General features: G+C 34.3%; 7 protein-coding genes and 1 long non-coding RNA gene across 8 annotated transcripts in view; 5 read left to right on the plus strand and 3 right to left on the minus strand.

Moving 5' to 3' along the window:
• LOC147411356 (uncharacterized) overlaps nt 1-3027 on the plus strand; it is a 3882-nt gene extending 855 nt beyond the window's left edge. The window contains exons 2-3 of the long non-coding RNA XR_015180861.1: nt 2118-2349; nt 2473-3027. This is a non-coding gene — a long non-coding RNA (uncharacterized LOC147411356). The remainder of the gene's footprint in view (nt 1-2117; nt 2350-2472) is intronic.
• Nucleotides 3028-9352: 6325 nt separating this feature from the next.
• On the minus strand, nt 9353-10180 carry LOC147411357 (uncharacterized). The gene has a single exon (XM_086432026.1). The coding sequence runs from the start codon at nt 10178-10180 to the stop codon at nt 9353-9355; it is 828 nt and encodes a 275-aa protein (XP_086288152.1).
• Nucleotides 10181-15918: 5738 nt separating this feature from the next.
• LOC147411358 (protein STRUBBELIG-RECEPTOR FAMILY 3-like) lies at nt 15919-26589 on the plus strand. Its single transcript, XM_086447729.1, has 17 exons — nt 15919-16049; nt 16528-16708; nt 16951-17080; nt 17169-17240; nt 17617-17682; nt 17828-17899; nt 18005-18076; nt 18172-18243; nt 18325-18390; nt 18482-18547; nt 19287-19675; nt 19788-20179; nt 21276-21547; nt 22507-22645; nt 23562-23698; nt 23786-23942; nt 26210-26589. The coding sequence occupies exons 2-17, from the start codon at nt 16609-16611 to the stop codon at nt 26306-26308; spliced, it is 2301 nt and encodes a 766-aa protein (XP_086303855.1). The 5' UTR covers nt 15919-16049; nt 16528-16608; the 3' UTR covers nt 26309-26589.
• A 3669-nt stretch (nt 26590-30258) lies between these two features.
• LOC147411359 (secretory carrier-associated membrane protein 1-like) lies at nt 30259-36249 on the plus strand. The gene is made up of 12 exons (XM_086447749.1): nt 30259-30537; nt 32551-32667; nt 32772-32834; nt 33089-33122; nt 33251-33373; nt 33708-33770; nt 33931-34024; nt 34393-34438; nt 34559-34626; nt 34936-34984; nt 35772-35837; nt 35932-36249. The coding sequence occupies exons 1-12, from the start codon at nt 30481-30483 to the stop codon at nt 36016-36018; spliced, it is 867 nt and encodes a 288-aa protein (XP_086303875.1). The 5' UTR covers nt 30259-30480; the 3' UTR covers nt 36019-36249.
• A 749-nt stretch (nt 36250-36998) lies between these two features.
• On the minus strand, nt 36999-43203 carry LOC147411360 (3',5'-bisphosphate nucleotidase AHL-like). The gene is made up of 4 exons (XM_086447740.1): nt 42754-43203; nt 39777-40464; nt 37927-38291; nt 36999-37375 (listed from the first exon to the last, which is right to left on the minus strand). Exons 1-3 carry the CDS (start codon nt 42935-42937, stop codon nt 37988-37990), a joined length of 1176 nt encoding a protein of 391 aa, XP_086303866.1. The 5' UTR covers nt 42938-43203; the 3' UTR covers nt 36999-37375; nt 37927-37987.
• Nucleotides 43204-47047: 3844 nt separating this feature from the next.
• On the minus strand, nt 47048-55303 carry LOC147411361 (internal alternative NAD(P)H-ubiquinone oxidoreductase A1, mitochondrial-like). Its single transcript, XM_086447759.1, has 9 exons — nt 55159-55303; nt 52432-53086; nt 50945-51158; nt 49386-49546; nt 49222-49287; nt 48973-49136; nt 48756-48870; nt 48066-48242; nt 47048-47650 (listed from the first exon to the last, which is right to left on the minus strand). The coding sequence occupies exons 2-9, from the start codon at nt 53020-53022 to the stop codon at nt 47495-47497; spliced, it is 1644 nt and encodes a 547-aa protein (XP_086303885.1). The 5' UTR covers nt 53023-53086; nt 55159-55303; the 3' UTR covers nt 47048-47494.
• A 9343-nt stretch (nt 55304-64646) lies between these two features.
• Nucleotides 64647-65044, plus strand: LOC147411362 (uncharacterized). Its single transcript, XM_086451643.1, has one exon. It carries the CDS (start codon nt 64694-64696, stop codon nt 64898-64900), a length of 207 nt encoding a protein of 68 aa, XP_086307769.1. The 5' UTR covers nt 64647-64693; the 3' UTR covers nt 64901-65044.
• Nucleotides 65045-69150: 4106 nt separating this feature from the next.
• LOC147411363 (uncharacterized) overlaps nt 69151-70894 on the plus strand; it is a 3322-nt gene continuing 1578 nt past the window's right edge. The window contains exons 1-3 of the mRNA XM_086447768.1: nt 69151-70235; nt 70389-70466; nt 70713-70894. The exon at nt 70713-70894 is cut by the window's right edge and continues 828 nt beyond it. Of these exons, the coding sequence (XP_086303894.1) occupies nt 69537-70235; nt 70389-70466; nt 70713-70894 (959 nt within the window). The 5' untranslated portion in view covers nt 69151-69536. The remainder of the gene's footprint in view (nt 70236-70388; nt 70467-70712) is intronic.

Below are 70894 nucleotides of genomic sequence, written 5' to 3' on the forward strand. Positions count from 1 at the left end.
CTTTGGGTTCAGGTCAGAGATTTTGGATCCTGGTGATTCCTTTGCCAGGTTCATGAACTTAACATACACTATACAGAGTTTTTATATACAATGCATACAGGGGCGGAGCCAGGATTTTTTTTTTTTTTTTTTGTAGTGGGGGCAAACTATAGTTAGTTGTATAGTTGAAGAACTTGAACATGAATGGTTTTAGGGAGAAATTCAGAGGTTTTTGCTAGAAGATGAAGAAAAGGATATTTCCAATTATTATCGGAGTAGAGAGGTGAGGGAGTAGGGACAAATGGGGTATGTAATTAGTTGAAAATACAGGGGTGTCTCAAAGTTCTGTGGGGGCAATTGCCCCCACTAGCTCCGCCCCTGATGGACCTTACCTGACCCGACCTGTTTGATCGAGTTATTGGTCCAATTTATTTTTAGAGTGCTGATGATATGGTGCATGCCCGTGTTTGATCACAGCCCAACAAATGATTGACATGTGGCGCAAATGACGTCAACAATAGAGAGCTTTTCTCTCTTGCCCGCCCTTACATATTTATTTTTTTAGATTTCAAATCTTAAAAAGGGTTGTTGGGCCCAAATTGATTATCACATTTACAATTCAACAACACAACCTTCTTGATTTCATGAAAATAGTCATATTAAAAAAAATATATTGTTGTTCGAGATTGATCCGACCAAATTTAAAAATAATAATTCAACGGTGAAAAAAATAATAATTTTTTTAAAAGTTTATAGAATTTTGTCCTCAACAACTCCATTGCATCTGATCATGTTTCTGAGTCTTAGTAGGTGATCAAATTAGAAAGTTTTCTTTTTTTCACTATGGGCAGGAGAGAAAAAAAAGGGGCGGCGTCATATATTTATACCCAAAGTACTAGTAATAGCTAATTGGGTTGGGTGTGGATACAATTGACACCTGACTGACCCGGTACAGTCTAAACTCTAAAGTCTAAAGTACATAGGCATCTTGCACATGGTGGCCATGATTCCTCACACCACTACAAAGATCCTGTCTGGCTCTCATTCAACACTTCTTTATGGGAAAAAAACTCTAATCAAATTGTTTTCTTGATTCCAGATGTTATGTAATGTATGTTATTTTCTTTTTTCTTTTTTCTTTTTTCTTTTTTTCAAAAATGCCTGCTTTAGTTGCATTTTTTTCTTTTTTTGGCATATTTTTGGGGTCTAGAATGTGAACTATTGTCAATATTCTCATGTAGTTTCTTATCCAAATAGGAAAAAGTTGGTGTTCTAGGAAGGAATATATATTTTTTTGAAAGGTACCTAGGAAGGAATACTTCTTTTCATGGGTACGAACTGTTGGTTTTTGTATGTCAAACAGCTATTGACACATGTCCTTACCTCAGGTCCAACACATCGTATATGAAAATAATTTCATATACTATACCATGGAGGATGTGTTAAATGCTGCACTTGATGAGGCCATGGCTTAAAGTTTTCTAGTGTCTCGGAATGTTTCAGTCTAAACTGTCTGGTTTTGGCCTAAATCAGAATGAAAAATTGAATGTTTTGGGACTGTTTTGGAAAGTCTAGACTTTAAAATGCATGTGTGCTTATAAAATATGATTGTTATCTCAGTTCCCACCAGCTTATATCCTAAATACTGTATCAAGCAAGAGAAAGTCAAATCTTTATGCCAGTTGTTGTCAAGGTTCTCTTCTTAAATTCTTGAAGTAGAATAAATAAAGCAAGCATTTCTAAAACATTATTATCTTATTGAAATCACACAAAAAATATATAGGTTTTAGAGAGTTTGGAGCTGGTGGGCCTTTGGGAATGAACTCATAAATATCATCTGTATAGTACCAGAATTTTCCCCATTTTTTAACAAAAAACTTTCCGAATTAAACCGAACCGATCCTCGCCGGGGATTAGTAAATACACTAATGCTGGGGTAACATTGTATGAGGAAAAAGCATCTACGGTTATGTGCACACCTCCATGTCAGAAATGTGAGAATCGCAGTAAATCCCAATGTCACACCAGCGCGACTCTAGTAAATATTTTCTTCTGGTGTGCTTCATGTGATGTGTGTCAATTTGTGTGCAAGACTGATTGCTAACATTTGGTTGTATATATGTTTTATGATTTTGCAGACGTCGGTGTATGCAAAAGTGGCATCGATATTGATGCCAGGAGACGATATCCCTACCTTCATTGCACACCCGGCTCCATTGCCATGCCCTGCAGAGCACGTCGCGTGGCCTTCTCATCAACATAACCCTTATGCCAACTTCACCTCTAACTTGAATTCAAACACAAACTTGACTTTTGAAAATGAAGTATGACATCAAAATACATACATTCATGAAAAGGGTCCAAATTTAGGTAAACCCAAACCCAAAAAAGAAGGAAACTTTATCGTTGAAAACCAATTAAGTGCCTACACGTTTAATTCGAGCTCGAACTCATGATTCCTACTCACATTATCTTAGTTTTTGTACATTGCAGTCGCAAAAGATGGTTTGGGCAGGTTTTGGCTGATCCAAAGCAGTTGGGAAGATCATTTTGGACTCTGAATCTTTCTTCAGGGTTGCCCTTCATGTTCTTGCTGAATTTCTAGCTGTTTATCTGGTTTCTTTGAATGGGTTGAAGTTTTTTCACCAACCATGTTGAATTGTCTACTGTATCTTGTAAAATTTGAAGAGATATAATTGATCAAAATACTAAGGGTTTATCTATTAGAGAAATTTAGCAGAACAGTGGAGAAAGATGGGTAAATTACAATGCCACTCTAATGTTTTCTAACAGCTTCAAGATATGATGAAGCTTCAGTGCATGACGAACAATGATCTACTAAACTCGCACTATTGTAGAAGATCGACAAAATAGATTCTTAGATGTCCACATGTCTATAGGTTCTTAGATGCCCACATGTCTTAGTGATAAATTTGGGGTTCAACTCAAAACCAATTGGCAATGACTGGAGCGGCCCAGGAACTTATAAGGAGAGGGACATGGCAAGGAGTATCTGATGTGAGACTAAACTCAATGCACACCTGCATGTGTGGGCCAGACTGGGTGAAAGCACGTGGAGATATGAAATGGGTGACATGGAGGAAAGTAAGGTCCACTCTGATATCAGGATAAATTTGACAGTCCAACTCAAAATCAATTAGCAATGAGTGGAGAGACCCAGGAGCTTATAAGGAGAGAAATAAGGCAAAGAGTGTCCGATGTGGGATTAAACTCAACCCTTGGAGCAATTACAACCAAAACTTCAAATTTTATTTTCAAATTGGCATCTTCTCATGTTGAACTCTCTGGACAACTTTTGAACTCTAAGCAGCCCCATCTTCAAATCAATGTTTCTTTTTCTAAAATACTATTCACTCACTCACAAAAATTAGAAGGAAATATAATAAGTTGGGGACACAAATGATATTTAAAACATGTTAGATGAAAAAAAGAAGGTCAATAATATTGACAGTAATGAAAAAATATGGATATAATAGGTATTTAAAAAAAAAAAAAAAGAATACATTGGCAAAGATTTGACTTCAAAAATTATCTCTTGGCTCTATATTTGAAGACGAGAACCTTGTATAGAGATGAAATCTTCATCTTGAAAACCAGTTGGGAGTTTTGTTCGGAAGGCTCCATCTCTAAATATGGAGATCTGAAGACCGGTTGGAGGTTCTCTTAGTTCATTGCAACACACTAATATGCCTTCGCCTCGGGCACCCTACACGATTGGAGGGTCCAATTATGTCACACTCGTCTTAAATGCACTCATAGCTAACCTCAGGGATGAAGATCCAAAATGGTGTCCCGTTCCTCGTGGCACCTTTTGGTTTGACTTTAAAATACATCGGGTTCCCAAACAAGCCGTTTTCTACATAGCAGGCAACCCAATGTATGTAATCTCCAACCAAAAAGTACCACGTGGACACCTCTTTTTTTTCCCTGCTATAGGAACGGGACACTGATGCCAAAAGGTGCCCAAATGCAGACGAATGAGCAGCTTTGGCGCCTAGAACCATAGTTTAAGATAAAAAAGATGAGATAATTAAAATAAAAAAGGGAACTTTGAAATTTTACTTCCTACCAAAACTATTTGTCAGTATAAGAGGATTCAATCTCTTGGGAAAAACAAGAAGAAAAAGCTAAGTAATTTATGAAAATCACATGTTTTGTAAAATAAAATTAGATTTTAACTTCCGTCAATGTTTCAAATTCTACTAAAACTAAAGAAAATGACCTAAACATATCTGTATCTTTAATCTCCGACGAAAAATACTTGATTGTTTTAATCAGAACCAATCATCTTTGAAAGAATTGGATAGCTTTTTTTTTACCACATATTCAACTTTAAGATTATATCTCCTCAACATTACAACATCAAGAACTAAATAGGATTTTTGAAAGTAGAACATGTCGATTTTTTTTGTCGAAAATCAAGGGTTTTCTACACAGCAGGGCTGAACTTAGAGGGTCAAACCCGAGTCCAATGTGTTTAACCCAACCTTGAGTTTAACTCATAATATTTCAAAGTCACATACATTTACACATGTACTTGACTTTGAAATATATTTTTACAACAAATAATTGTAAAAAATAAAAATAAAATCCTTATTATCAATACTAAATTATGTAATGTTAATGAGGAATGAGCCAATCCGACTTGAGTTGGGCTTGGGTTGAGCATTTCATGCCCGAGGTCAGGTTGGGCGCAGGCGCAAGCACGGGCACGGATTAGTGTTTGTAAAATGTGGGTTGGGCGTGGGTTGATCACTAACCCGGCCGAGTTGCAGCCCCATCACACAGTCCAAAACAATGGATTGAAGATGAGGGCATTAGGTCATTTTCTTTAGCCTTCCACTAAGGACTAAGGTCAAGGAACGAAGTTCTGCTATTTGAGGGGGGAAAAACAAATGAGTATCTAAAAAATTCAGCAAAATTGGAGAGTAAATGTCTAAATCACTCCCCAAAAAAAAAATACTAAAATAAAAAAAATTACAGGGATCCCAAGAAACCGTCTCCACACGGCAAAATCTTTTGCCCCCTCCAGTCTCCAACCTAATTACTCTCTACCAGATGTTGTACCTTGTACGCACGCACGAATACTGATGGAGTGTAGCAACTTCACATCAAGTACGATACGAACCACGCAAAAGAAAACACGTAATAGATGCTTGAGTAAGCACAAAATCGGATTTTATCAATAAAACATGATCTGTCCCATAAACAAAAGAATGAAGAAAATTACTCAATGAAAAACACTTTTCTCACTAACGTAGTAAGATTTCAAATCTTACCAAGGGTTGTTAAGCTCAGATGGATTACTATATTTGCAATCAAGCACCAGTCCTCAAGATTTAATTGAAATACTCAGAGGTAAAAATTATTTTTTGGGGCTTGATCCAAAGTTTTGAAAATAGAACGGCTATCGAATTTGGATCAAAGTCTCAAACTTAAAAGTACAATTCAATTATAAACATTTTTTTTCCCTCTACATCCCTATGACATAGGATCATGTTTTGCATGCCAAAAGGTGAGTTCAATGACTATTTGTAAGATTTCAAATCTTACTATGTTAATATGGCTAGTCTAACTCAACAACCCAATTAGTAAAATTCTTAATTCCCCTCACCTTGATATGATCACAAACTAAAATCATCCACAATTTGATTCATTGATATCCACAATTCATTTACAAACATCAAGATCAATGATTTATGGTCATTGATTTGACGATTATAAAATGTTAATCTCAATGATTGGAGTAAAACGCTAACCTCGAAAACTTGAATAATTGATCTGATAGATTGAAAAGGGGTGAGGGGTATTAAGAAGTAAAAGAGTGTTCGTTATAATTTTATCAAAAGATTATAAACTTCACTTACTCTATTAAAGGATATCTCAAACCATGTAAACACAAAATTTAACGGTTAGAATTTTATGTTAATCATAATTATAAAATAATTCAAATGATACTTATCTCAAGAATAAATTCCACTTATTGGATTTTGTATTTACATGACCAATATTACGTTTTAGTTTTAGGAAAAATAACTTAAAGGACCTTAATAGAGGGTTTATTTTTAAATAGTCTTATGTTTTGGGCAATAACTTGATAAGACATTTAGTAAACTTTTTATTTTTTAATGGTCCCTCACTATTGGCGAACTCACCACTATTTTATTTATAGTTGAATTTACTATTTTGTTTTTATTGTCAAACTCATTACTATTTCGAGTTCACCACTTGTTATTTATTGTTAAACTCACTACTTTTTATTTTGTTGTCGAGTTCACACCCTTTTATTTATTGTGCACAATAAATAAAATGGTGAACTCAATACTGGTAAAATCCACCCATTTCGATTTTTGAATCTTTTCAACTAAAATACAAGGAAATATCAACTAAAAACTTGAGATAACGACTTATTTAGATGATTTCAAGTCAAAATAACCATTCTTGATGGATTTTCATCCAAAAATTAAGAAAAAAAGTGAAAAAAAAAAAACTAATTTTTTACATACATTTTCGAAATATTTGGAAAACCTCTTGAAAATACTTTTTCTTTCTTCTTAAATCCTTTCCAATGGAATGGAGTTTTCGAAACTCAATTGATATGCTAAAAATCCAATTTTTTTGAATGAAAACAATGAGTTCGAACGGTTAGGGCATTCAATCATGAGAAATGTGGGAGATGAGGTCCATGGACAGTTAAGAGAAGAAAAATTTATTAAATGAACTATTAAGAGACCATCCAAAACTTAGGGACTATTTGAAAAAAGTCCCTTTGGTAGGGTACTTTAAGTAATTTTCCCCAATCTTAAGGAAGCTGTCCCAATATTTAAAATTACCAAAACTCAAGTCTACATGCTAAAATTTATTGTGATGGAATATCTTGTGTATTACCATAGTATTTTGCAAAAATTACTCAATCAATCCTTCATCTCTTTTAAAGTTGGGTTCTGTTAACTGTAGATGTATGATTCAAGAAATAACACAAGATTCTTACCATGTAAATAAATCAAATGATTGAAATTTAACCTCGAGATAAGTATTATTCAAATCTGTATAAAATCCCAACCATTGAAAGTTTTGTTCACACGGTATTTCTAGAGTCATATGTCTTGAGTCAACCAACCTCACCCTTACTTTTTATATTTCAAAATAGAGTCGTGTTTAGGGGACATCTATGTATGACAACTATTTTTACATCTCTCAAAAACTATTCATTTTACAAGATCCAACAGCATTTGGCGGTGTTGTAAAAAACATTAAATATCCTCCAAACACGTCCCTTTAACACAAATGTATAATACTTGAAGGTGACATGTGCAAATGCACATGTATCAAAAAGGGATTATCTATAATTTAAAACATTAGTTGGCGGGTGTGTGAATATGACATAGTAAAAAAAAGGATTATGATTTTTAAAAAAGAAAATGCCGAAGTAACATTGAAATTGACCTCAATTGGGATATTGCTTGCGTGGATATGTCTATAGAACCATAGATGCTTTCCATCGAGATATGAGTGAGAAGAATCTATGATTCTATGCATACGAATGTCCCAAATGATGTCAATTTCTATGGTTTTCTAGCATGGTTCTTTTAAATAAAAAAAACTATTCTAGGGTAGTGGATTGCAATTTTCTAGTTTTTATTTTTATTTTTATTTTTATTTTTTTTATGTATCAAAATGACTCCAATTATATTAAATTCATATGTAAAAGTAAGGGCATGGATGGCCATCCAAATTTTTTGGTGTCGATCCACTTTGACCCGGCCTTCCTCATTCTAATAGTAAAGATATATTGTTCCATAGCATTTGCTATTTACTGATTTACCGTTCTAATAACTCTACAATCAACATCTTTACTGTTATAATAAGAGAAGGTGGATAGAAGTGGTTCAGCATCAAAATTAAGATTTCAAAAAATGCCTCTGCCTTAACATTTAAACTTAGTATAATTAGAGTCATTTAGGTCAAGAATCAAGAAAAATGCAATTGCATATCTCTAAAATCACATTGGGTTAGTTTTCAAAAACTATAAAAATATCCTTTTTACTAAAGAAGAGCTGGTCTAGTGTGGAATAAAAATAGGATTCCGAGGCATAGCTTTATTGCTTGGTTGGCGCTTAAAGACAGACTTAAGACCTTGAGGAAACTCAAGGATTGGGGGTTGAGGAATGAAGCCATTTGCAGGCTTTGTAGGTCCCACGAGGAAGACACCAATCACCTAATCAGCGGCTGCCCTTTCTCTAGATATCTATGGACTAAAATTCTTAAAAGATGTTTGGTCAATCGGGTCCCAAGGGATTGGGCAGAGGAGGTTCAATGGGCTGCCCAATTCGTTGGAGATTCGACAAGTAAAATAATTGAGCAATTCATGTTTGTGCTTTCAATTATTACTTGTGGAGAGAAAGATGCAATATGATTTATTAAATCAAGTTTAACAGTCCACTCATTATGTTCTCCAAAATCTTAAGATAACTTCGTGGAGATCTACAATCGTTGCTTCTTGCAAGCTTGGGATCTTCAAGCAGATCTCATCCACAAGAGGAAAGTATATTGCTCTTGGCTGAAATCAGAATGTGGAACTTGGGCTCTAAATACAGATGACTCGTACTCGAGCTCTCGTGATGGCTATGTAGCCATTATTCATGATCAAGATGGTGAAGTGTCTACGTGATTCCCCCAAATCAATCCCCTTCAATGAGGTGCAAGCAATACTTGAGGGTCTCAAGTTGTACATGGCCAAAAGGGGTGCCTTAGCATGCAAGTTCAATCTGACTCCAAGATGGCGGTTAATGTCTTTAATTATATCTGAAGCGCCCCTTGGAGTGTGCTTCACCTTGTGCTCTCTACCAAAAATCTTCATTTTGCCATGTAAGGTTGGTGTGGTTCGTTTCTACGTGTAAGGCATAAACCAAGAACTGAACCAAACTGATCGATTCTCCATTTTGCTAACTCGGAACTGAACCAAAATCCATTTTAAACGGAATCAAACCAGTCCAAAACCCTTGGTTTGATTCGGTTCTCGGTCTGAACCGAATCACATTGCACCCTCAATGTATAACGGTAAATTAATGGCTGTTTTCGTAAATATAAAAACGAACATGACTGATTTAGTAATTTCAGCATAATATATTTATTTATTTTCGTAATTTCTTCAACGTCTGTACAAAAGACGATAAAATAGGCAAAAAAACGGCTATATTCCCCATTTTCCATCTATAACCTCAACGAAAAACAGAAATTCCCACCAACTCCCCCAGCCTTTTTGACTGGCCAACGTTCACAATCTGACCCACATATCCTTTCAGGTGACTCAAAAAGATTTCCCGACGAAAATAAACCCCCAAACCCTAAATTAAATAAAGATAAAACACTCTAAAGAAACAAGAGGGTTTTCGAGGGATTCATTCGCTGACCGGTTTTCATCCTTGGTCTCCTCTAATCTCCGGCTATTCTCAGACGCCACCATCGGAATCCTCCCCGGAGATTGCCCACCTCTCCTCGAAGGACTACGACACATTCCCGGTCGAGCTGAACCGTTACCAATACGTGTCACCGGAGACCTCGACCTCCGTCCGGAACTCTCACCCTTATCTCGCCTAGATCCGTTGATTGCGGCAATCCGTCTATGCGACGGCTGGCCCACTTCGTTGCCGGAAACTGACTTCACGGCATTGTCATTTCTTCTCCCTGGAGAAGGTTGTTCAGGTCTTCTAGCAGGAGATTTGGCTCCCCTCTCAGATCTTGAGGCGAATTCTCCAGGAAAAGAACGCTTTCTGGGGACTTTAGCAGGAGATCTGTTGACCCTCTGCTGCACTTCTTCTTCTTCTTCTTGTTTCCTCTCTGTAATGGTAGTAGTGGAAATGCTCTCGCTTAAGCTACAGATCTCTGAGAGATCAGAGATCTCTTCAGCTACAAAGATGGGAACTTTCTTCTTTTCTTCTTCTTCTTCTTCTATCTCTGGAAGAGAAGGTAGTGTATGAATCTTCTCTTCTCCTATTTCTGGGACAAATGATGGCTTTGGAGTTGGAGTCTCTGAGAGAACTTCCTTCACAGTTTCCTCTTCGATTTGAGGAGGAAGAGGAGCTTTGAGGAAGGAAGTTTCAGATTCTAACATTGGAGATGATTGTTGAGGCGGAGGAGGAGAAGGAGATGGGGTATTTTTGCAGAAACAGCAACCCATTGGTTTAGTAAAAAAGAAAATCAGAAATATTTGATGGGATGAGTTTTCTATTTTTCTCTAGAAATCACAAAAGACTGAAGAGAGAGTTTTTTGAGTGTTGGGTTGGGGTTTTGGGTAGAGGAGCAGATTGAAGCGAAGTGAAGAATAAATCTCTAATACAGTAATAGAAGGAAAGAACAGAAAGAGAGAGAGAGAGAGAGGAAGCGTAAGTCAATGAGAGAATTTATTAGAGGAACGGGCGTCATGGCAGAGAGGTAGAGAATTCAATTTTATGTTTTTTTTACGGAATTGCCACTCTATTTTTTATTTTATTTTTGTTCTTCCAATCAGATCAAGAGTTTTTACTAAATGCCACGTGGCAATCCTTTTGGACTGTTTTGCTTCATGAAAAGAATTATGATCAGCTTTCGGTGCTACCACAAACAAAGATTTGCTTCATTTATTAGTTCTAAAGTTCCAAGTTCTAACCACTGTATATGAACATTTTTCCTGCATATAAATTATCAATATATTTTTTTAATGTACAATGTGAGCCAAGAATGCAAGAGATATGTAGTCCCAAAACAGTGCCACGTGTTTTTTCTATAAAAATAATTTGATATAGGTGGTCAGTTAAGATGATAACATTTGTAGAAATGTTAAAAAAAAAAATTGTATAACATGGTTGGTAGGAAGATTAATTATTATGCTTTATGGAATGAATGGTGAACAATAAAAAAGCATCCTAAAAATAAATTTTAAGTAATAGAGACGAAGATATTGAAATGGATGAGTAGAAAGACTAAACAAAGATAAATAAATAAATCACACCAAGTTTGAGACAAGATTCTACTTAGGTGAGAATAACACTTTCATAAGTTACAAGAGGACGGGTACGAATCAAACCTTGTGTCCCTGGGAAGTGTGAAGAACACAACTTATAAAGTTTCGAGAGAATAAATGAAATGGTATTTCACAACCTAACTCTGTATCAATGCCAAATAGAGATCATGATAAGTCTTTCCTCAAGAGACAGGAAGAGGAGAAGACATGGCTCGATACAACTCCATCGTGGACTTTATGTAGAACTCACCTGCCTTGTATGATTACTGCGTAAAGCCTATGTTTAATAACAACAATCATGATTATTTTGTGATTTTCTCTTTATACATGTAGGTGATGAAAATACATCTGAGGACAAAAAGGGAAGTAAAACATGTAACTCAGCTGTAAAACATGCTTCCAATTATTATGGTACATTTTCTTCCTTTTTCATCATTGTTAGTAGAATTGGAATAGATGTAGTTTATCGTCACATGTAATGCTTTCAAAAGTATTGGAACCTTATGACTTAAGGTTCGTCTCGAGCAAGGTCACCAAGATGGGGTTTAGAAACGAGTCAACACGGCAAAAAAATTGGAAAATTTAAAAAAATAAAAATTGAATATAAAAAAAAAATAAAGAAGAAGAAATATACTAGGATAAAGATTGTGTAATTAATCCTATTAAGTGATGTTCTTATATTATATCATTAAATCTCATATAAAATCATAATAACGAATCACCAAATCTGTTATTAATAACATCCACATATCGACAGAAAGAAATCACAGGTCCACAACACATCCGAAATTCATATTATTTAGGAAAAAAAAATTACAATCCAAGTTAGGATTCATCAACGAATAAAAAATTATCAAATTCAAAGTCATCCTCATTCTATAATGCTTTATCAGTAAAATAGTTACCATCATCTTCATCAATGTCATATCCTTCTTATTAGTGCATCATCTAGGATTGAATGTGGGAATAATGAAAATTTAAAATAATACTTAAATATCCCTATTTTCATTTTATCCACAATTAAATCGCAAAGTTCATAAAAGTCGTAATTAAATTTTGATTTAATCATAACAGAAGAAAAACATGATTTAATTGTGATTTTTTCAGTAAAGTTGCCAAATTTGGTGATTATGGTCTTAAGAGCAAAGCAATCATAAGCATTAGTATAAATAAATTGAAAATTGAAAAAAAATTATGTCTTAGGGGACATGCACGCCATTTTGGCATCTTTTGAATGAGGCCTAAGCCTTACAAGTATTTGATGCATTTCTTTCTTTTTCTTTGTTTTCTTAGTATCATCATGTAATAATCTTAAAATTCACAAAGAGTCCCTGTTATAACATTTAATTTACATAATAGTCCTTACTCTATTTGCAACTCCACCAATCTTTTAAGCTCTTTTCTTCCACAATTTTTGGTTCTTCCCTGTAATTATTTATCTTTCTATGCCGAAGCTAACCCATTTCTTGATCGGGATTTAAAATGGTGCTGTGATTTTTCAGTAAGATTGAGGAAGCATATTGGAGGTTGGAAATATCGGTTTCGTCAAAAAAGGGAATTTGAGGTGCAAAATGTGCTATATTGTGGCCAACCACCCAATTTGGATTGGACAAAAATACTTCAAAAATGCTGGAATGAGACTGGGTATTTACTGTGGTTCTCAAAAGTCTGACGTGGGATGTGCACATAATCATAGATATTTTTTCACGTGATACGAGTAAAAATCATCTACGGTTATGTATGCATCTCCACGTCAGAATTGTGAGAAACACAGTGTCACCCCAACATGACTCTTCTCAAAATGGAACTCATCATGATTAGAACAACCAACAGATCTAAGTAGTTGTGGAATATTACGTTCTTTGAAGAGAAAAACTATACTACATCAGAGAACATGAATTGAACTTGATGTTGGAAAAACATAATATATATATATATAAGATCCCGTTTGATAACCAACATTGGGAGTCAACTTTTTGTTCTATATGGGTTAGAAGTTTCAGATTGGGATGATTTTTTGTGAGGACAATTTCTATGGTGAGGAGATCATCCTCACAAAATACCAACCCATTCTAAAACTTCTAATCCCATAAAAAACGGTTTACAAGTTGGAGAATCATGGACTATCAATATGTAAATGACTTATGATGGAGTTAAAAGTTTCAGAATGAGCTGATTTGTTGTGAGGATGATCTCCTCACCATAAAAATTATTCTAAGAAACTTGTAACGCATATAGGACAAAACTTTGACTTTTATGTTGGCAACAATATGATAATAAAGCAACGGTATCATGTATATATGATGTCTATTAAGATAATTTTGATTAATATTTTATTATTCTCTATTATTAAACTAGAGAGATTTTATTGCCACACCAAATTTTGCTAATGTAAATCACCATAGAATTAACACACATTTGAGGTGGCATTATCAAAAGTTGGTGTGGCAATACAAGCTCACTTAAACTATTGTAAAACTTATTCTACTTTGAAGGTTTCAAACTAATTATGTTATTGGAACAATATTTTATTTTTTCTATTATTAAACTATAGTTGTCTTCTATTACTATTGCCTAGTTATATTTCATTATAATGTTGTTTTTATGAGGAAACGATCAAATATCCATTAAAAAAAAATTGCTTAATATAATGAATGAAATGAAAATTTTCATAGAGAACGAATTTCGAATATTCTGAAATTATATTTATTTTTAAATCAAAAATTATAGAAGGATCAACTCTCAAAACATCATAATAAAATTAATTTAGCGAGAGGAACCAAAACCCTAAATAGAAGAATCCAACCACTGAAGCATACCCAATGAACACCTTAGGGTATGTGGCAGATGAGCTACCAAGTTTCAAAGGTATCCCCTATAGATACCCGAGTTGAGCTTTTGAGTTTTAAAATAGAATTAGGATCCACAATGGTGTCACATGAGTAAAATATTTACGTGGCGAGATTTGGTTGGTGTTTAAACACACATTGACTCCCAAATAAGCTGTGCATGTCGCCTTATGCGTTCAAAATCCAATCAGACCATGCCACATAGACACCGTATGATTGATGTAAAGAATGACTCAACTCTTTAAAATACATGTGATGACATACACTAATGACCCAAACGCACTCCTCATTTTTATTTATGTTAGGGTTAGGGCAAAATCACTGGATTTGTAGATCCTTCTCGCTTACTTGATGAGAATTGATGTGATGGCCTAACTATGACACCCCATTATTCTAGAGAAATATTGAAATTCTTCTTCCTTACCGGAAGTAAAATATTGAAGTAATATTAAAATATACATTAATTCTCACTTTACTGATGTGTATGTACATACGAAATCATATATGCCTTTTTATTGAGATATAAATGAAAAAACATATATGAGTATGTGTGCATATCCACATCAGTAAGGTGAGAATCGGTGTCTATTTTAATATTACTCCAACATTGACTCTAGTCGAAAACAAGAAAATATTATCTGACTACAATAGTTTGATTGAAATTCAATTTACAAGGACAAAAGTAGTGTGGTATTCCCTTTATACCCATGTTGAATATGATTAATTTAAAAAAGAGTATGTTCAATCGACTATTTGACGTGACATGTTTGAGAATCCTAGATGTGCACTTTTTGAGATACACAATTTTATCAAGATACACTTTTTTTATGGGGAAATGTAGTCATGTATCTCGAGGAGCGTAAATCTACAATTCCAAACCTATCACGTCAAATAATCGATTGAGTTTGCCATGTGGGAGTAGTCAGATTATCACGATTCTTTAAAAATAGAAAGATAATAATTGATGTTATCAAATATTTTAACGTGAATGATGAGATATATATAATCTCAATGTTGTTTTGCAATGTATCAAACCATCTGAACAATGGGTCTAAGCCCATGATTTTTTAAATTATAAAACAAAATTAATTTAAAATAATTTTAGATATTTAAGGTATGGTTCATTATAATAAAGTGTATTGTAATACACCATAACATCTCAGAAAATTAAGATTAGATCTCATTAGATAGGATTAGAATCTATATGAATAAGATTTGTTTGAGATAAAGTTAAATCTCTACTTAAGATTTGATATATTATTTTCTATTTAAATCTTTATTGGACTCCTACAAAGATCTTCCAAGATTTATTAATAAAATCATTTCCTCTTTAAATAGTAATTTTTTAAAATTAATTTTTTCAATAGATGAAAAATAAAAAAAATAAATAAATAAAGTAGACAACCTATAAATTTTAGGGATATATAAGGAATTATTGAGAAAAAGTGAGGGTTCTTTGAAGTTCGAATTATTCTCATGCTCTAGCCTTGACCCACAAATGACATTTTAAGAATAATAATTTTAAAGCTTTGATTCTGTTTTATTGGAAGGTAATTAGATCCCGTCATTACGGACAGCTATAGTTGGACGAGGAGATAAGGACAGCTAATTCTTTAATTTTTGTCCGTTAGAGATTAAAAAAATTATTTAAAAGTTACTTTGGTGGAGCTTTTCCAACCCGGCAACAAAAGACAACCTGTTTTAAACTTCAACGTCAAGACAAACGGCGCTCCATGGGCCATTATGAGCCCAAAAAATAAGCCCACATGGTGTTTTTGTAATTACATGCTTTTCAAGAATTTGGACTATTGTATAAAAAACCGAACCGGGTTCAATATTAGAGAAGTCCACGTGTTCTTTAACTGATGACATGTCACATTGACCTAGGCCTTCTTTTATGAGACCAACATAAATAATCCAAATGTCCTCTACGAACCGGGTTCGTTCTAATGCCGGTAACAACGAACCCGGTTACGAATCGAAAAAACCGGATAACAGAGGGCTAGACTATTACGGGCCTCACATGGGCCAATATTTGTTTAAATAGATTTAGCCCAATCTATATTCAAAAGTTTTTTAAAACTTTAAAAATATATTTCACTCAAAGCAATAGTGGAAAAGATATGCACGACTTTAATAGTGGGAAAGAAGCTTAAGCTAACTAAGCTTTTCTGTGCATCCGTGAATTTCTCTCGAAGGTTAGGGTACCAAAACTCTCGATTTTCTTTCCTTCTTTGACTAAATCTGTTGAATTCGACTGTAAATGTACATTTTTGTTTCTCTGATTTAGATTTGTGGATTTATGGAATCTTTAGCTACTAATTTGAATGGAAGAGTTGCTAAATTTTGAGAAATATGTAGTTGTAAAGTCCGATCAAACCTCTCTGTGGTTTGTTAAGGCGCCGTTTATTTGAGTTCTGCTTCAATGGTGGATTTTTTTTAGGGTTTATGAAGTTTTTTTCTTACAGTCCTTTTGAGTAATGGCATTCGATACTTCGGTTTGATTATCTTTTTTTTTTTTTTAAACTTTTCTGTCAATTTAGTTATGAGATTTTAGTGGTCTGTTTGGTTTATTTATTGGGTAATTTTAGTATTAAGAAACATCAAAAGGTTTGAATTACTGTAGCTTTATCGAGATCTCTAATGCATTTGGTCTCTGTGCTGCTTTGGTTTCAGGCTTTGAAACGTTCTTGTTCAGTTACATTTCTATAATTGTTTCTGGAAGAAATTTAACAAAAAAGTCGGAGGAAATCAGCCATGTATTACTTGAGTTGGGAGATCTATGCCCGGTTCTTCGTGGGGTTGATATTGATTTCTGTGGCACGGTTTTCTCATGGGTACACTGATGCTCGAGACGGTAACACTAAATTCTGACATTTTTTTTACGATTCTTTTAAGCACAAATCTATAGATACTAGAAAATTTTAGCTGGAAATGTATCTCCTTTTTGGGCACTTGTTGGTCTACTTTTCTAAAGTGTACAGAGAGTTTTTGGTTGATTTTTTATTTTCTTTTCTAATATTAAATTTTATGAAGTAGAAAATATTCATGAAACATATGTTTTTTATAATTTTTATTTTTTATTTTTTATTTGTTCAGTTTTCGCAATAAATGATCTGTATGCTTCACTTGGTTACCCATCGCTTGCTCGATGGATTCCTAATGGAGGAGACCCATGTCTGGAGGCCTGGCAAGGCGTTAAATGTGTCAATTCAAACATAACCGGAATGTAGAGTGATCTTTCTTAAACTCCTTCTGGTGATTGGTGTTTCTCTACGAATCTATTCTATTATTCTTACAGCTTATTTATCTGACAGAATCCTTAATGGTGTGAATTTGGGTGGAGTACTGGGCAATAACTTAGGATTCTTTACTTCTATGATAGCAATGTAAGTGCTATTACTTATTCTAGTTCTTTTGTGTGTGTGGGTTATATGCGTAGGGATAGGGATAGTTGCTAGTGGTTTTGGTTTACTCTCATTTGGATCCCATATTTGTTTCTTCCTGTCCCACTGACCTCATGATCCATGATTCAATTGACATGAACAAGATTCACTTAGGAGATCTCCTAGCCTAACACAACCCCATGGGATGGTTGGGCTTATCCTAGCTTTTCAATGTTGTGTTGTGCTTCTTGAGGGGACAAAAATTGTATGCCTCACATTTTGAAATGCTGTGATTTAAGTTTTATTATAATGTTCATCTTTGTTTAGACATGTTTCTTCAATTTTGGATTGATGCTATTTTCCTATTGTTGTGCGGCAGAGATCTGAGCAATAACCACATTGGTGGCACTATTCCATCCAGTCTTCCCCTTACCATGCAGAGCCTGTATGTTTGCAGATAACATTCTCTTTTGATCCCTTGATATAAGTATATCAATTTTTTGTTGTTTGTGAGCCTGGGTATGCTCTTCTTCATCCTTCTTATGCTCATTGCCGTATATGAAACATGTGATATTCTTTGACTGTGGCAGTTTTCTTTCAGCAAACCAGTTCACAGGAACCATCCCGAGTTCTTTATCCTTACTAACTCAATTGACGGACTTGTGAGTCTGTGCTCCTTTTTATAAAATCTTGATACCTTGTTCTTGGAGAAAGTTCTGGTCTTCATTTATTTTATGGTTTGAGTTTTAGTGGTATATTTCCTTCAGGTCATTGGACAACAATCATTTAACTGGAGAAATACCGGATGATTTTCAGGAGCTTATGGATCTTGTAAATTTGTAAGCATTTCCTGTTGATTTTGAAACCCATTTCTTCTAGGTTCCTCTTGCATGGGTTATAAACAGTTGATGTGGGATACTCTATCATGGGGCAGGAATCTATCTGTTAACAATTTGAGTGGGAAATTACCTTCCTCTATGGGAAATTTGTCATCTCTGACCACGTTGTGAGTAATTTATCTTTACAAGTTTGATTATGTCTACATCTTCTAGGTCTTAATGAATTTATCAAACTTCGTGTTTGGCAGGCACTTGCAGGACAATCAATTGTCTGGGACCCTCGATGTTATACAAGATCTTCCTCTGAGAGATTTGTACTTATCTTGAACACTTCATTGATTTGGATTTCTTTTGGTACCATTTTCTACCTTGTGTTTCTGACTTGAAATGATTTGTTGTTCACAGGAATATAGAGAATAATATTTTCTCTGGACCCATACCCGAGAAGTTGTTGACTATTCCAAATTTTAAGTGAGACTAAATAATAGACATATTTGATTTTTTTTTTTTAATCCTTGAAAGAGAAATAATTTGTGTAGGAAAATATACTGGTATACATACTTTGTAACTTATAGATTGTAGATACATAGAGGTCATGATGTCAAACACAGCATATGAGGCTGTCACCTTGGGCTTCCCCCAAAATGCCATGCTCCTTGCTTGAAACACATTAAAGCTCTGAAGGTGTATGTATCATGCGCTGAGGCTTTATAAATGATAAACGTGCCATGCCTTCTATGTATTTTTTAAGGCCTTGTGCCAAACTCATGCACCTTGTGTGCGTGTACTTACGATGGAGATTTTGAGTTATAGCACCTTAAGAATTCAACTTTAGTTTTCTCTATCCTTGCTATTCTGGATTAAGTAGCATCGACAACAGCAACAAAAAAAGTCTTTTCCCCATGAAATTGATCAGTATTTTTAATACTTTTTGTTTAAAATTTTCCAATTTTCTAATTTTTTCGAAAGATAATTTTAAAAATTTATCTCATCATTATCTGTTTATTATTTCTAGCATCCTTTCCAAAAGGCATGCTCACAAGGATTATACCCAAATGTATATAGTTTTATCATTTTCTGCACTCAAGGAAAGCTTTTATAAAAGAAACGAAGCAGGTCCCATTAATGGATTTTAATTATATTTTTGCTATTCATCAAATTTTTTTTTGTATTCTTGCTACCTTTGGTCACTGTTGGATCTACTGTGCAGAAAGGATGGAAACCCATTCAACACTACTGTTGCTCCATCACCCACTGTGCCACCCCCAGCCCCAGCCCCATCTGCACCTCATCCTGGAAACTCAAGTTCTGGAGAAACACCTGTGACAAATGGACCGTCTGCTGAGGAAGGACCAAGTCCTGCAGGATCAAAAAAGATTTTAACTGCTAAAAAGGTTATTTGGATTGCAATTGCAGGGGCCTTAGTATTTATTGCATTAGGACTTATGCTTATTATGTCAAGATGTTGTAAGGAAAGGAAAAACACCGATACAATTGCTAAGAGGCATGAAACGGGTGCATTTAAAGGCCCCAAGGGGAAGCCTAGACACGGTGAATCCAGAGCATCCTTGGTCCAATCAAGAAGTCAGATAGAAAAGGGTAAGTGTATCTTTGTTCAGAATATTTTCTAATTTTTGTCTATGCTATTTTATTTTCTTAAAAAGTTCTGCTTTTACTTTCAGTAGATTGATTACCAAATTTTTTTGAGCAGTTCCTAAAGAAACAGTTTTGAGACCAAAGGATGAACATGGAATAGATATTATAAGAATGGATGCAATTCCGAAACCAAATGACAAACATGAGAAAGACATGGAAAGAATGGGAGTGATTCCAAAACCAAAGGAAGAACACGTTATACAATTGTCTGGAATGGATATGATGCCTCCTCCACCTTTTCCTGTCGAGAAAGTCATTGTGAACCCGATTTTTCCTACTGGGATAACTACAGGGAACCCTCCCACCAAAAGTCTGAATGCCATTAATTCTGTGAGGTCCTTCACAATTGCATCCCTTCAGCAATATACAAACAGCTTTTCTCAAGAAAATCTTATTGGAGGAGGCATGTTGGGAAGTGTTTATTGGGCAGAGCTCCCTGATGGAAAGGTAAGATTCTTTTGGTTTTCAATTTAACTGATTAATTGGGTATTGGAACTACTGTCAAGCTGTTAGATTTAATTCCTGACCCCTATCTCCTTTATCTGGAGAAAACTGTGTTCTTTGCTTAGTTTTGACATGTACACATTCATATGTGCATTTTGTTTAAAGAAGCAATAAAAGCTGCTGGGCTTAGTTCCATAGTTCAGTTGGTTTGACACTTTGCAAAGCATTTCTGAGGTTGTGCGTTTGAGTCCAGTTTATCCCTAAAAAAAATAAGAAAGAAAAACAATAATAGCTATAATGTTTGTTGTATATCAGTTGCTCGTGGTCATTAGGAGAAACAATCTGGTGTTTGTTATATGAGACTTCAGTATCAGTTAAGATCGCAATAAACTTAATCAGGATTTGTTAGCAGACCGTTGTCACATTGTCGTCCAAGGTGTGGCTTCCTTTCTGGGACCTCCTCCCTTCGCTCTTGCCCATCTTTGCCGTGCTCCAACTAGTCTTCTTCATGCTGTTTCCGTTCTTCTACCTAAAAGAAATTATATGCGGTAGCAGTCTTGACTGATTTCCCTCTGCTGTGGAAATTTTTTACTTATTGCTTATCACATAAACAAGCATACCCTAAAGACTCATAATCATTTCTTCAGCTATTACCCACACTAGTAGGCTTTCCTTGTTTCATTTATTCACATAGAAAACCAGAAATATCTCTGAAGCCTGACTCCTGAAGGAACTGCTTTTGTAATGTTTAGTTGAGTCAAAGGGAGCATTTTGGGGCTTGAGTTACCCACCTGTCCACCAAAGTTTTCATTCCAAGTGTCGTGTTAATCTACACTCAGAAACAAGTGACCAAATCAAGTTCAGTTATCCATCCCTCTCTTTTATTTTTCTGTATCATTTTTCTGAAAGAATCAGCTGGGAAAAATGTTGTGTAGAACATTGGGGAGGCACTCTTGAAGCCTGACTGAAATACTGCTCCATATCTTTTTTGAATAAGTGTTAGTCTCTTCTGAATTTTTCATCCTTGCACTTAGCATACTTCTCTCTTAGAGTGTCTTCATGTCCTGACTTATTTATTTGCTTCTGATGATTTATTTAGCTGCTGGCTGTCAAAAAACTGGACTATGTGGCTTCCATGCAGCAGAAAGATGAAGAGTTTCTTCAGTTGGTGTCAAATATCTCTAAACTTCGACATGTTAATATTGTCGGGCTTGAGGGTTACTGCATAGAGCATGAGCAACGGCTACTCATCTATGAATACTGCACTAATGGGACACTTTATGATGCGCTCCACTCAAGCGAAGGACTCACTAAGAAACTTTCATGGAATGCCCGCATCCGGATTGCCCTTGGAGCTGCAAGAGCTCTAGAGTACGTACAAAATTCAGTAAAATTATCTCAAAATCACCTTTATTTTTCAGTGGATCATCTTATGAAATTGGGGTAAACAATGTATATACGAGTGTCATACTTTTCTAGTTTGGCATACTGCTAAAGTAGACTGGAAAAGTTTGTGCATAGTCTGGTCTTGATCATCAAAATAAGATTAAAAATGGGGAACACGAAATGCCAGTGAGGGATAGTTTGTGTTTAATACTGTTTTGCCTTAAAGGTTTGGACCAGAATTCAGCACATGCATGCGCACACACATGTATATTTGGGGTTTGCATGTGTTCCTTAATTAAGGGCATTGCATGGTTTTCTTTTTTAGCAAATACAGTATTTTTTTAAATTGAAACTGTATGAAAGGGCACTCGGGTATGTAAAATAACTATTTATATGTTTTATTCGATATTTTTTTTGCATATCAATTTTATTGGAATATAAATAATGGGTATCTTCGTAATTGATCTTTCTTCTGGTATGGTCGTATCGCAAATGGAATTGTAGATTGGATGTTACTGACGGAAGACAAAACTACAATTTAAGAAAGAGAGTCATGTGGCTTGACTTGGGACGATTTGCATCTTCTCTTTAAATTACGGACAACAATCCAAAAGATAGTGCAAAAGCCATCCAAAGGAATTTATAAAATTGCCATCACTTTATTAGAGATTTCAACTGTTAGTTAACTTGTTGAAAGTTCATCTTTCAATGATATAGATGTGTTAGATTCTCTGTTCGGTTCAAATCTTGGGCTAGAAGATCTCCTAGATAGGAGCTATTAGTTGGAGAGCTTCCAAGCCCTTTGCATGAGTGTTACATACTGGCACTAAAAGGAGGATGGCTTCTTTTCCCCCCTCTCCTTATCTGGTTATCAGTAGTTCTCTGGAAACAACATTCTATTATTTTGTAGAGCTAATTCTTGTCTCATTGTTTTTGTGGTGAAGGTATCTGCATGAGGTCTGCCAACCACCCATTGTACACCGAAATTTCAAGTCTACCAATGTTCTCCTCGACGATGAGCTCACGGTACATGTCTCTGATTGTGGCTTGGCTCCATTAATATCTCCAGGCTCTGTAAGTCAGGTATGTCAATATTCTATAATCTTCAAATTGGTTATTCTCTTATTTTGAGTTCTGACTAGTATCTGGAAATGTTGACCTGACCTGAGAGTCGGTCTTCAGATTTCCAAGTTTGGCCAGGTTGATGTCAACTCTAGGGTTAAACAGTGGCTCAAGAGTAGTGAGGTTAAAAAGGACTAGTGGTGATGGGTCTTGCGGTTAAGCCTGAAGACTAAAAGTGAGGAAGATGAAAAAGGAAGATTTTTAAATGTTTAGGAAGGATATGGGGATTGCGAAATACTTGCATTAGGAGTGGATGACAGGACATGTTCTGTGAGTGATGCTGTAATTGTGGCACACTTCCAAGGCAACTAAGATCCTCCATTTGACTGGTCCTTCAAAGAGATCTCCTGTCCTGGAGGTTATCTTGATCATCTGATCTGTAGACTTCTTTCTAACCCATTTAGAAAGAAATTGATTTTACGTTTAAAATCTTCTTGGTCTGATCCATTCACTGGTTTGTCAACCACCTTCACAGGTGCCATATGGTATGGCACAGTAAATGTTTCAGCATTTTGTGGAGCTAGTGCCTTGACATTATATTCCTCGTAGGGGATTTCAACTGATTCGAAGCACGAAGTCAGAATAGGTTAATTGAATCAACTTTGAGAAATAAACTATTAGCTTCTGCCTTCTGAAAACTTGGAAAGTTAATAATTGTTTATGGTGTGTTCTAGAAATTGAAAATCACAAATTCCTTTGGAAGATTTATGCTTGGTTCTAAGCCTCCTTCCACTTCTTATTTCTGGTTTTAATTGGGAAATTGGAAGAAAATCCACAAAATTTTGGTTGTGATACACAGCATTAAATTGTGCTAGTGGATCAATCTTAAATCCAGTTCTTTTTGAATTAGTAATGACACTCTGGTATTTGCTTTCAGTTGTCCGGACAAGTCCTCTCGGGTTATGGTTATAGCGCTCCAGAATTTGAAACTGGAACCTATACTTATCAGAGTGATGTTTACAGCTTTGGAGTTGTATTGTTAGAACTCCTTACTGGGCGAAAGTCCTACGACAGGTGAGAACTCTTATTTAACCAATTTAAGTGTCATGGATTACCAGGTTCTTTTACAATTACTTATTACATCTTGAAAAATATTTATAGGTCAAGGCCTCGAGGGGAGCAATTTTTAGTTAGATGGGCGATCCCTCAGCTTCATGATATTGAGGCATTGTCAAGGATGGTTGATCCTTCTCTCAATGGAGCTTATCCTGCTAAATCTTTGTCACGTTTTGTGGACATCATTTCTCTGTGTGTTCAGGTGAGTCTTTTCATATTTTGTTGATAATATGTTAAATGCATATAGTTGCAGAAAGGTTTTACTATAGGGAACCTCTCTGGATTTATAATCTTCTAGGATTGCATGATTATGTGTATTAGTGTCAGACGGGCACAAGAACTTTTGAAAACCCAATTCACTTGCATATCTATCTGGGTCAATTGTATAAATATTAGGACCATTGGTGACATGTCATCCATACTAGTAAACCTTAAAGTAAATAAACAATGGGTGGTATATTCGTGGTGAAATACTTTCTGCTAAAAAAAGGTTGGAACCTGGAAACATAATTGAAGTGGAGAAGTGTGACATAAAATTCATGTATACCTATACTATAAAATTTTTGTCATGAGCAATTTATGGGATTAAGATACCTATAAAAATAAAAAAACATTTTGGATTAAGATTGTCTGGTGGACTTCACAAAAGGTACCACAAAATTGGATCTGATAGCCTGCTGACTAGAATTTTCGAAGGGAAGGTTCAATCCAGTCAAGACATCATCATCTTATCGCTTCTTGGGCCCTTTTTTTGTTGGTGCAAGGTCTTTAAAGAGTTCAAAGGGGTTTTCTTCGAGGACTTCTTAGTCCGTTGGGATAACGTTTGTAACATTCACGAGCATTAGCTCAGTCTCCTCTATCTTTTTTGCTTTTTCTTCTTCTTGGGTTGGTCAGCTTGACCTTCCCTTTATATTTTCCTTTTATGTTTATCTATCCAAAAAAAAAAAGAAAGTAGATCATAGCCAAAAAATCATCTTGGTTGGTCCGCTCTTGTTCCTTCTAAGGTGTCTTTCTTTGTCTGGCTTGCCTCTTTGGGTAGAATCTTTACTTTGGATAAATTGATTTCTCGGGAGTGGATTACCCCAAATTTTTGCTTCCTTTGCTCGAGGGACGGGGAGTCTGCCAATCATATCCTTATCCATTGTTCTTTCTCCCGTGTCATTTGGATGTTCTTCTTTTCTCGTTTTCAGGTGGATTGGGTTCTTTCTTTATCTTTTTTTGCGCTTTTAGAGGGTTTGACTTTCAACATCTTCTCTTCGAGAAAGAAGCACCTTTGAGTTATCCTTTCCTCGGCTATTGCTTGGGGTCTTTGGAGAGAGCGGAACAACAGAGTATTCCATGGCAAGGAGAGCTCAACTCACTCTGTGATTTTAGAGATTCTGGGGTTTCTATTCCTTTGGTCAAAGTTGAGTAGATACTTTGAGGGAGTGTGCTTCCATGATTTTGTTAGTAATTGGGAAGCTATTTGTGATTAGGTCCTCCCTTCTTGGGGAGATTTTTTTTCCTTTCTTTGTTTTTTCTTGTTGTTTTTTAATCTTGTATTGGGGGGCTATCTCAGCCTCCTCTTCTCGCTTTGTTATTAATATAAGTTTATATTTATCAAAAAAAAAATGTATATTACGGATCAAGTGTTGAGATTGGATGAGTTAAAAAAAAATGTGGTTAATGGTCTAAGATAGTCTGGCTGCAAATTGATTAGCCTAGTATGATTTCCTTTTCCATTTTTGAGTTGGTAGTTGAACATATATGTCCAACGAAACCAATTGAATCCCAATCGAAAGTCCAAAACCTATGATTAGTGATAAAAAGTCTAACATGGGTGATTATGATCATTTGACCAATTTCTGGGATAGTTCACATCCTAAGTGGGACAGTTGAGTGGCTGGTTTTGCCACTTGGATGTTCATTACATGCATCAACTTAAAAATTTCAACTAGGCCGTTTTTCTAAAATACTTTCCTTTGCACACCTGTGATCTAGAATCAACAACAGATTTTACGGTGTATGAGAATACACCAGATGCCTAATTGTGGTTATGAGTTTATAATGTTTCTTGCATCATATTATTTTGATAATTAATAAAAAAAGTATTAAAAGAAGGAAGAACCAAATCTCGAAGACAAGATTGGATCTAATTGAATCTAATGATGAGAAAACCAAGGTCTTCTTGTATCATTGCTTGTCCATACCTCGTGAAACTCAAGGATTCGTATTTCTAAATTTAGAAGATTATTTTAGGGCCCTCATAATGGATTAGCCTATTTGAATAGTTTTGTTTAATATTTTAGAGTTTGGCTCTTAGAACTACTTATATTCTATTTAGGTCTTGGGGTTTTCCTCCTTTTTATAAAATTTCTACATGATCAAAAATAAAAAATAAAAATGAATGTGCATCATGGACTTTTCATTCTTTTCCATACTACCACACCTAGTGAAAAATTTATCACTTAACCCATGTCTATTTTGCAGTCGGAGCCAGAGTTCCGCCCACCGATGTCCGAAATCGTCCAGAGCCTCTTACACATGATACAGAGAGAGCCTCCGAACAAGAGGTCTAATTGGGAGTAATTTTAGGCAAAGATGATATCTGTTAAACAAGTCACCTTAACAGAGTAATGCAAATAGCCTCTGTTATCATAGTCCACAATTCATTGTGGGCATTATTCTTTGGAATGAATTTCCCAGGTAACTCTGGAGAATTGTTTGTATCCATCTTTTCTTGACTCTTCCCATTCAATTAGTTTTGATCATTATGTTCAATTAAACTTGCATGATTTAGTCATGTTGCATAAATATTCTACTCTCTTTATTTTGTTATTATTTGTGTGATTAGTTCTTGTTAATTTCTACTTTTGTCATGTAAATTTTTGGTGATCAGCTTTTTTTTTTTTTCTTTGTGAAGAAAGAAAAATAATGTCCATTTGCTTTTGTTTATATTTTATTTTATTTGTTTAATAATAATTTACATACTTAAATATTTCCCCAAAATGTTAATACCTATATGATCATGGATGATGCATGAACATTGATCCCATGTAGAGTTGGGAACCACCACTGATCTTGATTGAAAGGACATATCTTGATTGAAAGGACATATGGGGAGGATATCATCATCTGTTGTGCTGGACCCAATCTTGGTATTCTCTGTTTCTTACCTTGAGAAACAATCCAACTCAGTATTAGTTGGCAGTTTGTAATGGCTTCAACAATACATCTGACCAGGTCTATATGGGACCTATCTGATGATGCCATTATCAAATCAGCATATATAATCTCAATCAGCAATGCTTACATAAGATTTGTAGTTTTGTTACTCACTTTTGTGTTATTTCAGAATGCCATGAGTTTGATTTACAATTTTACAATATACAAACAGTGCAATTTTAATAACCCAATTGAAAATGATGGGTATTTTTTTTCTTTTTAAATAAATAATATTTTAAATGTGTTGGATATCTTTTTTCTTTTTTCTTTTTCGATAGATACTATAATTATTGTTTTGTAGCTTATATTCAATTCTTGAAAATGAGGAATGATCTCGTCAATAAAAAATAATTGATTTGCTAGGAGAGGAGAGTTTGTAACCAACTGAAGAGAAAAAAAAAAAGACTGGACGAAACTTCGAAAAATGCCTTCTAGTAATTGTAATCTCCCTTTGGTGATCCTGTTTCAACGATTCTGATATTTTGCATGGAAATGCAAGAAATAAATTGAACTATCGATTTTCCATTCTAAATAATTATAAGAGAATAATTTCTATGTTCTAAACTCCAATAAACAAATAACATCTTATTTTAAAATTTGGACCAATCTTCTTCAACCATGGTCAAGGCTTCTCAATGGGTCAGGTATAGAAGGAACCAATAAAAAGTTGCTGGACAGTTGTTTTCTTAGTAGGATGTCCACCAAACGCATTACATATTAATAAAAAATTTATTAACTAAAAAAAGGTTCGCATTACATGTTTATAAATTTCATTATTATTATTAAATAAAAAAGTAGAAATGGTTTTCTGATCGGACGAGGTCACCACATGGGGGCCTAGCAGTTAATGTGTGAGCCCTTTGGCTCACGTTTTTGGGACATTGTGATCAGTTTTGGCTCCTCTTAGAAAAAGTAAACTCCGGGGGACTTTGTTTTTCACTGCGTTGAAAGCCATAGATTGATTTCTTGAGATACGAGTAAAAAGTATTTACGGTTATATGCTCATTTCCACGTCAGAAATGTGAGAATTGCAATAATTCCCAATGTCAGCCCAGTATTATTCTTAGAAAAATACAAACATGAGCAGGACAACATCTCTTGCCATGTTGTGGGTTATCATTGGATGAATCACCACCTCAGCTGCCACATCTCTCTCACTAAGAAAAAGAATATGAGATTTTTTTTTATTGATAGAAATGTCAATTTAGGATTTCACAGAATTTTGAATTGAATAATCGTAAGATGTCAATTGATTTTTTTGTAAATTAGGGATTCCCTCAATACACACGGTACCCTTTGATTAATTAATTCGAGTTTCTGAGAACTCTTAGATTGATTTTTCTTTGTAAAAAAAATTTATCTTCTCAGGCTAGATAACCCTCTATTATTCTTAGGGGCAAATCCATCATTTTCTACTTTTCAAAAATGAGGTTTAGAAGGTTAAAGGTAATATATTTTGAGTCAGGCCAGCACCCTTATTAAAACTTGTTGGGCCCACCCAATAAGAAATCAACTCTCTAAAGTTCATGCCCAACATCTGATTTAGAAAGAATGAAAGAAAAAAAAGATAACTTTTTTTTTAATTTTTTTTTATTTGATCAAAATCTTTGAAGAAAGTGGACGACTAACAATCAAATTTAAAATAAAAACGTAACAGTGAAAAATTATCCTTTTTTTTTTGAAAGTTATTGTAATTTTGTAATCTACATCTCAATGGAGGCAAGATTTTTGGATACCACATGGAGGCATGTTCTAAAATCTCGTCCGAGACTGAGCCGACTCGTCTGATACATCTCAACACCATCCACCAACAAGATGGATTGACAAGTCAAACGTATCAGACGAGATTTAAAACCATGGTTCATTTGTCTCATTGTTGAATGAGACGACTCAAATGTATTGGAAAACTCGTGTGAGACGACTCGGTCTTGTTCATGGATGGGATGTCAAAAAGAGTTTTAAAACCATGATGGTGGTGTAATTCAAAAAAAAAAAAAAATCCTATTGATTGAACATGATTGGTTTTGGGTAAACAATCACAGATTTTGGAAGAGAATTGAATTTTAAGCCATCTCATTTAGTCTCGAAGAGAAGACCCAAGTCAATGAGTTATGACACCAGTTTGAAAATGAAAAAGGACAAACTTTCACCAAAACCTTTTAAATCACGCCAAAAAATATAAAAGAACCATGGTTTTTAAACTCGGTATTTGGTCTCGTCTCGTTCACCTCTGATACCGAGTTGACTCGGACGATACGTCTCGTCTCGTCGAGTCGTCTCGTTCAACATTAAAACAATGGTTTTTAACCATTTAAAAAATCTGAAAAAATCTGAAAAAATCAGGAAAATTTCAGAATTGATTCCTATTAAAAAAAATGAACCCCTCAAAAAATATAAAATTAAAAAAAAATTATAATATACCTATCAATCAAATTCAAGGTAATTAAATAAGGGTCCCGTTCAATGGCTAATTTTTTGGCAAAACATTTTTCAAAACATGAGTTAGAAGTTTTGGAATGGGCTGATTTTTGGTGAAGATGATCTCTACGGTGAGGAGATTATCATCACCAAAAATCAGCCAAATCCAAAACTTCTAACCTCATAAAAAATAGTTTACAAAAAATGGACGGTCCACGATTTTTCAACTTGTAAACATGGGTTAGAAGTTTTGGAATGAGCTGATTTTTTGTGAGGATGATCTCCTCCCCATAGAGATCATCCTCACCAAAAATCAGCCCATTCCAAAACTTCTAACTCATGTTTTGAAAAATGTTTTGCCAAAAAGTTAGTCATTGAATGCTACCCATTAAATAAAACACATGTTTCCTAAAGATTAGTATAAATTTCTACTGAAATTTTTATCAAAAAACTTCTAAAGAAAAAATAAAATAAATTATCAAAAATACATTTAAGTATTTATCACAAGAAAGTAATAATATCACTCAATAGCTATTGCTTGTAAAAATAAAATAGAAATTTTCATTTTTAACTTTTTTTTTCACAAAACTCGGTTGTCTCGGTTAACTCGGACGAGATTTTCAAAATCTCGTCCGATACAACTCGTTTGTCTCGCGAGTTAATGTAAAATCTGTAATATCTCGGATATCTCGTTTGTCTCGGACGAGTTTTGCGAAAATATCGTCCGAGACGACTCGCATAACTCACGAGACGCGTTCGTCTCATAACTCATTGTGAGTTGGTCTCGTTCACCGCTGATACCGAGTTCACTCGGGCGATACGTCTCGGTCTCGGACGAGTTTTAAAACCATGAAAAGAACAGAATGAAACTTATTATTAAATTTGAAAATTTGAATAAAATTTCAACATCTCCGACAGTTAATTTTGTTTGTCTTTTTTCCAACGTACGAAGTCTTCTATTCCAAAGAGAATTCATAAGGAAAAACAAAACTGTCTCTAGAGAAGTCAAAATGCCCTAATTTTGAATCGTTTCTGTACCAATCGCCAGATCTCTCATTTAAATCTCTAGATCTCTGATTTTGTTATCCTCAGAGCTTTAATTCTAGTAATTCGGTCTCATGGCTGGACGTTACGATCGCAATCCGTTCGATGAGGAGGAAGTCAATCCATTCGCTGTGAGTTCACTTTCTCGATCTATGTTTCTCTCTTTCTGCAACTTTTGTTTTAAAGATTTTGTTAGGTTTTGAGCTTTTATTTGAGGGAATTCAGTTGAATTTTGTGGTTTATGGAGTCTATATGTGAAATTATCGAAAATTGAGTAAAGGAGCTTCGAAAAATTATAATTTTTTCGTTGTTTGTTTTATGTTTGTGGATTAAGGTGTTTACTTGCCTGAATGATTGGATCTATTTTTGTGTGGATGGAATGAGATTCTATATGTAACTCAGAAATTTGGAGTTGAGAACGATAATACCTAAGATGTTGATGTGATGCAATTCTGACTGACTGTAATTGATGAAGTGTTGAGTTATGATCAGATCTTCGGATTGCTTCAGAAATTTCATTTTTCCCTTATCGGAAAATTTCTTGAATTATTAATTGGATTGGATTCTGGTGTTTAGAAAACTCTGGTAAATGGACTGTAGAACAATCTCAAGTGGTTTTATTTTATTTTTATAAAAGTTTAAAGTGCTGAAGAAAACTCTTAACGTGAAATGATCACTCCCACAATGTTCTCACAGAAAGTCCTAAATTACTAAATACACAAAGATTTCAAGATTCAAGTGAATCTTGTATTTCTTCCTTTTCTTCTTTTAGGTGTATATGGGACATCTCCCTTATTCTCTCTTTAAACTAATTAACTTCCTAACCAAGAAGCGACTTGAAACTCTTAAATTCTGATGATTTACTGATTTGTTTTGACTTTTGATCAATAATGATGATGATTTACTGATTATGCAACTACTTTCTAAAATTCAAGCTCATAATTACAAAAAATTCTAATCTTTTTGGAAACTAATTGACTAAATTAAAAAATAGAAGCTCGTACTAATAAGACTAACTACTAAAACCAAGTTGATCAAGCAAATGACCCACTTAGAAATTGTTCCTCCAACACTAAAAGCCCTCTTACTGTGTTGATCAACCAGCACAAGTAACCCCTTCTAAGAACAGCGCAAAGAAAACTTTAATAATGTGTTCTTTTGTCAATCAAGACCTAAGTTACTGAGTTGGGTCAATTGACTTTAGTGAACCAAAGTGGGTGGAACTTTTGGGCCTGTTGTGGTGGTTAATGGGTCTCCCAGATGTGCTGAATATGGATTTTTTAGCAACCCATTTCTTTCACTTTTCTTCTTTCTAGGTTTCCACAAAGGATGTTTGGTGTACTCCCATTTTGTGCCATTTTCTTCATAAAAAATATTACCTGAACACCCATGCCAAAAGGGTTTGCATAAAGATTTCTTGGCAAATCAAGTTTTGAGCCTATGGTTAGCTTCTTCAATGCCATTTGTATCACTATCGTCTTCATTGCAGCCACTAATATGTACCAACTGCTGCTTTGGATATGTTCTGATAGTTGTCTTGAATATTGCCAGGATATACTTTAGACCAGGAAAGTACTGTACACTTATACCTAATGTAATCATATCTCGTTTTAGGGTCACAGAGAGAGTGAAATCGAAAAGGGAAACTATGGTTTCTGGGTTTGGGTGGTATAAATATAGGGAGAAATCCAGGGCTGTAATTTCTTTCACAGGTTAAGTGAATTTCTCTCATCTCATCTGTGGATGTAGGCACTTGCCTAACCGCAACTCTTGCTGCTTTCTTTTCTTTTATTTATTTATTTATTATTTTCATGCTCACAGGATGCTTCTGTTTTTTTCCTAATATTCTCAAAATGAGTCTCTGAGGATAACTTAATACATTGTTTTTGTTTTTTAAACATTTTTCTCTGTAACTTACACCATTAGTCATTAACCAAATTCAGCTTCATCACTTGTGCACTTCTGTGCTTGTAAAATTGCTGTTCCAAAGACATTGTCTTATTTGTTTTGATAGGTAGTCCTGCTTTTCTGTGCTTGTTTCTGCTATCATGCTTCTACAAGGGGCTTTGTTGCATTAGGCATATCTCCCACTTTTATACTATGCTTTTATTCATGTTCTGACATATCATTAACTTGGTTTCCAGAATCCCGGCAGTGTACCTCCTGCCACAAACTCAAGGCTTTCACCTCTTCCTCCAGAACCTGCAGGTTTCAGCTATGATCGTGGTGCAACAATTGATATCCCTCTGGATACAAATAAGGTAGGAGAAAATGTTTTGGAAGGTGAAGAGCACTGTCCTTTTTGGTTTCTATGTCTTTTTAAACATAAAATCTAGTCTCTCAATGACCCTTTCTTTAAAAATAGGATCTAACAAGGAAGGAGAAGGAACTCAAAGCTAAGGAAGTTGAGTTGAAGAAAAGGGAGCAGGTATCTGCCGGTTTTACTATGGATAAATGAAATATATGCATTCCTTGAGATGCCCATCTGTAGAGTAGCTTTATACCCCCATGACACAGTCTTGTGTTCATGTATTCATATATTCATGTGCTTGATCTTATTGGTTTGTTGGTTTCATATGTAGATAGTTCCCTTAGTTTTGTTTTGCATATAGTTATATTTGTCTTTTATTCAAGTAATGAATTAGTTATCTCTGATCAATCTTTTTATGTCATGCAACACAGGATCTAAAAAGGAGGGAAGATGCTGTTGCACGAGGTATTTCTCACTATTTGTCAAACTTCGTTTATTTTTGGTGTGTTTGTGTGCGTGTGTTATATACCAATCAACTAGGTTGGAAAATGCATTTGTCTACAGTTTTGAGTGTGTTTTTTTTTTTTTGACAGCTGGAATTGTTATAGAGGAGAAAAATTGGCCTCCATTTCTTCCTCTTATTCATCATGATATTGCAAACGAAATACCAATCCATCTACAAAGGCTGCAGTATGTTGCATTTACAACATTTTTAGGTATGATATCTTATGGTATTTTATGTATCAATATGACGTTGGGATTGTTTCTTAACTGCTTGATTATGGCTTTCATGTAAAGTTTGGTCAGGTGAGTCAATTGAATGAAAGTGTAGCTTGCTCTCATTTAGATGTGATGTTTTACCAATATCTCAGGGCTTCCACATAAGCATTTCTATCATGGTTGATAAGACATGTTATAGAGATCATCTGCATCTATTTTATTTGTGCAGACATATTCTTTTATTAAATTTTGAAGAGGGTTACCATAATCGGTAGTCCCAATAGATACACATTTGTGATTAGAAGTGTTTGAGCCTTTGATTTTGTGCAGGGTTGGTAGCATGTCTTTTTTGGAATATCATTGCAGTTACCACGGCCTGGATTAAAGGAGAAGGTAAGTTTGGAAATTAAACTAACCTATTTTATATGTCCCGTCTGCATTTTGATCAATTTTTATGATAGGTCCATCTTGTTTTTTTCTTCTGTAACAACTGATGCAGAGTCTCTTTATGTGTATGAGTGTGTATCTTGATCTTACATTTCTTTTGTTGTAGGTGTAAAAATCTGGTTCCTTGCCGTAATCTACTTTATATCTGGGGTTCCAGGAGGCTATGTGTTGTGGTACCGTCCTCTTTATCGTGCCATGAGGTACTAGCTTCCTGATGTGCTCTTCCTGTGTATCCATGGGGAAAAATTTATATTCTGAGCTTCTAGACTTTGAATGGTTAGTTGCAAACATGGCTGTTTGTTGTCAGGGTTAGGGACCATTCCATTGTGCCACTTATGATGATTGTTAAATTTTCTATTTGTCACATTCTTGTGTATGGCCAGGAAAATATTTGGAATAGTTAATAAAAGAGTGTAAGATCTGATTGTCCCAATTATCTGATCAGTTTTATTTTGGGTATTGAACCCTCCCCCCATTTTCAACATACCTGCTTATACGCCATGTGTGGATAGTGATTTATGAACTGCGGTTATAGTCCATTGGGTTAATTATTTTTTTCCTTTTCCAGGACCGATAGTGCTATAAAATTTGGGTGGTTTTTCATGTTTTATTTGGTAAGTTGTCCTGTTAATAATTATTGTTTGCTTGGTTTAAGTTCTTTCGAGGAGCTTTCTACATCTGATCCAAGGATCAAGGGACGTGGCTCATTAGTTTTCTCTGTCTTCTGTTTATAGGTTCATATTGGCTTTTGCATCTTTGCTGCAGTGGCTCCTCCTATATTTTTCAAAGGGAAATCTCTGACGTAAGTTCACTTTATAAAGTTAATTTGGTTATCATACAAAGTCAATGCTTGGATAAGACACTGTTAATGCTGATGACCCAGATAAATGCTGGGTGGGGGGATTTTTTTCATTTATTCAGTTACAGACCGGTGGGTCAATATGCTCACACTATCAGAACTTAAAGAATAGGGACATGAAGCTCATCTCTCTCTCTCTCTTTTTTTTTTTTTTTATAGTAAAAAGTATCTATAAAAACCAGCTCTCTCATTAATATTGCCTTATATACCCTTCTAATAATGATGGTTGTCTTGTCTGATCTTGTGGAACAGAGGTATCCTGCCTGCAATAGATGTCATCAGCGGTCATGCTTTGGTTGGGGTAAGTTTGATGCTTTTACCATACCGTATTGGTGTCATAATATTAGGTGCTCACCAATATGAAACATGTCCAATGAAGTCAAGAATATTCATACGACCTTCATTTACTAGTGTGTTGCACCTGTGATGCTTTGGTTGGAGTAATTGAATTTATGTTGGAGGAAGTGTGAGCTAGGTGTAAAAATTATGTGAAATCGGTTTAAATCATGGGTCCGAATGGCTGTGGCCCCAATAGTGAGTAAGACACAGCTAGGTGTAAAAATTCTGTGAAATCAGTTTAAATCATGGATATGAATGGCTGTGGACAACCCCAATAGTTGGGATACGACATGGATGAGAATGAATCAAATTCATCATTTGTCTACTGGACCATCAATTGTCTTCCTCTTTCAAGTTCAAAGTTGGGCACTTGAACTCAAAATTTCACAGCCAACTGAATTGCAAATATCATTGAAAAGTAAAGAATTCTGCCATGTCAGTTTGTTCTAGCTGGAATCAGAGTACAAAATCTGAATTGCTATTAAAGTTGAGCACATTGAACTCAAAATTTCACTGCCAAACTAAATTGCAAATACAATTGAAAAATTCAGAACTCTGTCCTGTCAATTTGATCTAGCTAGGGTCAGAGTACCAGGTTTGAATATGATATATAGAATTAAATTGTCAATGTTTCACATTTGATTCGCCCAACCAGTTTCTGGTATTTGAATGTGTCAATTATTTTCAGAAAATTTATGTTTAAGCCTAGATGGCTTGACTCTATTTGCTGACTTTCTCTTTGTTTACAGATCTTCTACTTCATTGGATTTGGTCTCTTCTGCCTTGAATCACTGATGAGCATATGGGTTATCCAGGTCAATATTTTATTTACGTGTGCAACTGTGTGTGCTTATTTGTGTTTATGATTTTTCTGATTTTCTTTCTGTATTTGTTTGCTTTGTTATGCAGCAAGTATACATGTATTTCCGAGGTAGCGGCAAAGCTGCAGAGATGCAACAGGAGGCTAGGAGAGGAGCCATGAGGGCAGCGATATAATGTTATAACACCTCAGTGAATATATGATACCGATATTATGGATGGATAGGGGTTGGTGGGTGTGCTGTCAGGAATCAGAGAAATTTCTTTATCACACTTGTTCCATAGCTTTTTTTTATTCTTATAAGCATGTGAAGCAAACTTTTTAACTGTGATTGTGTATGTTGCTGTTTGTTATAGCCATTCTTGTGATGTTGATTTGCCATTAATTTGATTTTACCGAAAGATCTAGTTTCTGTCTATGATGCGCAAGTTTGAAAAGGAAATCTCCAAGACAACAAATACAATTTTTGGCTTCTGGGTTGTTTCAAGAGTTTAAGCCCCATTAACATGGCAGAAGAAAGACATGATCTCTGCATTGGATCACATAGTAGGATTTTTATTGCTGACTCTTGATTGGGGTTGAACTCCATCAATGTTCAATGTGAGTCTGATATGAACAATGAACTTGCTTATGGTTGGAATATTTCAGAATATTCTCATATCAAATCTTGTGGGGCCACTAGGTTCACACTGACAACTCTAAAGTTTTCTTAGCCTATGATAGAGTGGTATCTCGATAGTCCATTTAGTAATCTTTTTATTTCTAAACGATCTCATAATATTTTTCAAAATATTTAAACTTCCCTTGAACTTGACATCCGGTGAGATTAATTTCTAGGATTTTTTCCTCTTTTTTTATTATTTTTTATTACAAGTTTTGCTCTTCAAAAAACAACAATCTTTAGGGGAAAACAAAACAAAGGCTGCACATAGGCTTAACAACTTGCAGGGTCTATTTTAGTCTATACTTACTCTAAGTCTATAGGGTCCACAAAGATATCAAGTCAGACGGACCATCCTCACAAAATTTGCATGTGGTTACATATGTTTATGGATACATAGATTTACATATGTTCTATATATAGCCACCTCGCTATACTTTTGGGGTAAGGCTTTGATGACGATGCTTTTACATGCAATATACACACTTTTTTCCTTCTTTTTTTTGGTTAGGCAAGTGAGTAGTAGTCAGTAATTAGTAGGTGATGGTGAGTTTTGAACCCAAGTCATGGTATCATCAAAGACAATAAAAAAAACACTGCCTATGAGATATGCAGTTATTTAGTAATGTAATTGTTATGACCAGCGCGATAAATTAACATATTAATGTATCATATAGGTATAAATTCAAGGAAAAAACAACAATGAAGATGGGACCAAACCATCTATGAAGAATGAAAGTAAGTTTACAAGGAAATTATATGCTCATGAGTTAGGAAGCAACGTAATTATTACCCATTAAACTCTGTATGTCAATGACGAGTGTGAAGAAGTGAGCGTGATGCTACTGACCTTCATCAGCAAATTTCTTGTCCTGCAATATGTTTTGGGAATGTTGTGAGCCACAACTGTTAGAGAAAATCATAGAAAACAAGAAAACCAGGGTAATACAATGGTTGAACAACTTGTCACTTGGAATCAACTCATCCTGCCATGCAAACTTATTCCGGTGAGTTTCGTAGTGATTGATTCCAAACAAGCCATGGTTTTATTTAAAATATTTAATAAATTCGAATAATTTTGTTTTTTTCCAAATGCTTCGTAAAATAAGAGAGATTATGTTGCCACATCAACTTTTGCTAACACCACCCCAATTCATATGTAAATTGCCAAAGAATTAGCACACATTTTGGGGTGGTGTTAGCAAAAGTTGGTGTGTAAATAGAAAATACAGGCACTCAACTGAGTAACTGTGGACGCAGTCACATAACTGAATCATGAGAAAACTCAGAGACAAAATTTACTTCAAGCATCTGGCAAGGTCAGGTCATTTTTCTCATTCTTATTGATTTGGGATGATTGAAAAATGGCTGGGTTCATCGCGATCTTCAACTATGGATGATACCCACTATAAGATATTCTTACCCTGTCAAATAATAGAGACGTTGTGTCCTCCGTCGATTAATAAGTATAACATAGCAAGACATCATAAGTTAGAGGAATCCCAGCTGGCATCAACAGCCCCAATGATCTTCTCATGTAGTATGGCTCCAGAGCAAGCAATTACGCCCCGATCAAGACCTTCTAAGAACATACCCTTTGAAAAGTCCAAGGGACGTCCTCTGGCATCGGTTACCACACCACCGGCCTCTTTTACGATGATAACACCTGCTGCATGATCCCATATCTTCTCTTTGTATCCAGCCCTGGCAAACTTCATAAATATCTCAGCATCCCCTCGAGCTATGGCTGCATATTTCACCATGCTGTAGACACGCAATGGTTGCTTTCTACCGTATAATGCAACAGGTGAGGAAAAATGTAAAATGTCAGCTCGTAACTATTTTAAAATATTGAAGAGAAAGCATAGAATGTTTCCATGCTAATTTAATATAATATTAACTGATATTATAACTTAGTTTCGAGGCCAGCAATAATTTAAACTAAATATTTTCAGCTGAAGAAGGTTAATAATTTAAACTAAGTATTTTAACTTAGTTTCGAGGCAGCTGAAGAAGGTTCAACGTGAAAATATATATATATATATATTATATATATATATATATATATATTATATATATATATAATATATATATATATATATATATAGGGGAGCGTTCGGAGGCCTTAAGAGAGCCAAACATTTTTCAAAATAGGGGTTAGAAGTTTCGGAATGGGCTGATTTTTTGTGAGGATGATCTCTATGGTGAAGAGATCATCCTCACCAAAAATCAGCTCATTCCAAAACTTCTAACCCTAGTTTACAAGTTGAAGAGTCGTGGACCGTCTGATTTTTATAAACCACTTTTGATGAGGTTAGAAGTTTCGGAATGGGCTGCGTTTTAGTGAGGATGATCTCCTCATCATAGAGATCATCCTCACAAAAAATCAGCTCATTCTGAAACCTCTAACCCATACATTGAAAAAATGTTTTGCCCTCTTTGGGGCCTCCGAACGCCACCATATATCTATATATATTTCTGATTTCCCCCTTATGTTGAGGCTATCTTTGCACTGAATTATCATACTGTCAAGTTTTAATATATTTAGCTAGCAGTTTGGCAGATCAATGCCTGATAGCAGTGCAAGTGTCCATGTCTATACTCTATAGCAGATAAAAAAAACAAATAATAAATTATTCTGAAAAAGCAACCAAAATTTCTTTTGTTTTTCTGCTTTTTACATTTTTGCAGTAAATTTATATTGCAGATATTTCAAACATAATATCGAAACAAAAATTAAAGCCCAGACGTTTGAATGTTGTAACCCAACTCTTACTATCATCATAATCATCAAAGCTACCCAACTCTTATCATTTACCATAATTTGACCTCTTTTTTTTTTTTGTAAATTTTGTTTTGTGCTTAAAAAAAACACTTACCTATCTATAGTTTGAAAAGGCTACAAAATATTTATCCTTATGCTAATGAATCTTAGTTTATTCTTGTTTTCATAGTAGAGTATGATTTCTCATAAAAATCCTTCATAATGTCACAGCTGAAAAAGATGTATCATGTACTCGAAGTCTACCACCATTCTAAGATGTTCTCCCTTTTCTATTCTCTTTAACTGCATCTAAAAAACAAGAAAACAGAAAGTACAAAACAAACAAAAAAGAAAAAAATGAATTATTATTATTTTATTATCATAATTCCAGTTCTATTCTTTGTTATGATATCCATGTCCAAGTTAACGACACTTTGACTAACTATTTCAACCATCCAAATAGAAAGCGAAAAGAATTCTCAAAAGAACAGGATGAAAAGTGAATGCACCTAAGCCCAAGACTGAGTGCCAGCCCTGCTGTGAAGGAGTGGCTTGAATTGGCCTTCTCAACTGGTTCGCAGAAGGTTGCAAGCACCGGATCATCAATGGAAGATACCCGAATTGCAATTGCTGAGTTTGGCCATGCAAACTTCTTATCTTTGTGAACTAATGGCAACATCCATGCTTCCCCACTACCTCTCTCTGCATACATCACACAACCTATGTCCCATGACTCTGTAGTAGGTTGGGAAAACTTGGACATTATCTGATAATAATGGTGGTGATAATTCAGCCATTCCTTCTTCATTGGGTAGTTAGGGCACCCTAGAACTCCAAGCACAACCTCTCCGTCCTCTATCATGGCTAGAGCCACGGCATATTGGTCCCCACGTACAAATCCCAATGTTCCATCGACAGGATCAAGTACCCAATGCCGACCCGTGGGACCTCCAGTTGAGTTGCATCGGCTGATGGCCTCAAGAACCTCTGAAGTCCTGAGTTCTCTATCTGGACCATTGAGTCCAAATTTGGGTGCTTCAGTAAGGCACTCGTTCACAGTCTTGACGACAGCTTCCAATAGGCCTACTGCATCAGCCTTGGAAAGAGTTTGGACATCTTCTTCAGCAACAATTGATACATTTTGGCTCCCAAAGCAATCCGAAAGTACCCAGCTAGCAGTTGCTTGGACACTCCAGTCTGTTTTAAACATACATCACAAACACATATAATGATATATAGGTATGAGAGTGAGAAAATGACTTTGTAGAAATTGAACTGAAGCTGCACTTTTCATTTAAAGAGACTAAAACTAAGAGAAAACTTAACGGTTTGTTATTTCCACTGTTTCTAATTATGTCTATTTATCTAGACATCTTCTTATGTTTCACAATGAGTCCGATATGGTTTACTATTTATACATAACAACAATGCATCTTCAACATGATAAGTTCACGCAACACAGATGGGCAGTAATGCAAATAAAACCAGCTATCATGAACCTAATTATTGAGATAATTCAGTTGATAAGAAATCATTCTCAGTAATAGCGAAGCCATTCAGACTCACAAACTGGCAATGAAGCCAATAAAACCTTGCTATAACAAACCTAATGCATCAGCGACCACATGATCGAAAAGAAAATATATATAGATGTAAGGTGCAAAATTACCGATACAAAATTCTAAACCTACAAAGGGTACCAAATTGAGGCTAGTAAGGATGAAAATTCATCTGTATTACACAAATAATCAGCAACATCCACCAAAAGGGATAACCTGCACTTCCAAGATGTATGAAACAAACCATTACTCAGGTATCATTCCAAGAAAGTATATAAGTCTGTCGCCTCAATTAATGGGAGCATAAGTGGCATAAATATCTCACAAATTCTGATTTCCATGTGGATATAGATATACATTCTTCAGTCAAGCTACTTTTGAGGCAGAATTAGATCCATTTTTTTCTAACAACTAATGAGAGAAAAATTTTAATGGGCAAGTTTTTGGTGTGGGACCCCACAACATGCAGAAGTAGAAAACATCAAGATGTTACTTGTCATTTTATCCTTGGTCATCATCCTCCACATATTTGTGAAGTCTTGCATCAGATCATTTTCCTTTTTCACCATACCATTTCAGTCTCAAAGAATTTGAGCATGGATATGGTTCCCATATCTGTCGCAAGAAATCTCTAAATCCAAAACTGATTCTCTAATCATATGCATCCTTAAACAGGCAATTTAGCAAGGAAATTTCATACTTTTATAGGGTAAGCGCTACCTTCATTTAGACTGTATAGAAAAAATACACCAATTCTTAAGAAATTGTAGTGTCACACATGGCGTCACATGTTGACACATCATTTCTTTGATTTTATAGTAACAGTCCATCTACATAAATTCTTTCTATATTGTATGATTAACATGAACACAATATTTTAGTAAACACATCTATCATGAGTAAGCTCAAATATAAAATTAGTACTTGAAGAAAAATGAATTAGAGCATATATTTCCTTGGAAACTCCCTCCTAAACTTGGATATTTTTCAGCTTCAACCAACTAGTTTTCTTTAGAATCCCAATTGGCATCACAGTTTCCTTCAATCTTGTAACTTAGTGAGCAATATCCTCATTTTCTTCTTACTAAGATGAGCTATAATCTAGAGATTTGTATGGTTGCTCCATTCTTTGTGCACAATATGTTTCTTTCCTTTATTTATTTATTTACTTTTGGTTGTATTTTGTAGACAAAAAACCAATTTGTCGAGACAAGGATCATTGTCTAAGCACTGACATCACAAATTGAATCCATGAACTTAATACACTATTTAAACCACCAATCCTGTTTTTTACACAACTCGCTATACTTTCTCACATCAACAATCTCTCTCCAATCCAAATTTTGGCCATGTCTTGCATACTTGAAAGCATTCTTTCACAAGTAATCATTTCCTAAAATCTTTAAAAGCAAACCAACAACAATTTTGTATTGTCCATCAAGTTCTTGTTCGATCCGATTTTAAAATGGTTAAAAGCAAAAATGGTATGCAAGAACTTCTCCTTCAGTTTCTCCTCTCTTAATAAGCAACATATGTTTCTTGTTTTCATTACTCAACAATGACCAACCCTGAATGGTTCTAACAACATGCTTCTTATAGAAATTTTTATGTGCTCACTCCATTAACCATCACCTCCCACATCACTTCCCCCAACTCAAACCATCCGAAACTCCACACACACAAAAAAACCAACCAACCAACAGATTCAAAACATACCCACCAAAAATGAATCAAAATGTAACCCCTCCAAAAAAGGTTAATGAAGGTGAGTCAGCCTTCAAATCATCACTCAAGAGAAGAAAACCCAATAACCCATTTTCCCAATTCAGATAAAATCAAACCCAAAACCGAGACCAACCCTTTATCAAACATCACATTCGAGACAAACCCATTAAAAACATGAACCCAGTTCGATAAATGCAGATACCTGCAACAGTGACAGGAGAGTCGTCTTCTTTTGATTTCACCTGATCACCACTCGTAGAAATCAGGCTCTCCTGCACTCTCTGACAGAGGGCGCAAGCCATCTGAACAACTCTAATTGCGACATCCAGTTCTTTTGAGTAATTCTCGGAATTTGAGGGTCCAATGCCCATCTTATCGCCCTCCATGAACGATGGAGAAGAAGGTCTATCTATGGAGAAACCCAGAGAAAGAGGAGGAGGAGGAGAAACGTTTCCTCAGAAACCCAACTTCCTAAAAGAAGAAATTAAGCTGCATTCACTACAAGTGGAGAAGAGAGAAGTTTGTGTGCTTGGATTTGGGAATGTTTCTTCTCTGCATGAGACTCTGGTAGCTTTGTTGCGATTCTCGCACAAAATAAAGGCATAAAAGAATCTCTCTCTCTCTCTCTCCCGTTTTCAAAAGTTTGAAAGAGAAAAACCTTCTCACACATATTAATGGATGTATTAGATTTAGATACCCGTAATAAGATTATTTTACCATTCTCACTATCTCTTTTGGTCTTGCCACACTACCCAATGTTTAAAAAAGAATCGTACCAACCGAACTACCCCACGTGGCAAACTCAATCGAGTATGCTGATGTGACAAAATTTTGAACTGTAGATCTACATTCCTCGGGATACACAACTGAATTATGATAATCTAACCGCCATGAGCGTAGTCGATTGAGTTTTGCCACGTGAGACAGTCAGATTATCACGATTCTTAAAAAATTTACAAAATCACACCATTACTACTAAAATATCTAATCATTTTGTTTTAAAGAAGAATGTATTGGAAAACCAATAACTTCAATTCTCTCGATAGAATCCTAACGAGAGATCAAGAATTGGTGAAGAAATAATAAGATATCTCGTTTTGTCTCTTCCTTTTGATTTATTACCATTATTCTAGATGTTGGCATTGCAACAATGCATCTCATGAACTTCCACTACTATCATCAGTGTCTTTATGATAGAGAGTTACTATTGCCACACCAAATCCTATATAAATGTCAAAAAGATTTGCACACAGTTGGGGTGGAGTTATTAAAAGTTGGTGTGGCAATAGCGACTCTCTTATAATAATTGCATCCATGTGTTTATTGCGATATTATAGCTAACGACTTCAGTAGCGAATCATTTCTTTATTATATTTTTAAATTACACTAAATTATTAATATAGCCATTTCATTTTTGGAAATGAGTTGTGTTAGGGTGACATAAAGGTGACAAAATGATGTGGTGTCACGTACATTATCGTAGATACTTTTCTATGATATATGAGTAAAAAGCATCTACAGTTATGTGCACGTCACCACATCATTTTTGTTACCTTAATGTCTCTGTTTGTGTCATTCCAGCATTTTTCAAAGGAAAATACTGAAGTAACATTGGAATGGACATCATTTCAAACATTGTTGACATGGATGTATACAAAGTCATAGATATTTTTCATCGAGATATGTTTGAGAAGCATCTATGATTCTGTGCATACCAATGTGTGGAACAATGTCAATTTAATCTTACACCAGTGACTTTTTTTTCACTTAGATTTCTTTCTGATTAATGTTGGAGTGGCCTCAGTATAGGACATCTAGACGTGATGGCATGCATATGTCCATAGATACGTTTTCTCCAAGATATGAGTAAAATGTATCTACAGACATACATGCACCACCACGTCAAGATATTCCCTGTGTGTCCCCCATTGAGATCACTCTAGCACGATTCTTTCTTTTTATCTTGATAAAATGTTGAATTGACTTCCTTCGACATTGCATTGATGTGGTAGTGTAAACTGTGAACTATAATTTTTTTTACCCCCTATGTCTTGAGGGAAAAAAAAAAAAATCTATAGTTCTCTGCACGCTATAACGTGAGTACAGTGTCAAAGGAAGTTAGTTTACAATGACACTTTACCTTTTTAACAAAACTATAATTTTCTCTGTTTTCTAATATTGTTTAATGTTTATTAAGGAAAAAAAAATCAAATGTAACGAAGAATGTGGTGTCTTATCTTTATGGAGTCGTCATCTTTGACATCTTTTCTACACTTGGAATATAATATATTCACAAAATGTTTTGATACCAATGTAAAGAATGTTATAGCATAATCTCAAGCCTAATTTTCGTTGAAGATCACCTCCTTCAGTACAAATAAAATATAATCACTCAAAAGTTTTTTTTTTTTTTCTTCTTCTTCTTTTATGTTAAAGTGCAATAAATGCATTTTGGATATTTGAATTTGTATTGAAAATGAACTTAAGAAAAATAATTTTTATCAAAATACGCTCAGATTCCTATTTCCAAAGTGTATAATTGCACTTTAACGTGTGCCCTAAGGGCACATGTTAACAAGACTTTTTTTTTTCTTTCTGTGGACAACATCATCTTCTTATGTAATTCAACAAGTTTAATGAATCAGAATTCAATGTATGAACTGTTAAGTTGGTTTAGTTTTTTTTTTTTTTTTTCCCGAAGAAATTTGAACTTTTCCTTGATTTGATAGGAACCCTCCGACATGTAAAAAGATATAAAATATCACATTATATAAGTTTGTTTGATTATATTATAATTATAGCTGTATTTATGTATTATATCATTTTTATATCGATTCATACATGATCCAAACAAAATCAAATTGGATCCAAATATTGAGAACCAAAAAGAATATGGTCAGACAATGAACCAATCCAATAAATATTGGATGGGTTCAGGATTCAACCCAATTCTTATTTGGTTGGTCCTAATTGAACTCTGGCTTGGTCCAATTTGATTCATTGACAGCTCTAAATTTAACCATGGGAGTTAAACAATGTGGTCAAGTATGAGGCCATTTTTCGAACCTAATAATACCCATACCTATCAATTACCTCGATGATACCTATGGAAAATAGGTTCCAATTTGTGTGTGGATGGATCACTTGTCCTTACTAGCTGTGGACTACATTCCACTAGGGGTGTCAATGGGTACCTATTTAACCGGAATCAAAAACCCCGATTTTGGATCTTTCTTTATTCGAACCGATTAGAGTCGAGTCTAAAATGGAATCGAACCGATAGGAATCGAAACTAGAACTGAACCGCAAGTACCCGGAACCGATTTATTTTATCATTTATTTTCATAATATAAGAGATTTAAGGTATTTTTTATTTTAAAATAAATGTATGTTATATACAATTCTTCAATTTTTTGTATAAATTATCAATTGAAGTTTAAAATGAGTTATTCTTTTAAAAATTTAATACTTTTAATAAAGATAATTTTTTTTTTTTTACTTTTGAAAAAAATCATTAATTTTTATTTTTAGTATAACAAAGTATAACTAAGTTAATAATTTTATTGATAATATGTTAATTTTTTAAAGAACTTTTTTTGTTATAATGATTTGAAATACTTTTTTTCTCATTCGATTCTTGAGAGTTGGAATCGATGGGTACCCGTGATTTTTGACAGTTTCGATTTCGATTTCATTTATTTTGGAATGACACCCCTACATTCTACTTTCTAGTAGAGTACAAGTTACTTTTGAGAAGATGTTAAAACTTAAAAAAGAAGAAAAGATTGCCTTAAAGAGCGAGAAAGAACAAAAAGATGTTGCCTTAAAAAATAAAAAAAAACACCCAAAGAGAGGGTTAGATCAATTTTTTTTTTTAAGTTGATTACATATTAGGTCTCTTATGGAGACCACTTGTTCATTTCTATATTGATAAATCTATTTCTATATATTGATAAATCTAGGCGGCAAAACATACTTGTCCTGTTAACTGTCAGTATCACAAGGAAAAAAGATCTATGATTCTGTGCCCTTGCCACATCAACCATATATAGACCACGTATGTTTTGTCGCATTGATTTATCATTAGTCTATTGCAAATGTCTTATCTTAAGATCATCATCATCAAAGACTTATCCCAAAGAATTGGGTTTATTTGGTAGATTTAAGATCCATTAGGTATTAAATTTTTTTTATAAAAATTATTATCAATTAAATAGAAATGATTGAGTGGCTTTCAACATTGCTAGATTCTTTTGAATTTTTATAAATCCATGCTAATGCAATCATTTCTAGGATTAAACTAAAGTTCATTCTGAGATTAAAATCCCAATTTGGAGATTGTTATGGGTTCATTCACTGCAAGAAGAGTGCCTGGTTTCTAAATGACGAAGAATTGAAGGTAGAAACTTCATCATCGACAAAAAAGTATAAAAAGGGCTTCAAACCATAAAATTCTCAAAGCTTTCTGAAAATACTCCTTACCAATCTTATCAAAATTTGTCAAACTAATCCATATCGTATTTTCTATAACATTTTTTTTTTAATAAATTCCATTAATAGAATCAGGTTTCTATGAAAACTTCATAAAAATTTGAGAAGAGTTTAATGGAGGAAGAGGTGGGTTTTCTTTATATTTCTGTGTGTTTAACTTTCCCTTCGTTTTCCAGGCACTTAAACTTTGTTCTCTTAATCTTACCCTGAAAAGCTACAATTATAGGCATTTTGATACAAAGTACTTTGCTTGGAGAAACAAAGGAACATGTATATATACCTCATAAATATTCTAACATAATTTTTTTTTTTTTTCCAGAATAGCTACTACCATACCATAGTAGGTATCGAGTAATTAGTACATGAAACTTTAAAGAATTTGATTGAAAACTTCAATAAGAATGGTGAGGCATGTAAGTGTTAGGTGTCCTGGGTATCCGAAAGTTGCCACATCAGCCTATCCGAGAGTTGTCTCTGCCAAAAACAAATGTCGTCGCCCAGTTCACAGCCACATAGAACCTATTCCTCCAGCTGACAACACGTGTCAGGTAAGCGGAACGCCAAACAAACCAGCTAATAAATCCTGCATGGGAGATACCCTTTGCATCCTGCCAAACCAAAATATACAAGGAAAAGAAGTGAACAAGGCTTCAAATTGCTGGTACAATTAACAAAGAGACCCAACCCACTTCGTTACTAGTTGTATTTTGCTTCTAGAAGCACAAAGTAATGTTCAACAGCTGAAAGTTGAGTTGTGAATGGATCTTTTAACTCGGATCAGATCTAAGAAGTTGATTGGTGTCGGGACCCAAACCCAAAAATGAGAGGAATTTAATTTCCTTTAGACATTAACCACCGCATTCTCCTGGACCTTTTTTCGTTTTTAATTTTTCTCTATTTTCCTCATTTTTGAGATAACCGATACTTGTAAAGTTAATATTTGCCTTTCATAGGTTCACGTATCTACACTAGTAGTTCCCTGGCTTAGCTGTAAACAGAAAATAAAAGAGGAGCTGAAACTACCTTGCCCTCACGTAGGTCGACCAATGCCTTATAGCGACCGACAGATGCCATGCTTCCAAAATGCTTGTAGATAAAAGGTTCTCCGAGAGGTAAGTCTTTCATTGAAAAAGCTTTGCCTCCATTCTTCCCGATCCGGTTGAACAACTCCACCAGAAATTTGCCTTCCCTTTCTGCTACCTGTTCAAAGTGTTTGACTAACTAGCTCAGAATATGCTGAAACTAACTCAGTTTTTTTTTTTGGCAATAAGGGAGGAAAGCACACAAGAACCAAACTGAAAAGTAAACTCACTCTTATGTTGTTCTCTTTTTCATTGTCCCCAAACTAAAAGTCTTAAGACTCTAACCCACTCTTAATTTTCACCTTATTTCATAATTTCAAAGGAGTTTTCAGTGACATTGTTGAGTCAATAATTTTAATTTCACTTGATTGAGTCGAACACAGAAATCAAAATCCAGAATAGTGTCAATTTCTCTGTTCTATGAAGAGAAACATAATGTGAACCAACTGTGAGATTCAACTCAGAAATATTATGTCGCATTGCTGGAGTTCAAATGTGAGTTGATAAAAAACTTACCATTTTTTCAAGTAACTACTTTAGTTGAATTGCTTCTTAGATTATCTTTTATTAATAAAAAGAAAAAAGGAAGATAGCATGGCAAGGAAAGAAGTTATGGCAAAAGAGATCAGACCTGAGCCAGAGCCGGAAGAACTTGTTTCCCTGTCTGTTCAAGAAAACCAGCACAATCCCCAAGGGCAAACACATCTTCCACCGAAGGTACCCGCATCCATTCATCAACACCGATCCTGCATTGTGCGGTGACAAGAATGTTTATATAAATGAGCCCAAAATACAGTGGAAATAACCAAAAAAGAAGAAGTTAAGGTAACGTCGTAAGAAGAACACACCTTCCACCCTGGGATTTGGGAAAATCTAGTGATTTAACAAATTCTGAAGGTCCCACACCTGTAGACCACACCAGTAGGCCATATGGAACATCAGTCCCATCGCTGAGAACTATTTTTTTGGGGTGAACCTCTTTCACAATGCCTCGCTTTAGGTGAACCCCAGACTGATACAAAACTCAAAAGTCTCAGCTAATTCAATCAACTGTTAAAACGAAGATTCTCTAACTATATTACTTTAGTTCAAATTACCTTTGTTAAATGATTCGTTGCATATTGTCGTAATCCTACATCAAATGATGACAATATCTCATTTGCCTGCTCGAACAAGAAACCAGAGAAACAAATAATTAATGACATCCATATCTTCTTTAATTGCAGGAAGACGGTTTTAAGATAGTATTATATATATCCACCTCTATGAGAGTGACACGGACGTCATTTTTAACATGAGAATAGCGCTCGCGAACATCTTTCATAATAAAATCACTCAATTCTCCACTGAATTCCACTCCAGTAGGACCACCTCCAATAATAACACAGTGTAACAAGCGCTTCTTTTCTTCTTCAGATATTCCTGTTGTCATGGATTGGAATTCAGCATTACAAGTTTATTCCAGGAAACCAAGATTTGTCTTTTGTAATTATGATAAAATAAATGAAATCGGAAACAAGGGCCTCAGCTAAAATAATTGGAATTAGTAAGCTAGAAGCTTTTCTTTTCTAAATAAATAATGAAAATGATCATTTAAAAGGGAACCTATGTAGAATATGGGGGTGAGTCCATTATATTGATCTCTACATATCAAACAAAGAAATGGGGATTAAGAAAGAAAAAGAAAGTAGCCCAACGTAGCCAAGCCATCCGAAGTCCAAAGCATAAACAAGACTCTTCTCTACTCTGTGTATTAGCTTGTCCAACCTATCCTTTTACAACACGTTCAAAGAGGGGAGAGGACTCTCTGCTCACTTCTTGAAGATTCTGGAGGTTCTTAATCTCTTACTACATGGTCCAGTGGGACAGAAAACATAAGAGCTCTCATGGGTTCAAATTATTCTTAAATTTTCGGTAGTTTGATCCAACGAATAAGACAGTGGTATGGGAGCCATCTTAGGCCTGGTTCCTTGAAAACAGGATCAGACTAACAGAGTAACTTCAACCAAAGTCTTCTTACACTAGCGATGTGACGTCAGGTGGGTCTATCATTGATAGACTAAATATATATACTATCAGAAAAGTTAATTCATTTTTAAGATTTGAATGAATGGTTTAAACAAATTTTCATCTTTTAAGTCATTACTTCGCGGACAACTGAAGTTATAGTTGAAGGTGCTAGCTTGGTAAGTTGGTTAAAGTCTTCAAGTGTTGATACCACGACCTGGGTTCAAACGACTAACCCACTTGTGTATATATTGGAAAAAAAAAAAAAAAATAATAACACAAAACTGACATTACAGTTGCCAAATACACTACCAAAGTGCAGGCAGAATAAAATGAGACTCACTCCAAGGGATAACTGTAACAAACAATAAAATACTGAAATCAGGATATCATGTTATAAATGGTAAATCCAAAAACTAGACCTCCCAAAGTTCTCTTAATAACCTGTCTTTTATCACCATCATCATTTTCTTTACAACACTTGGAGAAAATTTAGAAGGCTTTTACGTTGTGTAGCTATCGAAATTCACATTAAATATATCCGAACAATTGTACAAATAGAAAAAAAATCACAAAAAAAGAGGATTCTCTTCCCATCTTCTTTCCTTTCATACCGGTTCACAAATTAATATGATTATTTTTATATGCACTGGAAATTAATTGTTCCAAAAATAAAATTAATTGGATCACAAATGAGAATTATGACCTATGGTAAGCTATCATTGTCCACAGTAAATGTCTAATGCATTTCACATTTCAGTTATTTAATTCTGCAAGAGTGAAAACCCCTTCAATAGAAAAAACATTACTCACCTGGATTTTCAGATAGCATCAGGTTCAGGAGAAGCTTTTTTCTTATTTCTTGTGCATGATACACTTCACGGAGGAAAAATGCATGTTCCTTCACTCCTTTAATATTAAACGTCAAGGGCTCAGCTCCGGCAGCAATAACGAGCTTATCATATGCAACTTTAAATCGATAGGGCTCATGAGGTAGACCACCATTGCTAACTGTCTCACAGAATACCTGGTTCAAGCAAGAAATAGCATGAGAAAAATGTGCTAATTTACCCTCCAAAAGCAATATAACAGGGAGAAATATGCTTGTTCTATTTCTTGGTTATAAGTTCCCTTTTTCCATCCTTATAGATCAAATTTTCTTCCTCTTCCTTTTATTGTTTCTAAACTTAGGCCTAAGTTCAGCTGTTAAGGATCAAAGCGGCTGTTGATCAACTGAACATGTAGCATAAATGAAATAAGCAGGGCTTGTTCACTGATCGAGCACAAATATAAATTTCCCACATCCATAAGGATATTTTTGTGTGCTTATTTATTGATGTCAGAGTACATATTCAATATGCACCCATGCAATATGAATCCATAAGAATGCAAGCATTCATTTATGTGTGTGTAACGCGTGTGTGTAACGCATGTGTGACAGCTATGGTACCTAGATACTTCAATATGAACATAGAGTACCCTTATCAACACGACATCGTAGTGATACAAGTAACTGATTCTTTATGGTTTCTTCTTCATTACAATTTCCCCATCTTCCCTTGTACTGTCAGGTATTTTCTTAAACTCGCAACAATTTCTTTGCCTGTTTGCAAGCTAAAACAGATAAATATTGCATTCACAACTCATAATGTGAAAATATTGCAATATTAGAATTTGTTACATTTGGCATGATTTAATTACTAATAAAAGATAACTAGCCTACAAAACTGAAAACTAAGCCATTGTATCAAGATAGTGTTGGATAGTAGTCTAGCAGTAAATTTTTCCTATACTTTGGGTGCATAGGCATCATTAATCATTCAATCTTAAGGTTTGTCAAATCTTCAAAGGACCTTTTTACATAGGTGCCAAGTTTTTTTTTTTGTGTGTGTGTGTGCATTTCGGTATATGTTTCTATTCAATGGGCGTTGTTATTGGGAAGAACTTATTGAATCCATTATTTAGGTTCATAACAACTTAAAAGTCGATCTTATGACTCAGCGTAGAACTGCGAGCATTGTACAAGGGTGTTCTGTAAAAACCCATGACCTTTTGGGTGGAAGTATTGCAATAGGACAACAGCTAAGTAGTTTTTGAAAGGCCTTATACCATTAAGATATCCAAGGTTCATTCCAGGCCTAAGACCTCACTATTCAATTGTATTTGGCATCATATTACATGGCACCTAATGGTTCTACTTATGCATTTTTATCTTAGCAATACAGTAATGCAATCATCTACTGCATACATGTAATAAAATAAAATAAAAGAAAAGAAAACCCATAGAGAAGAATACTCACTTCGTGTTTGTCGGTGTCAATTCCAGAGCAATTAGCAAGATAAAAGTAAGAATTGGGAGCTGATGCCAATGCAGGTTGTATCCGACTGACGGGCTCGGCGACTGAGCGAAACTCGAGTGTCCCAACACAAGTAGAAGCAAGTAGAGGAGTAAAGACCATGTGATTTCTCGGAGATATGCAAACAACATCATAAACTTTGGTATCAATCCCTTTAAGAAACCGACAACTAGCCCACCCAGAGCCCAAAACAACCACCCTTGGCTTTTCTCCATCCTTGGTGGCTTCAAGTCCTGGCAACCTTATGTTGTCACACTCTGTATCAGACTCTTCTACCATCCTCTCAACCGATTGAAATTGATAGTGGGGTGTTACTCTTATTCCCCTGTTCCCCAAACTTAAATGATCCATTGATTTGAAGCCAGAAAGATATTTCAGATTGCTTCCTGTTGAAACATTTCTAAAGGAAGAGAGGTAGCTTTTATTTGCAGACACTCCCTGCCCATGTCCAAGTGTACTCTTTTCAGTTATATAATTTCCAATGGTTCTTCCTGACTGTTTCAAGCTGCTCCTTGCAATCCTTGGCCATGCCATGTTGTTAAAAACTTAAACACACCCTTCAGAGTTCAAGATCGTTTCTTTAGAAATCAATGTTTAGCTGCGTTGGAAAAGAGAATAAGAGAAGTAATGGAAGAAGGGTTAGTGGAAACAACTCAATGAGGCGGTGTTATTAAATAGAGAAACCCTAAAGAATCTTGAGCTAGCTCTTGCATGTAACGTGGAGAGAGGTGGAGACAAAAAAAGTTGGGTTCATAATAAACGATGCTTTCCAGGAATCCTGGCAGGAGGATTGCTATGTTCATAAGCAGCTGGCATGTAGCCAAAAGTAACCCTTCTGGGTTTTCTAGAAATTAAAACAAGATGCAGACACAAATGCCCCCACGCAAACAATAAAGTGACCGACTCCAAAAGACTTGCACACATGGGAGTAGGTAACACTTGCAAAGCACGACTGATGATGGGGACCCAAATCAATTTCCTACGATGAACTGTTGGTTGAAAAAGTCAAATAAATACAATGGTTGCAATTCAAAGGTAGGGCCCATAATTTGGTTCAGAAATAGTCTTACTTACATTACACGCGCCTTAATTTGACCATAGTTTTAATACTAAAAAAACTCGACTCGGCTCAATTAAACTCACGAGTTTCGACTTGGATTAATCAAATAAAAATAAACAAAAATAATAATCAGATTTTACGATCAGACTCTGATTCATTTTTCAGTTGTGTTGATTGAGTTAATAAGTTGTCTCATTAGGTGAGTTGACTACAAGAATTGGTCAAAATGAATTGACTCGTTCGAGCTATAAGTCGACTCAGAGAATCTGATTGTGAAAGCACGTTTTTAGTGGAGGCGTTGCACCTGCCATTGTTTCTCCATATTCACATTCAAAGATTCAATAAAGGAAAAGAATTTCAAACAAGGATTGATTGGTGGAAACAAATTCCAAATATTAAGGGAAGAAAAAGGAAGGAATCATCGACACGTATATGGAGAATATTCTCTTTTCTGAGGGTTCAACAACTTCGATGACGAGAAGAGAGATACCAATTGACTTCCTAGGGATCAGTTTGCATAAAGAATCTTTAAGGAAAATCTTTCCATCTCACACGAAATTTAGCTAAATTTAGACAAATTGAATAAACGAAAGAAGAAAACGCAAACTGCCGAATAATCAATTTTATCAGACCAGCTCAATCTCTGCCAAACACCACTCTAAAATTGATATAAATTGATTTTCTTTTATTTACTGAAATTACGCCGAGAACTGATATAAAAGCAAGAAAAACCAAAATATTTCAAACAGAATTTATATTCAGGAATCTAATTCATCAACAAAACTACCACTAATTGATCACTTTAATGTTCAGAACAAACAAGAATATCAGAATTCTCACACACTTGATCTTAAAATTTTCGTACATTAATTCGATTTTAAACATAAGCAGAAAATATCTAACTCAGTACAATCCAAGTGCAGACTGTGTAGTCCTTCTCGAAGATCTAAACAGATCTTCTCCAAGGAAAAAAAAAAAACTTGCACAAGGTTTGAAGAGATCTGACTTGCAGAGCAAGAGATCCGAAACTTATTTTAATAAACATCCTCTAAAAGTTGGTGTACAACTTTCTTTTTTTTTTTGATAAATAGTATTGTATTAATATCAATATTTTAATGTAAAATCGAGATGTGAAACGTGACAGACCTGATAACCGGAAAATAGCACCGAAAAAATATTTTAAACAACAACAACAAACCCTATATGATCAGAAATTTCAAATAATCAAGATTAAAAAAAAAAAAAAATCGAAACGTCAAAAAAATCTTATCAAGCAGAGAAAAATAAATGTGTATTTTGAGCCAAATTGAAGTACAAAATATCATGTTCTTCACATGCATCTCTTTCTCTCTATTTTTCCAATCCAATCCCAAGGTGCATAGAAAGAAATTTGGAGAATTGAAATCTCAATAACTCCATTGAAACACATTGATGAACTTGAAATCCTTGACACATCAGTATTAAAAGCTTCTCAATTTTTATAGATTTAAAAACAAGCTTACAAGATGAGAATCATTAGAATTACGCCACTAATGAAGAGAAAAAAAAAACTAGTTCTTCAAGATCTGAGTTGCAGAGCATAAAATTATAAAGGATTTATGTTTACTTACAGAAACAACAAGAGAGAAAAATCTCCGAAAACGTCACTTTGAAGGAGAATCAGTAATGAATTTGATCAATTAAGCTCTAGAACGTCGAATTCCCACGAAATTGGACATTAAGAAGTCCTCAATTTATACTGAAAAGTTCCATGTAAGGTAAGCTTGGGCACCTGTCGCGTGGATTCAGCCCACCCAATTCCACGTGGCAATCTAGTAACTGACAGCCTTGACTATCAACCAGACGACTGAGATTGGAAGATATTCCTCGATTCAAGCAACCCATCACAAGGAAACTTCCAAAACAACCATCACTGGGACCTATTCTTTGGAAACCTGAGCTTTCTTCCCACCTCTCAGCGGCAAGTTCTAGAAAAGTCCACAAAGAATTTAAAATGGAAGAAATTTGACGAAAATAGTAACTGATCGAAAAGTAGGGCTAAGGTGAGAAGCTATTCTCACGATGATTCACTAGAAAATAAAAATATGGATGCCTTCAATCTCAATCCTTTAAATTTGTTGGTAATTTTTGTTAAAGTCTTGCATCGGTTAAGGACTTGGGATTTCTCTTGGACCACTCCACTTGATATCAATTGATTTTAAGTTTGAATCTAACATGGTATCAAAGCTCATTGGTAGTCTGTTGATTTTGTTTGTCCATGTGTCAAGCCACTTTTGTGTGTTAAATATAAAATAATGTGATATATAAAATAAAAATTGTATATATTTACCTTTATCACTTTCTTATATATAATTTTTGATGAATTATCATGTTGTGAGTTGAATTTGATGAATTTACGATTCTGGCACATTGTTCATTTTAATAATCAAAATGTGAATGATGACGAATATGGAGGTTTAAAGTGACAATTTCGCAAAAAAATAGTGAAACATGTGTATTCACTTTAAACCTGAGAATTCGTTATTGTTCAAGTTTTGGAAATTAAAATGAATAATAAGCCAAAATCATAAATTCATCAAAAGTTGATCACGTTTTTTCCTAAATATTTTTATAGTTTTTGAAAATTCTCAATTATATCAAATTTTGACACATTTTAATTGTTCTATCGATTGCAAACATTGCATGTTATTCTTTTGATGTATTTGGTTTTAATGTGTTTCGTATATCTATGGACTCTTCTAGTTTCAAACCATTGTAAATGCTCTTCATCAACATGACCTCGTAGGATTTGAGGAAAAACACAAATTTCATTGAAATTAATTGCAATCTATTAGAGATAAATACATTTTTTTCCTAGGGATACATTTTTGTAGGGAATCCTAGCATCCTGACCATCATTTTAGGTTAGCATTTTCCTTCTATCAAATTGTCAAAATAAAATAAAATCTTATTTAATTGCATTAATATTTACTCATTGTTTAGGGAAAATGTAAACATTATTTTTTTGGCCTTTAAATTCTAACATTTTTCTTATCATGAATATGAATAAAATCCTTCGAAAATACTTCGATGATCAGGTACGTAAAAAAAACTTAGGTTAGAGGAGATGAAGATTATTCATATCTTCTTTCATGTTACCGTCATTTATTTATAGATTTTTTGATAATCCATGATCTAATACTTTCGATTTCTAATTATTTCATGCCTTTTGTGTCTTCACATACGATGTCACTTCCCGAGATTTCTTCCTTGCATTCTCATGAAAGGAGATTTCTTACTTCATATTATATATTGAGCTCATATATTTATTGATTTTTTTATGATCTTCACTGGTCTAGTCATTTGATTCTTGAATACATCGTGCGTCTTCACACTATAACATCAATTTTCAAATTGCTTTTTTACACGTTCATAACTACCGTCAATTTTTACCTATTTGCTGATTGTAAAGTCGAGTAACTTTTTGGACTTCTTCTTCTCGGCATCGATCACATGAAGGTTCTAGATAGAATATGACATTAAATCGTGGTAATATTTATTTCTCGCGTGTCATAATATGTTGATAATATTGTGTTAGTCTAATTGGTGCATGGTAATTATTTCGTATGCATGTAGTTGGGGGATTGGTCCCATAAATGTCTTGATGATAAGTAGCAAGTGGCTTCTATGTAGTACGGCTAGTAGGTGGTCTGATTGAGAAAATTTGGGTAAGAAAAGATGATCTGATGGTTTGGGTACTTAAGGAATAAGATTTTGGCTCTTGATTCCTCCTTCTTGAGATAATTTTTCTCCTACAATGACTATCTTCAAGATTAATGAGGAAATTTATTTTTCCACCTCAACAACTCAATCAATCAATTAAAGATATATTTTTTTGAGAGATTTATGAGACAGATCTATTTATTGCAATTTTATTATATATATAAAAAAAAAAACTCCCTTATTTGATCAAGTTTGTCATTTGAACAAATCTTATTTTATGAATCATGCTATCATGACTAACTTAGTAAGATTTCAAATATTATAAAAATCATTGGGCCCACATTGATTATCAAATTAGAAATTCAACGATATATGATTGTAGATTTCATGAAAAAATTCAGATTAAAAAAAAAAAATTGAGATTGATCATATATAATGAAAATGTATTGCCATCGAACTTCTAAATTTAAAGTAAAAATTCAAAAGTGAAAATTAACTCTCTTTTTTTTGAAATTTTTTTTTTTAAAATCTTAGAAATTTTCTTTAATAACCCTGCAGTATCATATCATGTTTTTTTTATGACACAAATTGATTCAATTGGAAATCACTCCAAGGTACTTTAAGTATCAAATTAATCTTATAAATTTAAATTTTATGACATGGATCCCACTCTAGGATCTGCTCAATAACAAATTTGAAAGAAATGACGTTTTATGAATAACAAACTTAATAAAATAAGGTTGGCTTGGAGTTGCCTGAACTCCTAGGGAGTTTGTGTGATAAAAATGCAACAATTGGGTCCCCCTAATAAATCTCTCGATTTTTTCTCTCATGTGAGCCGTACGTTTTAGGAACATCGTGAACCTCGTTTAATGTTGGAAGACTTTGGAATTCTATATTACAAACAGATTCAGAGTATCTAGGAATATTCTTAATTTAAATTATGTATGTAGGTGGGTCCATACTTCTTGCTGTAAGGGAGGTGGCTTTATGAATCACATGCGAGAATATTTAATAGGTCACCACACGCCTAACAGTTGTTGGTGATCAACATCTAAGTTAAGCTTCGTCAAATTTGGCCCGACCGACAAGACTCATAAGTGACGATCAACAGCTGAGGACTGGGAGAAACTCCCAAAGTTCCCGGAAGGAGTGGATGCAACTTGGGATTCTTAAATGAAGCCCCCCCTTAGAAAAATAATTATTAATGAGATATTTACGAAAAAAGTAAATGATCAACTTTTGACTAATTAACGAGTTTATCTCAGTGTTCATTTTAATTACTAAAATGTGAATGATAACGAATTTAAAAGTTTTTAAAGTCTCTATTTCACATGTCTACAGGATAGTCACTTTAATACCGTTGAATTCATTATCGTTCTAAACGTTTTTTAACCAAACGTGATCATTCGTACTTAAAATGAATAGTTATTCAGAATAGTACATAACTCATTTTTAGCTCACGAAATGATAATTCACATATTTTTAATTCCTCCTTCTCCAAACTTTACTAAAATTATCTTAACTCCTTTGATCGTTGAATTGGATGATTTAATCTGACAAAAATTGTTTCAAAAATGATATTGTCTATATAAAGAGTAAAAGTTAAATGTTTTTATTTAGTTAATTACTTTCATATAAAGTGTGTGATATGTAATTAAGAAAAACACATTCCTTACCAACTTCATAAGATTTTAAACCTTACTAAGGGTTGTTTTGTTAAAATGAATTGCCACATTGGTAATCTAACACCACAACCCTCTAAATTTCATGGAAAAACTCAAATCCTAAAATTAAAATTAATTTTTTTTTCTTAGATGGCTACTGAACTTCCACAAAACTCCTAAATTTAAAATTAAAGTTCAACAATAAATATAAAATATTTCTTTTACATTTAAAAATCATAGAATTTTATCCTCTACAATCCTAAAGCATCATCATGTTTTTAAATGCCAAAAGATGAGCCCAAGGACTCTTAGTAAGTGCGGAATCCTTACTAACTTAGTAAGACTAATGGGATTGTGTAATCCATGTATTTAACATTTTATTATTATTATTTAAATCAAATGATCATATTATCACTTGATCTGACATTTTTGGTGCAGATCCAACAAAAGGTTGGGCTGAAAATTCATGAGGTCAATGGACCCAAAAATATGTCGTTCGCTCGTGGCATCTTTAGGGATGGATGGTATAGTGTTCTGAGTTAATTCCAATAAATTTGAATCCTATTTTATATATTTTGGTTTTAATACGCAAGTGATGAGGGAAGATATTCAGCCCATTTGGAACACTAAAGAAGGTTCTTATGGACCCATTCAAGTGTGGAAATTTAGCTTTTAAATGAGTTTTCTCCAAGTAATCCTCCATCATAGTTTTATAATTCAAAATTTTAGGTCGATTTGGACAGTAAAGCCTTCTTGTTTGACGGAAGTCAACATAATTCCCATTCCTTGGGTCCTTCTTGGTGGTCAAAGACCAAGAGATCCTTAAAACTTGAAGAAAAAGACGTGACTCTTCATAGAAGAAAACGATGAACCGTCTCTTTAAAAGAATTGTTAAAAAAACAAATTTCATCATTTCGGTTCATGACTTTAAATCTTGAAGAAGATCGAGATGACTCGCCTGAGTCATCTAGACATCGTCCATGAAAGAGACAGATAGACAAAGTCAATTCGGGATTTTGTATATTTGAATTAAAATAATTATTTAAAAATATATATAATATTTCTTACATAAATAAAATATGATTTTATGATAAAACTTCTTCTAACCTATCCTATTATATATATATATAAAAAGATTACAATTATTTTTTTACAAATATATGTATTTGTATCTTATTTAAAAATACATATAAATGGATTATCTCGTCCCAGACAACTTGGTCTCATCCATGAACAAGGCGTCAAACCAAGTTTTAAAACCATGGTTCAATTACGAACTTTAAAACAAAATCTCCTCTTTTTTGGATTTTAATATGGTGATTTAGACATAGAGATACCAATATAAAAAATTACACCATAAAACTGTGTTTTAGTGATGGGAAAAGTTCAGTATTTTATTTATTTTTATTCAAAATTCCTTTCAAAATTTTTGATTCCTAAATCAAAATTTACACGTTAAATCATTAACAAAATGCAACATTAACTGTAGGGTAAAAGCCTAATATCTCCAATGTTGCAATAGGTAGTACTAAAATATCCTTTAATTTTTTATAGAATCTAAGAATCAATTTGAGCCCGACCTAGACCAAATTGATTTAACATAGCAAACGTAGGCCCGTCAGGTTTATAAGGCATATAAAGTGTAGAGGTGGTTTTGTGTTACTTATGATAACTCAACTCCTTTAACTCGCCCTACATTTCCTGCCTCCTCCATTGAGTGGCCCTGCTTCTTTCGTTAAGTGGTGATACCGATGTGGTACTTGTCAAAGATCCTCCAATGATTAAGTTAGTTATTTTGTTAAGTAATAATTGACTTTCTTACCATTTGAACCTTTTTCCTTTGAGTCTCCTCTATTTATAGTTTTTTCTAAAAGTCTTTCGATTAAGGAATCTCCTCGAGATCCTTGATCTCTAGGGATCCTTTATTTTTAGGAGAAGTTATTGAGAAGGGAAAAGATCTGCGTTAACTCCGTTATCCATTTCCTAACTTTTTGGGATATTTCATGAAACTAAGGGATCCAGGTTGATTCGGTAACAACTCACAATTCTACCATGCTCGGTTTATATACAAGGCAAAACTAATGATCGAGCTCTATCCTTCAAGCGAGCTAGGTGCCCTAGGTACCACTTAAGAGCTAAAATTACTTAAGTCTAGTCTCTTACTAATTTAACTTTTGGACACGTGTAGGGTCCAGATATCTTACCGATTTAATCCTCTACATAAAGTATAACCCACTTCTTTAGGACCGGATTAAGACCTAATCATGCTTGCCTAAAATTTTCCATTGCCAGTCTTAATTTTTTTTTTTTTTTGGGGTCATGTAAACGTGGGCACACATTAAAGTGCAATAAATACACTTTGAAAATTGAATTTTATATTAAAAATGCCCTTTAATTTTTTTTTATATACCAAAGTACCCTCAATGCTTATTCCCAAGCTGTACCATTGCACATGTCCCCATTTTAAGGGGGGCACGTTAACAAAACCCATTGAATTGCAACAATTAAAGCCACCTCTTTTCTTGAGGCAAATCCCAACCAAAAGAAAAAAAGACTACACAAGCTCATAAATGTGCCCGTTGGTATCTTTACATAGAATTCTCAAAAGTCACCTTACTTGAACTTTTTTATTCGAGATAAGACAATATTGTCCCGACATGACCCTTACATCCAAAAATGCAATTTTTTTCATGGTGCCTCCCTGAATTGTCTAATCCATGTGGGAATTTATTTTTTTATCCAAACTATTTTGTCTTTCAATGGGAGCTTTATGGCATGGGGAGGGGTAGGGAGTGGAACTTCTGAATACTTTTCTCCTGTAGTCTTGGACTATTGAAATATTTCCATGTAATCAAAATACTAATTCCAAACCGTATAATCGTAGGAGTTCAGTGACCGTTAATTTTCAAAATCTTTAATTATGATTTAGAAAAGTCTTTTTGAGGATTTTTTTTTTCTAAATCTGATATATACTTCAAAAATTAGAGGTTATTTTCAAAGTGACCCCATCAAAACTATAGAAAAATCACTACAAGGAGCTTTTAGAAAAAAAGGTACCACATGAGATTTGTTTCCGGAGGGGTAATGATTGAATTATTATTTACTAATTGGTAGGTCAGGTCTTTATTTTTATTTTATTTATTTATTTATTTTTGTATGCCTGCTTCTTTGAGTCCTTTCAGTGTAAGTGTGTGTTTGGTAACACTTCTAAAGTCTGCAGAAGCTTTATTTCTATTTGTTTTGTTTTAGATTTCAAATTTTAGAATCAAAATTCAAAAGTTTTGAATTAGCGATGGAGAGACGTTAAATGAAACTTTTAAAATCTGATTTCTAGTATTTAGACTTTAGATGTTTCTAGATTTCAGTAGTGTTACCCAATATAACCTAAGTCATTCGATCTCTAGGTAAGTCTCTTTGTATAAAAAAAAATGTACAACTGAGAAGAGAGGGTAATTCTAAGGATGCCCACAAAGAAAAGGATTTCTAGAAAGCTTGGGCTGTTCTCTTTAGAAAATGATACCGACTCCTAGGAAACCTCTGTTTTCTTGTCTCCTCAGCCACATGTTTCATGGAGAGTCTTAAATGTCATTTTAGGTAAGAAAAGTCCTTTGTTTGCTTCTTCCAATGAATTTAGGTTATCTTAAAAGTTGTAGGTGGTTAGATGCATCCCTCTTTGTGATTAATAAATTATAGATGTAGAATTCAATTTATCAAGGCCAGTTTCAATCAATGAAAAAGATTCTCAAATCCATCGTCATCATCGTCAAAGTCATTCTAAAGATTTTGGGTCGACTAAACAAATCTTCCATTTTGATAAGTAGGGTTTTTAATGACCTCCCCACTCTAAATAAATTTGGTTACTGGGAAAATGTAGGAAGAGGAACAAGAAATAGAGAAATATATAAAGAATTTGATTTAAAAAATCCTACAAGAAACTCTAGATTTCAAAAAATTTACATGGATGGAATTCCCCAAAAATTCATCCACACCTCTCTTACACTCACACACACACACACACACATACTTTTAAGAGAACATTTGGAGGATATTTGATTTGAGGGAGAATAAATGGGTTCGGTCCCCTCTCACAATTTTTCTTTCAAAAGAACATATGCAAAGAAGAGATGAATTCTCTCTATAGAAAAATATATTTGGAAGTAAAGAAATATATTTATTATATATATACATTATTTTATTTGTTTGTTGAAAAGAGCACTTACAAGAGGAAGGGGCACATTATTGACAATCGCCTTTTTGTTTGTGACACCCACTTAAATGTTAAATATCAATAATGTATTAGTATGTAAATACCCTTCTTCTTCTTTTTTTTTTATTTTTTTTATTTTTTTTTATGCTTTCCCGCATACACCCACGTAACACTCACCGAACAACTGCAACTGCTCCCTCTCAATGATTCGAAGCATATTAAACCCTATTAAAAAATCTTATTAAAGTTTAATCAAATCCACATAACCAAACGATTTTTCTTCAGAAATTTATCAAAAGATCACATTTTGATTCATTTGTGGGGGACATTATTCACTAAAATTTAGTTTTTACTATTATTTGATATAATTAAGTATTTTGATAGATGAAGGTGATTTTTTTTTTTTAATTTATTTTAGAATTGTTTTTAATCGTTTTGCAAGGAAACCATATTAAAAATCAATATTATCTTAATCGTTTGCACAAAAAAAAAAAAAATTTCCAAAATTCCTAGTATGTTCAATAATTCTAGACCGAAAGCATTTTTTTCCACATGGGATTCCATGTAAAGAATTGTTTGATATGTACCTACCATATATGATTAGCATATTTTTTCGTGATGTTTCTATTTAGTTCATAAATGAAAAAAAATTGGTAGTTATATACAAAACAATTCCTTGCATGTGATCGCATGTGAAAATCATTTGATATGTTATTATCGAACCTTTTTGAAAATATTTGATATGTATCTATCAAAAATTATTAAAAAGTTCGGTAGGTTACTATTAAGTTTTAAAAGAAATTGGTGGGCAAGACTAGTACATAATAAAAAAGCTCTCTCGTGGATTTCTATAAGAAAAGGACGAAAATGGGTGTTATAAACACAAAGCTATTATTGACACACCAATTTTTTTGCTAATGCCACCCCAAGATTTGTGCTAATATGTGATAATTAACATATGAATTGGAGTGGCATTAGCAAAAGTTAATGTGGTAATAAAATCTCTCTAGAAATAACATAAAATAAAGAACAACTATCTACAAGGGATTTTTTCCAAAACCAACTCAACTTATGTTCAAATGCTGATTTTGATAGATTGTTCATTTTAATTCTCAAAACGTGTATTTCAAGTGAATTTGTTGGTATATCTACAAATTCTCACAAGTTAAGCGAGTTATAAAAATGAGGAAGGCATGTTTTGGAAATTAAAATGAACAACGTTCGAATTCCTTCGTGGAGAATCAACCTATCTACAATTACATAAATTAAAAATATTGGTAAGCTACAAGTAAAAGTTGGTGTGGCAATACTTATAATAGAAGTTGGCAATAAATATTATGATACCATCCGGCACTCGCCAACTGTCCTGAAAATGTTTCGTTGCTAAATGCGCGTGACTTCAATTTGAAAATTCAATTACTCTTTAGAAAAAATAAAGACACGTGTCAACCATCCAACGACTTAATTAATATATTTATAACCACCAAGCTGCACCCCTTGCTTTCTTTGTCTCTCACTCGCTCGCAACTACAAAATCGGAAGCGTTTCGGAAACGAGAACCTTTGAGAGATGGTTTTTTTCTGTTGTCTTGTTGATCAGAAAAGAACGGTTAAAAGCACCAAACCTGCGGCTGGGATCTGTTCTCGTTGCGGGGGTGGGGCTAGCGTAGCCGATATGAAGACCGCTACGAGATTTTGTTCCGTTCCGTTTTATTGGAAGGCTTGGAGAGCTATAATCTGTACTTTCTGTGGATCCATTCTTAAGTCCTACAGATAAATTATTTTATTTTTGATTATTGGGACCGTTTAAATTTTCAAATTAGTGCTGATTTTAGAGTTACAGTCGAAGTTCTGTCTGTTTGTTTTTGAGTTTGATCTTCTAGGTTTTGAAAATTAATGAAATTCGAGGGTTTTTTTATAACTTGAAATTATTGCAAAAGTTTGTATTTGTTAGAAAATTTGCTGATAATTACTCATTTCGTAAAGTGAAGCAAATCATTGTATTTATATTTCAATCCTAATTAACTTGTCTCTATTGTGTTCTCATCATCAATACTCCCGTGTTATATAACTACCTTAACTGCATCAACTTCATATGACACGTTAATTGAATGGTGTCCCGTGCCCTTTGGAAGAGTAGGGCACGGGCCTCCTAATCAAGCAGTAATCACCATTGCACGCAATCCAATGCATTTAATCTTCAATCAAAAAGTGTCGCGTATAGACACCCTATCTTGCTATAAGAATAAAATACTATTCTCGATCGTTACTCTCTATAGTTAATACTCTATTTGGATCAAACCCACTCTAAATCTAGATCATGTGCACTTAGGGTAGAGGATTCAAACCCTCCTCCCACACTCAATACATGTTACGTAAGTCATAATTCAAGGAAATTATAAAAAGAAAATAACTAATGATAAAATAACACGTAGACACATACATGGTCTGTACGTGGTTGACGTAGTAAGGGCATAGAATGCTAGATCTTTTTTCTTGTATATCCCGAAAAAAAAGATCTATGATTATATGTTTGCCACATCAATCGTGTACAAATCACGTATGTTTATCACAATTCAAAGGAGATATTTTAGGGTGAAGATATTCTAAGCTTTAATTTCTACGATTGTGGCTTAAGAGGTATGTAATGAGGTGCGGTGTGGTTCATAAATAGGCATGTTGGATAGTACAAGTTGGTGTTGAAATAAAAGATCTTTGACTTGTAAAGCGAATTAAAAAAATAAAATAAAAAAATCATAGAATACATGTCATGTAATTGTATTTTAATCCTAAAATAAAATCCCAATAAATGCACCTGCCTTATCCTCATTTTATGGATTCACTGTAGTAGGAGAATGGGAGTAATGGGTTCCTGAGGTCAAACCAACCATCTGCTTCTTTCCCTCTTTTAATTCTCGACAAGTCAAAAACATTTTCACTCCAAGTATCATATGAACTTGTTGACATTTTAAAGAATCGTAATTTTCTGACTCAAAAATTTTCACTTGATCTATGTGTGTATCAACCGCTCAGAACCATAGATCTTTTTATTCGGGATACAAAAAGTAAACAATCAATAGTTCTGTGCCCTTACTATGTCAGCCAAGTACAGATCGAGTGAAAATTTTCGAGTTTAGAAATCATTATCGTTTTTCAAAAAATAAATTATACACCTTGAGATTTATGTCATGAATATCATTCATCTTCCAATTTTCTTCTTTGTGCTCGGTTATGAAGCAAAGCTTCATTTCAAAGAGTCAAGGCCGATTGACCTATTACAATATTACAACAATAAAGCTTTATTTCAAAGATTTGAATTTGAATTTGATTATATATGCTACTATTATCTTCATTCATTTATTTTCTTTTTAGGTATTTTTCTCATTCTTGTAACACTTTCAAGATGAATATTTTTTCCTATTAAACAATATTGGTTAAATATGATTAAATCAATTTTTTATTTTTTATTTTCTCTTAATTTATTGTCTATTGAATTTTTTATTTTTTATTGATAACGGGTATCTCTGTAAATAGCGGACCGGACTTGTATCTGGACTTTACCTAGTCCATAGATCATGATCTTGCCCATAGCTTGTCTTGAGGCACGTGCACCGCCCGTACATCACACACACCATCTATTGAAAATGCTTATACATTTTCTTAAATGCGTTGTTATAAAAAAATTATATCAATCAACCATGTCTTTGTTAGGACTCTTACTATTCTATTTTAAATACATCCATTTCTTTTAGGCCTTTTTTGTCTTCTTGCTCTTTCTCAATACTTCTTGCTGGTCACCTCAACCAATTTTTCTAATCAACCAATTTTTTTTTTTTTAAAGAAATACATCCCGAGTCCTGATAATCTGACTCTCTTTTTCTATACACTTTCTTTCACATGACCATACAAAATCATTAAGATATATTCTTATATATCCCAAAGCAAAAGATCAACGGTTTTGTGGAAGGAGCATACAGAAAGGGAGTTAGATTATCACGACTCATACATCCCTGCCTTGGAAAAGCTACCTTTTTCCTATAGGGATTCTTGCTTTTGTGATTTTTGAGACTACGAGTATCTGTTAGATCTTCTCATCTCAGCCATATAATAGACGCTGATGACGTAGGAATTTTCCCCTATTCTTTGTTAAGGTATTTTGAAGTTAAAATAGCCAAAATGTAACGACATTGGGGTGATTGATGGATACGTTACACGTAGACTAGTCAAGTTTGTTTGCTCATATTTGTCATAGTTTTCTCCCAGCATTTTTATATCACATGCGATGAATGCAAGAAGCTCAATAGTTTGCCAAGTTTACTCGATGAGTTGGTTATGTCGAATTTTGGGGCCGAGACATCTTGAAATGCAATCAAGTCAACTCGGTTGAATTTGAAGTTGACTCAACAGATTTTAAAATTATGTTCTCTTTTCTGATATCTGGCTAAGTGGCCATCAAATTGTGGAAAACAAATTTCTACAATACTTATTTTTCCATGACTTCTCAAGCAATTCAAATTCCTTATAAAACCTACTTCCTTGTAATCCAATAAACCATAACTCTACTATATACTAACTCTGGCGTTAACACTGAAGGCGTAACAATACAATGATTTATCGAAGTTCACACTACAAAACAACACTATAAATCACTAAAAAAAAAAATTCTTCCATCCAGATTACAGAGATAAAAAAAATAAAAACAAAGAGCCTCACTAATTGCTTTTCAAGTTGTACATCATTAAAATAAGATTTTAAATTTGATAAACAAAGAAAATAAATAAAATAGATCGAAGCAATTTACGAAGGATGACTTGAATGAGTTCTTTATTTTTTACTTTTCTGAAGGGAGATTAAGTAAAGAACTTTGATAAGCTACTTATGATAAAGGGAACAATTTCGCATTCATAGACGTGAATCTTTTGTTTCTAATTTTTTTTTTTTTTTTTTTTTACTTTATGCTTGCTTTTATAAAGAGTAATGCTTAAGCGACCTCGAAATTGGACCTCACATTGCACACTCGAGTGAAATTGTATGGGAACATAGATACTTTTCCTAGAGATTTGAATTAAAAAGCATCTATGATTCTTATCCACTTTCATGTTGAGATGTGGGATATGAGGTTCAATCTTGAGGTCACTCCAGCAACAGATCCTCTGTAGCACCATTTTCTAGTTGCCTCATGTAGCTCTTCTTCTACGGCCCACAAAACATCACTTAAAACAAATAACAATTCAGATCTCTTGTACTTTGGTTTAGATCAGATTTGGAAAAAAATATATATATCTTTTTTAACATAATCCATGACAATGAAAATGACCGAACTTCCAATTTTCAAACACTTTTTAACATTGTAAATTAAGTTTGTGATTTACGTGGCACTCATTTAACCATCTAAGTGCGCTACATGGGATTTGTTCCTGATCACTCCAACACGACTCTCTACCCGTGAGTAGGGTTGGCAATGGATCGGTTCAGTACCAATCCAATATTGATAAAAAAAATTTTAGACATGTACCTGGTCCGATCTGAACCGATCAATGAATATGTTAATTGAATCCAATTTGTTTTCATTTCATCCTTAATCCGAGACTGATCCAATTTAAACACATGCCTTATTTTCAAATAATCAATATTCAAAAAATTAAAAAAAATTAAAAATTTTAAAAATCTACTTTCCAATTATAAATACAAAAGGAAAATAAAAAAGAATAAAACATTTTATTTATATGAAATTTAGAATAAGAAAATTTTAAAATATGTTCAAATTGAATTTTTTCAGAGAGGATTGGAGTAGATCCAAAATAATTATTTTGGGTATTAGATTGCAATCACAATTCGGTCTGAAAACCCTTTTTCATATTTTTCGAATTTGGATCAGACCGGTTCGAACATCGGGTATACTTCGGATCTTTGCCATCGCTACCCGTGAGAACCATCCACAATAACAAATAAAACTATTAGTGTAATTATTTATATATAGAATATAATGTGAGAGGAAAAAGGATAACCGTTGGATCAATTTAAAACCCAAGATATTGTGATAAACCCTAATTTGTCTATTTCCCTGAGTCTCAGCTTCGTTCTCCCCTTAAACCCTTGTCTCTCTCCCTCTCAAGAACTCTCTCGTATCTCGATCGAACTCCGCCTAATCTCTAATCGTTTTCTCTGTCATCCCTCTCTCTCGATTCACAAATCGCTAAAAAACTCAGCCCTAACCAAGGGTTTTTAATCTCACAAGAAGCTTTGTTTCGACTGAAATCTGAATTGGTAGGAAGAACCATTGAGTTGGCTGAGAAGAGATCGCCTCCATCGCCTCTCTCTCTCCCCCTCCCCCTCCCTCTTCTATTGGTTTGTACGAACCAACCCAAGTTGAAGCTCTTGGTTTCTTGGCGATTTCCTAACTTCAGTGGATTATGGATACCATAGAAGAAAACCCATGCCCAAATGGGTCTGATGAGTCAAGAAGTGTTGATTTTGGGGTTTTAGAGAATCTCCTTGAGATTCCTGTTCAAGAAACCCACAGAGAAGTTGTTGTAGAAAAATCTTCTCCAGATGGGTTTGGTACAAAAGTGTTGGAAGAAAGGCAAAATAAAGAATTAGATTTGGGTTCTGCAATTGAGGAGGAAGTGAGGAAGGTTAGTTTGATTGGAGATTCTGAAGTTTCCGATATCGTTGATGGGGACCGAATTGGGGTTGACTCTGGGATCAGTAACCATTTTCCCGAGTTGAAGTTAAAGGAGAATGAATCTGGGTTGAAGGAAATGTCTTTGATTACTTATCCAGAAAAATCAGAGGGTATTACTGTCGAGAGAGACGCAAAGGGTGGTGATGTGGTAAGTGATGGGGAAGACAGTATTAGTAGTACTAGTAGTAGTAGTGATTCAGAGTCTGAGAGTAACAGTTTTTCTTCTAGTGCTTCGTCGTCCTCATCTTCAAGTAGTGAAGAAGAAGAGGTGGAGGAGAAGGAGGAGGAAGAAGAAGGAATAAAGGAGATGGATGAGGTTGAAGAAGGTGAGATAATGGATTTCAAAACTGAGGAGATGGTTTTCGAGAACGATGAAGATGAGGATGATATTCCGAAAGGACCCATCAAGTCGAAGAACGAGGTTGAGGTAAATTGTATTGGCTTTTGAAGTCTGTTGTTTGTTGCTGTATTTCATTTGAATAATTGGTATCTATAGAATCAAATTTCCTTCAAAAGTTCTTACCTTTTAGTTGGCCAATTAAAAGCTTCAATGGACACTGACTCATAAATCATCTTGCAGGTTCTCCCACCAGTTCCTCCAGTGGATGTCACCTTGGAACCACACCACCAGATCCTGCCTGTGGGGGTGATTTTATCTGTAAGTAGTAGAAACCTAAAAACTTAAAAAAATTCAATTCGAAAAATGGGATATTACAATAATTTTATATTTACTCGTCGATCTCAGCAATCCATTCAAATCCCTCACTTAGGAGTTCTCCTGATCTTAATCTGCTTAGCTAGTTGTTCCTACCCATTTTAGCATTTTCATTTTTTTTCAGAAAATTCGATTTATCAGATCAATTTGGTTCTCCTAGTTTTTTGTTGATTCTTTATAATTCTTCAGATTGTTGGTGCCAAAGTGATTGTAGAAGGGGTGGAGAAGCATAATCCTCTTAACGAGGGCTCTATACTCTGGATAACGGAAACCAGGACGCCGTTAGGTTTCGTGGACGAAATCTTTGGACCTGTCAAGAACCCCTACTACATTGTTAGATACAATTCTGACCAAGAAGTCCCTTCTGGAAT

The sequence above is a fragment of the Akebia trifoliata genome, chromosome 1 (genome assembly GCF_017979445.1).
Source record: "Akebia trifoliata isolate Shusen 1 chromosome 1, ASM1797944v1, whole genome shotgun sequence".
Taxonomy (NCBI): domain Eukaryota; kingdom Viridiplantae; phylum Streptophyta; class Magnoliopsida; order Ranunculales; family Lardizabalaceae; genus Akebia; species Akebia trifoliata.

What these genes read in the sequence shown, in the direction of transcription:
- LOC147411357 (XM_086432026.1), bottom strand. Translation starts at nt 10,180, where the DNA reads ATGGGTTGCTGTTTCTGCAAAAATACCCCATCTCCTTCTCCTCCTCCG.
- LOC147411358 (XM_086447729.1), top strand. Translation starts at nt 16,609, where the DNA reads ATGTATTACTTGAGTTGGGAGATCTATGCCCGGTTCTTCGTGGGGTTG. An exon ending in TTGTCATCTCTGACCACGTT is followed by an intron (nt 18,244 to 18,324) that starts GTGAGTAATTTA and finishes CGTGTTTGGCAG; the next exon opens with GCACTTGCAGGACAATCAAT. An exon ending in TTGACTATTCCAAATTTTAA is followed by an intron (nt 18,548 to 19,286) that starts GTGAGACTAAAT and finishes TCTACTGTGCAG; the next exon opens with AAAGGATGGAAACCCATTCA.
- LOC147411359 (XM_086447749.1), top strand. Translation starts at nt 30,481, where the DNA reads ATGGCTGGACGTTACGATCGCAATCCGTTCGATGAGGAGGAAGTCAAT. An exon ending in AGGAAGTCAATCCATTCGCT is followed by an intron (nt 30,538 to 32,550) that starts GTGAGTTCACTT and finishes CTTGGTTTCCAG; the next exon opens with AATCCCGGCAGTGTACCTCC. An exon ending in TGCATTTACAACATTTTTAG is followed by an intron (nt 33,374 to 33,707) that starts GTATGATATCTT and finishes GATTTTGTGCAG; the next exon opens with GGTTGGTAGCATGTCTTTTT.
- LOC147411360 (XM_086447740.1), bottom strand. Translation starts at nt 42,937, where the DNA reads ATGGAGGGCGATAAGATGGGCATTGGACCCTCAAATTCCGAGAATTAC. An exon ending in CTCTCCTGTCACTGTTGCAG is followed by an intron (nt 40,465 to 42,753) that starts GTATCTGCATTT and finishes TGTTTAAAACAG; the next exon opens with ACTGGAGTGTCCAAGCAACT. An exon ending in GCACTCAGTCTTGGGCTTAG is followed by an intron (nt 38,292 to 39,776) that starts GTGCATTCACTT and finishes ATTATACGGTAG; the next exon opens with AAAGCAACCATTGCGTGTCT.
- LOC147411361 (XM_086447759.1), bottom strand. Translation starts at nt 53,022, where the DNA reads ATGGCATGGCCAAGGATTGCAAGGAGCAGCTTGAAACAGTCAGGAAGA. An exon ending in CAACGAATCATTTAACAAAG is followed by an intron (nt 49,137 to 49,221) that starts GTAATTTGAACT and finishes GTTTTGTATCAG; the next exon opens with TCTGGGGTTCACCTAAAGCG. An exon ending in TCGACCTACGTGAGGGCAAG is followed by an intron (nt 47,651 to 48,065) that starts GTAGTTTCAGCT and finishes TTGGTTTGGCAG; the next exon opens with GATGCAAAGGGTATCTCCCA.
- LOC147411362 (XM_086451643.1), top strand. Translation starts at nt 64,694, where the DNA reads ATGGTTTTTTTCTGTTGTCTTGTTGATCAGAAAAGAACGGTTAAAAGC.